Source organism: Rosa rugosa, chromosome 4 (genome assembly GCF_958449725.1).
Source record: "Rosa rugosa chromosome 4, drRosRugo1.1, whole genome shotgun sequence".
Taxonomy (NCBI): Eukaryota; Viridiplantae; Streptophyta; class Magnoliopsida; order Rosales; family Rosaceae; genus Rosa; species Rosa rugosa.
Window position 1 is genome coordinate 12,746,374 of NC_084823.1, and position 72,089 is coordinate 12,818,462.

At 39.5% G+C, this 72,089-nt stretch overlaps 3 protein-coding genes and 2 long non-coding RNA genes across 5 annotated transcripts; 3 read left to right on the top strand and 2 right to left on the bottom strand.

Moving 5' to 3' along the window:
* The first annotated feature begins 243 nt into the window (after positions 1-243).
* Positions 244-1,173, top strand: LOC133745382 (uncharacterized). The gene is made up of 2 exons (XR_009863570.1): positions 244-596; positions 877-1,173. It is a non-coding gene; the product is annotated as an uncharacterized LOC133745382 (long non-coding RNA).
* A 1,647-nt stretch (positions 1,174-2,820) lies between these two features.
* On the bottom strand, positions 2,821-19,476 carry LOC133745379 (xylulose kinase 2-like). The gene is made up of 11 exons (XM_062173439.1): positions 19,342-19,476; positions 18,391-19,045; positions 18,158-18,246; positions 6,319-6,383; positions 6,045-6,100; positions 5,452-5,572; positions 5,289-5,363; positions 5,149-5,202; positions 4,609-4,709; positions 4,346-4,520; positions 2,821-4,119 (listed from the first exon to the last, which is right to left on the bottom strand). Exons 1-11 carry the CDS (start codon positions 19,398-19,400, stop codon positions 3,890-3,892), a joined length of 1,680 nt encoding a protein of 559 aa, XP_062029423.1. The 5' UTR covers positions 19,401-19,476; the 3' UTR covers positions 2,821-3,889.
* LOC133745381 (uncharacterized) lies at positions 8,110-11,166 on the top strand. The gene is made up of 3 exons (XR_009863569.1): positions 8,110-9,172; positions 9,846-9,922; positions 10,950-11,166. It is a non-coding gene; the product is annotated as an uncharacterized LOC133745381 (long non-coding RNA).
* A 1,151-nt stretch (positions 19,477-20,627) lies between the features above and the next one.
* LOC133745380 (xylulose kinase 2-like) lies at positions 20,628-26,355 on the bottom strand. The gene is made up of 11 exons (XM_062173440.1): positions 25,978-26,355; positions 25,027-25,681; positions 24,796-24,884; positions 24,075-24,139; positions 23,800-23,855; positions 23,158-23,278; positions 22,995-23,069; positions 22,856-22,909; positions 22,307-22,407; positions 22,044-22,218; positions 20,628-21,779 (listed from the first exon to the last, which is right to left on the bottom strand). The coding sequence occupies exons 1-11, from the start codon at positions 26,034-26,036 to the stop codon at positions 21,556-21,558; spliced, it is 1,674 nt and encodes a 557-aa protein (XP_062029424.1). The 5' UTR covers positions 26,037-26,355; the 3' UTR covers positions 20,628-21,555.
* A 15,987-nt stretch (positions 26,356-42,342) lies between these two features.
* LOC133706626 (tubulin alpha chain-like) lies at positions 42,343-44,650 on the top strand. The gene is made up of 2 exons (XM_062132159.1): positions 42,343-43,154; positions 43,765-44,650. The coding sequence occupies exons 1-2, from the start codon at positions 42,456-42,458 to the stop codon at positions 44,419-44,421; spliced, it is 1,356 nt and encodes a 451-aa protein (XP_061988143.1). The 5' UTR covers positions 42,343-42,455; the 3' UTR covers positions 44,422-44,650.
* The last annotated feature ends 27,439 nt before the right edge of the window (positions 44,651-72,089 follow it).

Consider the following 72,089-nt stretch of genomic DNA (forward strand, 5'->3'; position numbering starts at 1 on the left):
AGATTTCAAAGTCAAATATCAATATTACTATCTTTTTTGCGCATTCCTAAGATATTTATTATTCGTGTTAGTTGACCAAAATTTAAAGAAATCGAGTTTTAATTAGACCGTTGTCGTATTACTCTATCGCGTCAAAAATTACCGGATTCAAGATAAGAAATAAAATTTACCTCATCATTTTTGTTTAAAAAAAATAGAAAAGAAAGAAAAAGTAATGAGAGACAAAAAGGTTTTAATGTTTTGCTAGGAGAAAAGGAACGAAGAGAAAGTTGAAAATGGCACCTCACCGGCCTCCCCAAATCCAAAAAAAGCGTAATGCCTGCCAAAACTGCCTCCTCACTCCTCCACGACCCCAACCAATCAAATTTGCCATTATAGACCAACAAGAACCCACCTTTCTTTTTTCTTCTCTCTCTCTCTGAAAAACCCATAACAGAAACCAACACATAAAACCCAGAAAAGCTTCGACAAAGGGGACTGAGAGAGACTGAGCTTGGGACTTGGGCTTCACCCATTTTTCTTGCTCTGCAATGGAGGTGGAAGATGGGTCTTTCTCCTTCTCTCCTACTCTGTGGAATGACCCACCTGGGCTTGAGGTACCTTCTCACCATGGCTCTGTATTTCCAAGAACATTTTCGGGTGTTCACAGATTGAGAGCAGAGCAATGTAGCTGCTCTTTCACTCTGTAAAAATCCAACCTTTAGTGTGTGGAGTATGGCAAACAGGATGGAGCCAGGCAATTTACATATACTAGTTTCTCTTTTTCTCAACAAACAAGGAAAAACAAAAAAAAAGTTTCATACCCTCTTCATCTAATTTTATGGGTTTTATCTTCTTCTTTTTTTATGGGTCTTTTGTTTTTATTTTTCTGGGAAGAGGGTTGTTGAAATTTTCAAAGGCGGAGGAGGAGCATATGGTTCGTCATTGATCATGGGTATTTGTCACCAGATGCTGAAATGTCAAGTGGAAGACAGAGGATGAAGCGTTTTGGTGACTGTGACTTTCATTCACATGTGTTTGTAGCCAGACGTGTATTTGTGGGCTTTACATGGTTGTTGTTGGTCATAATGATGCTGATGATATGATGATGGATGTGTGTATATTCCTACCCAAATTTTCCATAACATTGAGTTAATTTTATAGAATATAGCGGTATAGTTCTTTTATGTGTGATTTTTCTCATCTTGTGCACTATTAATTTCTTTCCCATTTTGGGTTCTCTTTATTATTGCCCAGCTATCATGTGAATAATTACTGAAAAAGTCTGTTGCTTGTTGAAGTGAATGAGGGGCTTTCTATGATCACAAAGAGCCACCTGATAATGAAACCGTTCCGTTTGCCTTTTATAGCTTGTTAATGAAATTACTGTATTTGTCTTCACGCTCTGAGTGATTCTGTCTTTTTCACTGGCTTATTGAGAAGCAGATGGGTGGAAATGGAAAAGTAGAATGATTTGTTTCACTGGGTTTGCAGAGATGTTTGTAGGGATTGGGGTCTGGATTCTCTTGCCAGTGATTAGTCTTCTGAATCTTAAGTTACTGTTAATCTTCACATTATGCATTCTAAGGGAAAAATTTCAATCAAGCAAGTCCAGGATAGATTGCAAGTTGTGTTGTTGATTTGCCTAGAGAAATTTCTTGTCGTTGTATCTTATGAAGCTGATGATTTGAGTGTCTTCCTTGTATTCTCTCATTGGCATATATAGTTTGATCTTTGAGGTCTGATATAGAAAAATGCTTGGAAGGATATGTTGAGGAGAAGTGAGTCTTTCGTCTTCAATATTATCATACTTTTTCCCTTTTGTGTTGGACCAGTATTATCCAACCCAGAGGTTCTAGTTATAAGGGGCGAGTTATTAGTGTCTTTTTTGGGCCTTGAGTTCTATTGGTTGCTGTGTTACTGGTAATCTGTGACTATAAGTTCACATTATGTGTTTTTAACTAAGAATTATCACTCACTGTCAGGATATATTGCAAGTTGTGTGTTTTTCCTAGACAAGTTTCTCTCTTGTCATGTATCAGTAATCGTAGTTGTCTTCCTAGGACAACTTGTCTGGTACAGAAAGATATCTGGGATCAGAAATGTTGAGGACAACTGCGTTGTTTCTCTCTTGTCATGTATCAGTAATCGTTGTCTTCCTAGGACAACTTGTCCAGTACAGAAAGATTTCTGGAATCAGAAATGTTGAGGACAACTGTGTTGTTTGTCCTCGGCATTTTCATTGTTTTTCCCTTCTCTGTTGGACCAATGTTGTCCATCTAGAGGTTCTAGTTATAACTATTGGTAGAAGTCCAAATACATGGTCGAAACATCCTTGCTATGGATATAAGGGGTTAAGTAAACCATGTAGCAGTCAGATTTTGGTTATCTTTTCTGTAATAGTTGCTGTGCATTCTCGGTTTTGAATCTTGTTTAATGCTTTCATGTTGGGAACATTGTAGATTGTCTTTTGTACCAACAAGTGTTGTTTTTGCTTTTAAAGCAACTCCCATACTTGTATGAAAGTTCTCAAACCAAATATGCTTATTGCAAAACCAAACATGTACCAGCCGGACTTGTATCCTTGTCTGACATGCAGTTCGCTGAAGGTGATGTATATTCTCAATTGCAATACATTGAGCTGTTTCTTTCAGGTATTTACTTTCATAATGCAGGAACCATCAAAGCCATCTTCCATTTTACCAGCTGAAATTCTCTTCTTGTATAGCTTAGCACAGCAGTTCCATTTTATTTGGTTTGATACATGAAGTTAAATAGTAAGTCAATCTCTTTTAAGCCTAGTGCTCCAAAAAATTATTGCTTCTAGGTTTTACTCAGTATCTGACTTGTTTACATTATATCATGAACTTCATTCATTAGAGCATGGTTACACCATAACTATTTGTTTCTGCTCTTATATAATAAACTCTAGTATTGCATTTGGTACCAGAGTCTCACAGTGGTATGAAGTAAGAACTAGCAGTTTGCAAATGAAGTGTAGGCTACTCCTCTGTTTATTCAAAAAGCAGTTTGCAGATGGACTGTTATTTTCCCTTTTCATTTCAGCCTTTCGTAGACATTATATGAGATTGATGTTTTCTAATTCCATAATAGGGATCCATTGTCTCAAGGCTGTTCTTGTCAGATACTTCTAAGCTTAACATTCTGCATTTGTAGAAATTAGGCTACAATTATATTCTGTATGGCCAATATGTTTGTTGGATAGGATACCTTTCAAAACATTAATTTATCTATATCTAATTATTTATTCCCTTCTTCCCCGATGATTGGATAACATTTAGATACATAGGACATACATGCCCTCTCCAGAAGGCAGCAAACAAGACAAGATGAGCTGACATTGGCCTGCCTATACCTAAGATGCTAAGATCCTATAGGCATGCTTTCTAGTTCTTCTGTTGTCTTTAACTCCGACCCCTTTCTAGGTTAGAAAAAGTTTGAAGGCTTTGGTGGATAAGGTCTTTCTCAAATTGATTGATACTTCATATTTTATAAAACCACTTTTTTGGCATTCTATGGTTCAGGTCTTGCTTTGTGTTTGCTTGCTATCTGTTGTGGTTGTTGGTGGTGTCTGAAAAAAAAAAAGGTGCTTGAGATGATGGAAATTTTCATGTCTTGGACCATCTTTACTACACACTTGTCCTCAGTAATATGTGTCGAGGTCTTATTGATTAAACTTAAACTCCAGAACTATGTAACTAAACCTAATCCCTCAACTCAGCTGCAACGATGATTTTCTCATTCTCACACTAGAACTTTATTCTCTCTTCTCAAAGACTCAAACCTAGAGGAGGGCTATGAATTAGAGTCTTCGATGCATTACACCAAGAAATCTGGACTCTGAAGCATCCCAGTGTCAGACTGAATATACCACATGCAAACTGAAACTTTACATGCGTCCGAGTTTTTCAACGAGGCGGTTCTCTATTTCAAGTCTCTTCTTCACCATTAATGCATACTTGTTAACCAAATTTTTGTCTGAAACCGCTTCAAGTTTGCACTTGAGGGACGTATTTCCACTCTTCTTTTCATACAAGCACAAGAAGGGCACAAAAGTACCTTTTGTGCTGCATAGCCAACCATGAGCAGCCCTCAATGCAGCTCCAAGAGAAGCTGAATCTGTAAAGGTATAGAAAGAAACAAAACTTAAAACCTTTTAAAGCAGGACACTAGTATCAAATAGAGAATCCATCAGGTTCATTGTTTCCTAAGTTTTTTATGGTGTGGTTTTAGCACTCATGTATTACAGAATTTGGCTTTGTTGAGTATTCAAGACTCAAACGTAAAAGAATTTGGTAATTAACTAGAAAGGAGGAGCTGACACCACAGAACATACAGTGCTTACCAGCTCTATGAACTGTGTACACCTCACATCCAAAGACGCACGCTGCAATGTACAGGAAGGAACGATTCACTGATGCACCACCAGTTGCTATTATTCGTTCTGGAGGAGAAGGCATTCCAAATCTTTCTGCATGACCTCGCATTGACATGAACTGGCCCTCTACTACTGCCCGAGCCTGGAATCAGTAATTTAGACTCTCTTACAAAGAGTTCATGTAGGATATCATCTACCAATGTGAACAATTGCTATCTTAATCAACAGACCTCATCAAAAACTGGTTCAAAATGCTGCTCCACTTCACGTACAGTCACACCCTCCAAAGTGTCACCGGTGAAATTTTCAAGACTGTAGCGGTGAATTCCAACTACAATCACAAACTAGAGTTTAATTGCTGCTATTAAGAAGTTAAGACTTAGATGGATATCCCAGTATTCAATGAATTAGATATTGCCGCCATCTGAAACAACAAGGAAAAACAACAAAAGAAGACAGACAGGAAAGCACTTATGAAACAGTAATGTATTGTCAAAGCTTGCTTAGTAGCAGACGTTCCATTTGATCATTTACCACTGTATGTCCTACTTGATTCCCGAAGCAAATAAATTGACTATAAACAACCTTTGAGCCAGATTTTTGCAACTACAATTTAGCCGGAAACTGCTAGATGCCTTCACAAGTGACTGAAAGGCAACCTAGAGAATGAGGCAATTCAACGGTTTATACAAATATTGGCAGATCTCAGTCACCAAGGGATAAAGTTTACAAATGTGAAATGGATAAAATAATATAAAAGAGAATCCCACCTGGAAGTGGGGGAAGAATTTCATGCTCCTTATAGTAGAAACCCATCTTTCCAGCTGTAGCAGGAACTGGAATGTTAAATGGAGAACAGAAAAAACAATAATCCCAGAAAGAAAGCAGTTCAGACAAATGACATACTAACCATTTAGGGGCTTCGCATATGTAAGATAGTCGTTGAATTTATCCCAAGAACTTCCGCAATAGCGGTTCCGAATATCTAATATAAAGATTGAGGTCATACTAAGTAACAAGTAGATATATCTCCATTTCAATCTGTAGGGATATGTATCAGCACAGGGTACTACCTTCACGAGTTAGAGACCCATTCTTGTAACACAACATTACCATGTAGCTTTTCGTGTCAACAGGATTAGGGAAAACATGTCCTTCCATTCCAGGATGAGGATCATCCGTAATGCCGAAGACCTGACCAACAGCAGTGAAAACTTGAATAGTGTAACAGAAGAAATCAGTGAAAACTGAGAAGAGAGACTGAGAAACTGGAATAGTAAATTATAAGGAAGAAACGAGTGAGATTCCGGTCATGACAGTGCAATACCGTAATTATACTGATTACTAGTATACAAAGATATGATCGGCCTATGCTGTACAAGATAATGCAATTGGCGTTAGAAAATAATGGGAAAGAGAAAAGAGGAAGGGAGGAAGATGAAGACATGGAATAGTTTAGAAACATTTAAATGGCTTCCATAATATATTTCATTTGTAATTTAATTTGTATCATTTTCCTTCTCTTTCAAACAACTCTCATCTCTGTTCTATCACTCTTATTTTTCTCTAATACCTAGCTAAGGAAGAAAAGAGAAGAAAAAAAAACAAAGATGCTCTGCAAAGATGTTACCAAGCAGAGCATAACAATTTATACTTAAAGACTTACAGTATCACTTGTGCCAAGACTCAATGCAAGATCCCCTGGCGTACTTAGGGTTAAGCCTGCAAGTCAAAAATTGCACTTTCAGCTGATGAGGATTTAAGAAAAAAGAAAAGACATGGACAGCCTCCCATCAAATGAAAGCATCAACTACAGCACACAAAACAGCAGAATTCTTTGGGCAGTTAAACAGAATTTACCAGTTCAATGGTTTCAGAATATTAGCAACAGAAAGCAGTTCTATAAAGGATCCCCTTCTGAAAATCAGAAAATTAGGCACCTGCTAAGCTGTTAGGATTGTCTCCTGACCACTGAATAACCAAGCAATCCTTGTTGAATTTATATCTGAAAACATAGATAAAAAGGAGAAACGTAAAAGACCATAAAAGATTAAAAGTGTACTCTTATGTTCTCGTTTGAAAGATTGAATGTACTTCTCACTAATGTTTCCAATTAGTCCATTTGATTTTTTTTGTTTTTTGTTTTTTGAACTAATACAGAGGTTACAGTACTTGCTCACCATTAAAACTTCCTCTTGGGAAAAATGAGGGGAAAAGACCCAAACAACAACATTAAACAAAACAAACAACTCCAGGTATAGGGACTCTATCAATATCATTAACAACAGAGGAGCAAGCCAGATGGGAGACTCATCAAAGCAGTGGTAAGTGGTAACCACCCAAATCCATGGAGTTTCTCCAATTTTCAAAAATCTAAGACTGTATTGGCTCCATTCCGTCCAAAATATCTGCTTCTCTCTCTAGTTGAGAGCGTCTCTCTCTAGAATAGAGAGTTTCCCCACTTCCTTTAGGTGGTTTCTCGGGTCCCGGTACCCCCCACTAGGCTCACTACCCACTTCCACCGCCTAGTCACATCTATCACCTCCCATCACTTCAACTTTTTCCCCACAGTTGCCTCTACTCTAGCAGCTTCCTCCGCAGCTCACCGTTGATTCCCCCCATCACCACCCCCTGGAACCACCTTTAATCTCTGCAAATAGCTTTATTCCCCCCCATCACCACCCCCTGGAACCACCTTTAATCTCTGCAAATAGCTTTATTCCCCCCATCACCACCCCCTGCAACCACCTTTTATCGTTGCAAATACCTTTATATTCATCATTAGCCGCTGCAACCACCATTAATCCCTGCACCCACCTTTATTCCCTACTGCAGCTTCTGCTCCTCCACCTGCCCACCTCTCCGTTCAGGTCATCAATCTTCGACTAGTCCTCATGATTTCTCCCTTCAGTCCTTGGATCTGGGTTCATGCATCGGTGCCTGGCCAGATGTAGCTACGGGGCCACCATGAGGCTCCTCTCTTGGAATTGTCAGGGTCTAGGGGCTGACCTGACTGGGAAACATTTGAAACGTTTGGTTAAACGTAACAGCCCTTCTATGCTTTTCCTTATGGAAACTCGCCAGCAAGAATCCACCATCCTTTTTTGGAAAAAGCAGTTGAAATTTGATCATATCTACGTGGTTGATCCGGCTAGCCAGAGCAGCGGAGGCCTCGCTCTGTTTTGGGACAACTCTGTCCAAGTTTCCAGTATTACTAGTACGCAGAACTATATTATTTCTTCTGTGTTTTCTGTTGCGGAATCCTTCCATTGCAATATTTCCTGGATGTATGGGAACCCCCATTCTAATAAAAAAAAACGCTTTTTGGCGTTCTGTGTATCCTGCTTTCTCTCCTAGATTGATTCCTTGGTTGTGCATTGGGGACTTCAATGAAATCCTGTGGCTTCAAGAGAAATGGGGAGGCCTGCCACAACCCAGATGGAGGTTGAATTTATTCCGAGATTTCTTATCACATTCTGAGCTTTCTGACCTCCATTTCCAAGGCCCGGAGTATACTTGGTTTTGCATTCAAAATGGGAGGGTGTTTATCAAGGAGAGACTGGATAGGGGGTTGGCTAACAATTCTTGGATTGCTGCCAAACCATGCACTCAACTTTTCCATTTACCTAAACTTGGATCTGATCATCGTCCTATCCTCCTTGATACTTCTCCGACGGAATCCAAAGCCCCTCATCTGTTCCGGTTTGAGCACCTTTGGACTTCTCATGTAATAACCCATTTCTTTTAATCAAAGCAAAACAACATTGCTTTTACTTTCATGATTTTGATGCTTTACCTTTAATGATTATGCTTAATTAGTAGGGTTACTGATTGAGTTGATTGTGATCGACCGACACTCACACTCTCCCTCTCTCTCACTCACACTCTCACTCTCTCTGTCGGCCGAACCCAGCAACAAACAGAGCACGGTTTCTCCAATCTCTCTCTAGCACCACAGACCACCAAATGACACCGGACCACGTCCTACGCCTTCACCTCTTCCTTGCGCAGCTGCCGGTGGTATCTTTTGGCCGTCTCGTGAGCCGTACACGGCGGTGGAGCACGAGGCCGGTTTAACCCGATTTGGTCCCGAGCTTGATAACTCGAGCTACAAGCCACCAATCCTTGCCAAACTCCATCCTCAGGTTCGTCTCAACCTTCTGAAACTCCCAGAAGCACCCTTGCACGGCGGCGCGGCTCGTAGCAGCTGCTGAAGTCAAACCCGAGCTAGATCGAACGAAACTTTCGATCCAGATATCTCAAGCTGTGGAGCTTCGTTTCGAGTGATTCTTGAACTGGTAAACTCACCTTGAGTTTCTGAACAAATCTCCAGAAGGAATCGAAGCGATTTGTGGAAGTTTTTACGTGGATCGGAGCACCTGCCGGATTCTGGAATTTTTCCGACCACCGAAGCTTTCGATCAATATATCTCGAGCTACAGACCCTATTTTTCTGTGATTCTTGAACCAATGAGTCCGTCTTGAGTTTCTTAACAACTCTCTAGAAGGAATCGAAGCCTGAAATTGAAGTTTTGACGTCGAAATCAAGCCTTGCCGGATTCTGCAAAATTCTGGAATTTTTCCGACCACCGAAGCTTTCGATCGGTATATCTCGAGCTACAGACCATATTTTTCTGTGATTCTTGAACCAGTGAGTTCTTCTTGAGTTTCTTAACAACTCTTCAGAAGGAATCGAAGCCTTAAATTGACGTTTTTACGTCGAATTGGAGCTCGCCGTTTTCTGCAGTTTCTCGCCGGTTTCTGGAAAATTCCGGCCACCTTCATACTGTTCAAGGTAATTTTCGACCCCTTCCGGTCATTTTCAGACTTCGTGCTAGTTATGAAAGTTGTTAAGCATGATGAGAGGAAGAAGAGCAGCCCGGCCCCGACACCATTGGTGGTGGTCGGCGGCGGCTCTGCCACTAACTCCGGCGGCCCTTTCCGGCCACCTCCGGGGATCAAAAATATGGTTTCTGTACATTTTCAGATTCTATATTTCAATACGATCATTTTGATATATTATACGCAATTTTTGGATATCATATGATTAAGTTATGAATTTTTACGTTTCGATCGATTTCGATCGTTTGATTCGTAATATGTGAAGTTAGGACCGTCAGATGGACTTGTAGTTTTGTTATGATGATCTTATGACTGTCCCAGTGGCTTTGTGTGGTCATGGGCGAAGATCCGACCGTTGGATCTTCGTATAATTGAGAAATGGTGATTCGGAAGGCGATTCGTGAGAATCCGACCGTCAGATTTTCATATAATTTTGTGGAGATGTTTGTAAGGATGATTTGAGAAGATCTGACCGTTGGATCTTCGTGATAATATTGGAGGATGATCCTAAGGGCGATCCGTGAGGATCCGACCGTTGGATCATCATATAATTTCGATCCGACCGTTGGATTTCTGTATATGTGTGGTTTATGAATGATTGCTAAGTTAAGATCGTGTTTGACTAGGTGGTTGATGGATTGATTGGTGAACGATTTCGGATCGTTGTTTTGAGCTGTTAAGAAGACGCAGCGGGAATTTAGAGGTGAGTAAACCTCACGTGGTTCATATTACGAACCGAGTACCTTTAATTACTTTATTTTCTGTAGTAATTGTGTGAAAATATTTATGGAATAAATATTTGTTTTAAATCATATGGACTTGATCAACTACGGTCCATAGGTAAGTAAAATGATTTAATTATACAAAATGAATTTCATGATTTTCTTGTGTGAACTATAGTTGGTATTAGTGGTCATTCCTGAGTGGGTGATTACGTATATATATATATATTTACGTGATTATATGTGGAATGGTGTGACATTGAAGAGTGTGGAATTGTGATGATTTATTTATTATGGTTTGAAATTTGACTTATCATATTTATATGTGATGATCATGATTGATGAGTTCTTGTTAATATTCATGATTTACATTGGAGTATGTATAGAGTTGGAGAATGTAGGATTCTGAGGACGAGGTGTCCGAAGTTTGACGGTTATGGATAACCGGAGTGTTTGTGTACTGAGGACGGGGATGTCCAAAGTGCGACGGTTTATTATTAACCGAAGTTGTGTACTGAGGACGGGGATGTCCAAAGTGCGACGGTTTATTATTAACCGAAGTTGTGTACCGAGGACGGGGATGTCCAAAGTGCGACGGTTTATTATTAACCGAAGTATATGGTGCTGAGGATGGGGATGTCCAAAGCGCGACGGTTATAGTGTTAACCGAAGTATTTTTGCCGTTGCTTGACCCTAGGCCAAGGTGTCAGAGGTAACGAGGCAGTTAGAGCTCTAACGTGTTATTGGGATGGACCAGAGTGGTGTTATGTGGGTTGGGTGTTTGCAGGACCAGTGTGGTGTATTGTGATTTGAGGATTGTGAAAATGTATTCCTTGTGGTTTTTCCATGAGTGGTTTGATGTCTCTTTGCAGACGTAATACTGTTGAATTTTACTTGAATTGTAATTTAATAAATCAACAGTTCTTTCTTGTTTACTCATACTGGCTGTAAAAAGCTTACCGGGTTTTGTGTTGTTGCAACTCCCGGTACACTATTCAAATTGTGTAGCGGGTAATCCTACAGGACAGGAGAACCAGGACGGTGATCGTGCGGTTAGAGCAATGGTTATAGTTTTACAGCAATTGTAATAGTGAGGCGAGTTAAGCTCATTTGAGCATTACAATTTGATTTGGTGGGAGTGTGCTGTAATAAATAACTTGAGGATTTGGGTTATTGTAAATTTGAGAGTTGTGAAGTGTGGTTGTTTGTGAGAAAAAAATTCAGGATGTTAGTTGAAATTTGTTATTATTCATGTTTCGGATTTGAATTGATTATTCAAAATTCGGGGCGTGACATCTCATCCTGACAGCTTTAAGGTGGTCTCCTCTAATTGGTCTACTTCACCAACTACTTCTGCCTCCCAGACTTGGGCAGATAATCTGAACCGGTGTAAGTCTTCACTCTCCACTTGGGCTGCAGATACTTATCCACACTTTGCAAAGCTTGTCTCCAAGGATTCCATGTTGATTCAGGATGCTCTCCAGTCTGATCAAAATGACCAGTCAAATGTTCAGCAAACCATTCAAGTTGCTTCTGACCATATTCTCTCTTTGTGGTCCATTGAGGAGATGTATTGGAAACAGAGGTCACGGGTATCCTGGTTAGCTCATGGAGATGCAAATACACACTTTTTCCACCAAACTACCCTCATGAATCGACGCCGGAATAAAATCCTCCGGTTGAATGATGGCTCTGGAAATTGGTTAAAAACTGAATCAGATATCACTTCTCATCTTACTGGATACTTCAAGGACATTTATACGGGTTCTCCCCCATCTCATGTTGATGAAGTCCTTGACTTTGTGGATCCAGTGGTCACTCCAGTGATGAACACTACTCTCTTAGCAGATATTTCCTTGGATGAGGTTCGACAGGCAGTATTTGAGCTGGGGGCTCTCAAGGCCCCAGGGCCGGATGGGTTCTCAGGTACTTTCTATCATTCTTATTGGGATATTGTTAAGGATATTGTTCTCAATGCTTCTGCCCAAACTTTTGCTACTGCCTCTGTTCTTGATTCCTTTAATTGCACGCACATTGCCCTCATTCCGAAGGTGGATTCTCCACAATTGGCTTCCCATTTTCGCCCAATAGCTCTTTGTAACTTTGCTTACAAAATCATAACCAAGATCATCTCTAACCGTCTAAAGCCTTTTATGCCCGACCTTATATCTGAAAACCAATCTGCTTTTGTCTCTGGTAGACAAATCCAGGACAATATTCTGGTGGCACATGAGATGTTTCACCGTCTTAAGCTTCTCAAAAGTGGCTCTGTTGGGGAATTTGCCCTCAAATTGGATATGCATAAGGCTTATGATAGGGTGGACTGGAATTTTCTTCGGTTGGTTATGTTGAAAATGGGCTTTCACCCAACTTGGGTTCACTTGGTCATGTCTTGTGTTACATCTGCTTCTTTGGCCATACTTGTGAACGGTGCTCCAGGAAAGAAATTTAAACCAACCAGAGGCCTAAGACAGGGAGATCCTCTCTCTCCTTTCCTGTTCTTATTCATCAATGATGTCCTCTCTTCCATGATAAGGAAAATATGTTCAAATAACCTTCTTGATGCAGTTAAGCTTGGAGACAACGGGCCCTTGGTGAGTCACCTGTTCTTTGCTGATGACTCAATTTTTTTCCTCAAGGCAACTTCCTACAATTGCGAAGTCCTGCAGGAGACTCTTAACAACTACTGCTCTGCCTCTGGCCAGTCTGTCAATCACCAAAAATCATCATTGTTCTTTAGTCCCAATACCACATCAGAATCTATTCAACTCATCAGCTCCAAACTTGGTATGGGGGCTGTGTTGGATCCGGGCCGTTATCTGGGGCTCCCTACAATTTGGGGAAGATCTAAAATTTCAGCTCTGTCTTATGTTAAAGATTCAATTGAGAAAAAGATCTCGGGCTGGCATCAATCCACTCTTTCCCATGCCGGCAAGGAAACCATGATCAAGTCAGTTGCTCTAGCTGTCCCGGCCTACCCCATGACGGTCTTTAAATTCCCTGTCACCATCTGTAATCAAATCAACTCAGCTCTTGCCAACTTTTGGTGGGGGTCCTCGGCTACAAAAGGTATTCACTGGAAGAATTGGCCTTTCCTAGGTCTTTCTAAGGCTGTTGGTGGGATGGGTTTCCGCAACATCACGGATTTTAACATGGCTCTCCTAGCAAAACAAGCTTGGCGACTACACTCCAATCCTGAGGCCTTGTGGGTAAGGGTATTAAAGAATCGTTATTTTCCCGATACTTCCTTTTGGAAGGCGACAAAGGGCTCCTCTCCATCTTGGGCTTGGTCAAGCATTCTTGAAGGCCGTTCTCTTCTATCTGCAGGCTCCTTATGGAGTATTGGGTCGGGAACCTCTGTCAACCTTTGGAAGGATAATTGGATACCGACTCTCCCCTCATTGTAATAACCTAGTTTTTTTTAATCAAACAATTTGGTGGCAAACACCGGTTCCGTGATTTAAGGTTAGTGGACAATTGCATAATTTGAAGGCCGGTGCTTTAACATGATTATGCATGAGTGGAAGAACGAATCAATTAAGCTAAGAAAACGAATTCTCTCTCTCACGGCCGAACCAAACCCAAAACAGAGCAAGTTTCACTAGCCAATCTCTTCCACCTCAGGCCACCTCACGACGTCGGACCACCTCCCTTAGCTTCACCTTGACCTTGCGCAGCTGCCAGTGGCAGCCTTGCACCGTAAGACGGCCAGCAGCGGCAGCGGAGGAGTCGGTTCCTGTTTGAACTCGTTTTGGTTCAATCTCAATATCTTGAGCTACAGGCTACCATTTCTCTTGATTCTTGTCTCATTGGATTCGCCTCAACCTTCTTATCAAAACCCAAGAAGGGCCGGACTCGAGTTGATCTTTTTCACGTTCGTCGGAGCTCAACCTTTCAAGATTGAAAAATTAACTATTGATTCGGATATTTCGAGTTACAGGCCACTATTCTTTATGATTCTTGGCTTGATGAACTCGGCTTGAAGTTCAGAACAATTCTCCAGAAGGTATCGAAGCGATTTGATGAAGTTTTTATGTGGATCGGAGCTCCTGCCGGATTCTGGAATTTTTCCGACCACCGAAGCTTTCGATCGATATATCTCGAGCGCCAGACCATATTTTTCTGTGATTCTTGAACTAGTGCGTTCACCTTGAGTTTCTTAACAACTCTCCAGAAGGGATCGAAGCCTGAAATTGAATTTTTGACGTCGAAATCGAGCCTTGCCGGATTCTGCAAATTTTCGCCGGATTCTGGAAAGTTTCCGGCCACCTCGACTGTTTTAGGTAATTTCAACCACTTCCGGTCCTTTTCAGCTTACATGGTAGTTATGAAAGTTGTTAAGCATGATGAGAGGAAGAAGAGCAGCCCGGCCCCGACACCATTGTCGGTGGTCGGCGGCGGCTCTGCCACTAACTCCGGCAGCCCTTTCCGGCCACCTCTGGGGATCAAAAATATGGTTTCTGTACATTTTCAGATTCTATATTTCAATACGATCATTTTGATATATTATACGCAATTTTTGGATATCGTATGATTAAGTTATGAATTCTTAAGTTTCGATCGATTTCGATCGTTAGATTTGTGATCTGTGAAGTTAGGACCGTCAGATGGACTTGTAGTTTTGATATGATGATCTTATGACTGTCCCAGTGGCTTTGTGTGGTCATGGGCGAAGATCCGACCGTTGGATCTTCGTATAAATGCAAAACAGTGATTAGGGAGGCGATTCGTGAGAATCCGTCCGTCGGATTTTCGTATAAATTTGTGAAGATGTTAGTAAGGACGATTCAAGAATATCTGACCTTTGGATCTTCGTGATAATTTTGGAGGATGATCCTAAGGGCGATCCGTGAGGATCCGACCGTTGGATCATCATATAATTTTGATCTGACCGTTGGATCATCATTAAATTAGAATCCGACCGTTGGATCATGATTAATTTAGAATCCGACCGTTGGATTTCCGTATATGTGTAGTTTATGAATGATTGCTAAGTTAAGGTCATGTTTGATTAGGTGATTGACGGTCTTCCTTGGGTGAGCGGTTTCGGTGTGTATTGTGTTAAATTGAAGACGCAGCGGGAATATCGAGGTGAGTAAACCTCACGTGGTTCATATTACGAACCGAATAAATTTAATTACTTTATTTTGTCGTAATTGTGTGAAAATATTTATGAAATAAATATTTGTTTTAAATCATATGGGCTTGATCAACTACGGTCCATAGGTAAGTAAAATGATTTAATTATACAAAATGAATTTCACGATTTTTATGCTTGAACTATAGTTGGTATTAGTGATTATCCCTGAGCGGATAATTACGTATATATATATTTACGTGGTTATATATGGATTGGTGTGACATGGAGATGTGTGATTTTATAATGATTTAAGTGATGTGAAATCGAAAACGTGATTTACCATATTCATTTATGATGATAGTGATTGGTGAAATTATATTGGAAATTTATGGATGACATGGTATTGAGTGATGATATGATTGAGTATGGATTGGTGATTTTTGGAGTTGTATTTTGAGTACATATATATACACAATAATAGTACGTATCATGGTATTATTGATCCTATTGTGTGAAAGAATATTATTGTACTCGATTTTGGTTTTAGGGTCAACATAGTGACCAGTATGGGGGAATCAGATGCTCTAATACTAGGTGGATGATGGGCTACGATTGGTTGAGTTTAGGGTCAACATAGTGACCAGTATGGGGGAATCGGATGCTCTAATACTAGGTGGATGATGGGCTACGATTGGTCGAGTGTAAGAGACGCCCCAACCCTTATTGGGTGATGGGCTAAGTTGAGTATGTGTATCGGATGTTCTAACCTATGTTGATGAACTACGATATTGATAATCATGTCGGATGCCATAACCTAGGCCAGGTGATGGGCTACGATTCAGTTAGAGCTCTAGTCTGTCAGTCACCGTATTTGTATAAATACGCTTTCGGGGTTTTGAGAAGAAAGATGTGAGTTTAGATCCCGTATTAATCTTTGGTGATTTAGAGTTGGTGATTTTAGTGACTGATTTTGGGGATTGTGGATTGCTTCGTGGATGTTGTGATTGTTGATTGTTTTGCTTGAGTTAAAAGAAATATGATTTAATAAATCAACCGTTCATTTCTTGTTTACTCATACGAGCTGTCAAAAGCTTACCGGGTTTGGTGTTGTTGCAATCCCGGTACACTATTCAAATTGTGTAGCGGGTAATCCTGCAGGTCAGGAGAATCAGGGCGGTGATCGTGCGGGTTAGAGTATTTGTTATAGTTTTACAGCAATTGTAATAGTGAGGTGAGTTAAGCTCATTTGAGCCTTACAATTTGATTTGGTGAGAGTGTGCTGTAATAAATAACTTGAGAATTTGGTTTATTGTATTATTGAGAGGTGTGAAGTGTGGTTGTTTGTGAGAAAAAAATTCAGAACGTTTATTTGTAATTGTTATTATTCATGTTTCGGACTTTGAATTGATTATTCAAAATTCGGGGCGTGACACCTTCAACTTGAGATCTTATTCTCCCACTACTGCTGCTACCAGCTCGGTCTCTTCTATTATTGATAGAGATGCCCTTTCTTGGAATCTAACCACGCTCCAGGCCACTCTTCCGATTGAGACTATTAATGCTATTCAAGCTACAACATTTGGTTCCTCCACTCATCCGGATCGTTTACTCTGGTCAGCTCAATCCACAGGTATCTATTCAGTCAAATCTGGATACAAATTTCTGGTCAAATCATCAGTACCCGGCCTCTCATCTCATCCTCATCAATCACATGTCATCTCCCCTTTAGTTTGGAAGTGGATTTGGTCCGTTCGAGCCCCTCCCAAAATTCGGCACTTCCTATGGCGAGCTACTTCCAATGCTCTTGCAACTAACCGGAATCGTCACCACAGGCATCTCTCTCACTCACCTTTGTGCACTTTTTGCAACTCCCATCCTGAGACAATTGAGCACATTCTGTTCCTTTGTCCTTGGTCTCTCCAGGCCTGGTTCTCTCATCCTTTCTCTTATCATGTCAACCAACAATCAATCACTACATTGGATGCATGGATACTGGCCCTCTTTGGCAACGCCAGTGACTTTGTCTCTGAGGAAACTTCATTTCCCACTCATGTAGCTTTTATGCTTTGGTATATTTGGAAACAAAGGTGTGATTGTCTGTTTAATCAGACTATGCCGAACCCTGTGGCTGTGTCCACCAAAGCCTTTACTGCTGCCTTGGAGTATCTACGAATTCCACCATGCCTCCAGGCCCAAAGCACTCGCTTCTTGCTCCTTACTCAAGGGCGTCTCAGCCTTGGGTGCCTCCTCCTGTTGGGCGTGTAAAGATAAATACTGATGCAGCGTGGGACTCCTCCTCTCTGATCTGTGGTCTTGCGGCAATTGCTCGGGACTCTTCTGGTAAAGTAATAGGAGGCTCTGATAAGAGTACTTTTGCTTCTTCCTCTCTGGCTGCCGAAGCTCAGGCAATTGACCTCGGGCTTAAGCTGGCCTCGTCCCTCTCCCTTTCTTCTTTTCAGCTTGAATCAGACTCCCTTGTCCTGATTTCGGCGCTTTTGAACCCCCTTTCAACGGTGGATTGGTCTGCTTCTCACATCATTGCTCAAGTTCGTGTCCGAAGCGGGCTGTTTCATCGTGTTAACTGGTTGTGGTCCAGTAGAGTTGCTAATGCAGCAGCTGATCTAGTTGCAGTGCTGGCAAAACGCAGGGTGTGCCCGGAAGATTGGTCCTCCAACCCTCCTCCCTCCCTAATGCGAATCCTCTTGTTTGATGCTGTTTCAGATCCCCCTTAGTTTCTTTGTTTCTTTTTCTTCTGTTGTTTGTTGTTGCCTTTTTGGCTGTGCAATGGAAGTCCTTATTACCAAAATAAAAAATAAAAAATAAAAAAAAAATCTAAGACTATAACTGTATTTACTATGGTACTGTACACTTTATTTACTTTGTGATCCCTTAAAGTAGCATATTGTGCAAAACACAGTTCAATCACAACTGGTTGCAGTCAATAACAACTGGTTCCATATAAGAATATAGAAATTCGCATAAGCTTCTACCTTCTCATGTAAACTTAATGCACCAAGAAGAAAAAATAACTAATTCATATGAGTTATGAACTCTAGTAAGGCGTCTAAATGAGTAACGCCAATACAAAACAGAGGAGAAGAAGCACATACACAGAAACAAATAAACTGTCACTAACCTCTCCACGAAATAGGGAGCAATGTGACCTGCAACAGCATGGGCAGGGGCTAACTTTCCAAGTTTATCCTCCAGGCCAGGGGCAGTGGCCTTCAACAAAAGTAATCATCACTAAAACAATTAATCAACTGGAAAAGGTCAACTGATCAATTATCACACTCTTAGGAAATGCTCCAAAAACTTAGAATGGATCACAAAAGGAGATAGTAGAAAATTACTGTGATAATGACAGACCTCTAATAGTACTTTAGACCAGATCCTTTTCTTTATATCCATCAAGTTCATCCCTGCACCATCAGTTTCATCAATACAGGCATATCCCCCAATTAGAAGAGACGCCAAAAAAGAACTAACGAGAGAGATCCTCTCAGTGTTGCTATAAACTTCTGGATGTGTCTCGAATATCTTCTTGATCTGTGGTCCTGTGAATCTTTCGTATGCACGTGAACCTGTAATTTGGGATAGCTGCAATGCTCCACCAACAGCATTCTCCAATTCTTTACATTGTGCTGTGGTGCTGCTGTCCATCCATACCGGCGATTCCTTCACCGAAAAGGCATCTTTGAGCTGATCCACCATTGGCTTTTTGGGGTCCAATGATGACAAGATTGAGGAACTCCCATTCTTCCAATAGACACTACCATGTTGCTGCCCACTACCCGAAACAGCAATGATCTTCCCAAAATCCAACTTTGATTTCAAAAGTTTATCAAGTACAAGATCTAGAGCTTCTACCCACATCAAGGTGGGGGAAACAATTCTACCATCAACCGAGGCATCTCGGTAAACTCCATCTTTGGTTTTGTAATGAGGCAAACTAGTGTCAAATTGGACAATCTCTGAGGTAACAAAATTGAGATTGGAGTCTAGCACAGTTGCCTTCAATGACCTTATATTACAAATCAAAAACAAATCAAATAGCCAAAATTCATGTTTTGTTTCAGATCACAGACAATGGCAGTACAAATATGATGATACATTTTTCATGCATTAACTTGTCTGTCAAGGAAACGCAGTTAAACTATGAAAATCATCAACATTGTCAATTAGTGATTTGGGTTTTTCTAATTTTGTGAGAATGCATCGAATAAGAACTATCAGAATCATCAACATTGTCAATGAGTGATTTGGGTTTTTAATTTTGTAATAATGCGTGGAAATAAATAGAGAAAACCAGGAACTTACTGGGTAGAGCTGTCAAATCCAAGGAAATAAGAATCCTTGGGGAGAGAGAAGTCTGCCATTGGAGTTAGCAAATTGGTAATCGCTTCTTACTCTGGTTTCAGCCAAGAAAGAGTGAAGTTGAACAAGATTGGTGGGGTTGTTTGATCTAGTTGCGTTGCTTATGTTTGACGAATGAAGCGGAAATTAGTTAGCAAATCCATTAAAGTCGGACACTTTTGGCTCCGGATTATATTGTCCAAACCCATTATTTTGAGGTTTTGATGAAGACCAACCCACCATAGGATGGGGAAAGGAGTTTATTTTTTTATTTTTTATTTTTTTGATTGGAACCACATTAACAAAGCTGATGAACAATACAATTCAAGGGCAATTGAGGAGGTGAAGACTATGTTTCACCTATTCCCCATAGTAATGTGTACATATTGTCTTAGGAAATGTAATCAGGCAGCGCACTCTTTAGCTAGGCAAACACGTGTTTTTGTTTCCTACATTTCATGTATGGGTAAAGGATTGACCACAATGGCTATCCGATGTACTCATTTTTAATGTAACTATCTAATTGCTTAATATATACACTGTACGTTTCGCTTTCTTAAAAAAAAAAAAACAAAAAAAAAAAAAAAAAAGAAGAAGAAGGAAGGGTTTCATGCATGTAAAGCCTCCCTAGCTAGCAGTAAGATCAGCAGCACGGTCACTAATTCTAGGTATTATTTTTCCAAGAAATCACTTCAAATTGTGGCTGCAAAGATCTGATCTCATCAAATACAAAGCCTTCGAAACCAAGGTCATGATCCGAACCACATGATGATCACCCCAGATCGACAAAGCTAGTTCATTTACACTCGAAGTGCGAGCTACCTGATCAAACAAGTCAATAAAATTGGACATATGCCAAACTTCATACGCACCTGCTAAAAAGCTATTCTTCCAAATTCGTCGCACCGATTTACACAGCCATAAACAATGCAAAGTTGTTTCTTTCTCCATTCCACATCGAAAACAAGAGATGGATGTGTTGACGTTTGAGATTTGATGAACATGGTAGAAAGTCATGGCAAGCACGCCATAGGATAGAAAACCTTGATTTTGTTCACCACTTTCAGACCCCATAACTTATCCTGGCTCATACTGTTTTCCCAAATCGTCCCATACCCTTTTGATCAAGAAAATTCCTAAAAGCTAGCTTTCTTATTAAACTCCCCTCCCCCATCAGTTTGAATAGATTGAATATTATGATAATCTGAGTTGAAAAAAAATTATAGAACATGATGAAAGTAGGTAAAATATCAGATTTATTGATAAGTGGATAAATTTGGTACAATCATCTATAAGTTTACATAGTACTGGAAAACCTCAATTGAAGACATGGAGCAAGACCCCAAACATCTTAATGAAAAATTACAGACTTAAACATAGACTCAGTAAAAGGCAACCTATGTATTTTGCTCATTACTCTTTTCTTTGTACAGTACGTACAGCTTTTGATGGCTTGTCCAGCACACAGATATCAATATCATCCACAGTTATGAAGCAATGATTATCTTCAAAAAATTCAGCAAGATATGAGTCAATTCATCATCCTTCTTCACAAATCACAGCTCTAGATGAACATGAGCAAGAGAAACAGCTACAGTACTCGAGCAAATTTGTACATAAAGTGAATCGATCAATTAACCTGAGAAAGAATTGAGCTCAACAGTAGTGCACAGAATATTGAAGAAGCTAGAACTGAACCTCCAGAGCTTGAACTGCAGAAATTATGAAGCTCAAATCACAGATCTAGAGTTTCACCTTGGAGAAGCATGAGATGGTTGAATGCAGAAGCGAAGAGAAGAATCAGACACAGCTTCAGTAAGAAATAGAGTCCAGGATCAAGAACCGCTTTAATACATTTTGGATTCGGGTGCAACTCATAAACCATATTTGATACCGACCAACCCAAATTATAGTGAGTTATGTTTTATATAGTTTCTTTTAATATGTGTGGAGGTCTTATTGATTAAACTCAGACTTATGTAACTAAACCTAGCTAATCCCTCCCATCAGCTGCAGAATCAATTTCCCATTCTCACTCTCGAGCTTTTTTCTCTCTTCTCAAAGACTCAAACCTAGAAGAGGGCAATGAAATTAGTGTCGTCGATGCATTACACCAAGAGATCTGAACTCTGAAGCATCCCATTGTCACACTGAATACACCACATGCCAACTGAAATTTTACATGCATCCGAGTTTTTCAACGAGGCAGTTCTCTATTTCAAGTCTCTTCTTCACCATCAACGCATACTTGTCAACCAAATTTATGTCTGAAATAGCTTCAAGTTTGCAGTTGAGAGACGTATTATTCTTGTCATGTAAGCACGAGAAGGGCACAAAAGTACCTTTTGAACTGCATAGCCAACCATGAACAGCCCTCAATGCAGCTCCAAGAGAAACTGAATCTGTAGAGGGGTAGAAAGAAACAAAACTATTAAGTTATATTGATTTTAATACATCAAGCAAAACTTAAACCTTTTAAAGCAGGATACCAGTATCAAATAGAGCATCCATCTGGTTCATTGTTTCATAAATTTATTTTCTGGTGTGGTTTCAGTACTCATGTATCACAGAATTTGGCTTTGTTGAGTATTCAAGACTCAAACATAAAAGAATTCGGTAATTAACAAGAAAAGAAGAGCTGACACCACAGGATGTACAGTGCTTACCATATCTACGAACTGTGTACAACTCGCATCCAAATACACACGCTGCAATGTACAGGAAGGCACGATTCACTGATGAACTACCAGTTGCTATCAATCGTTTTGGAGGAGAAGGCATTCCATATCTTTCTGCATGACCTCGCATAGACATGATCTGGCCCTCTACTACTGCTCGAGCCTGGAATCAGTAAATTAAACTCTCTTAGAAAGATTTCATGTAGAATGTCATCTACCCATGTGAACAATTGCTATCTCAAACAATAGACCTCATCAAATTTTGGATCAAACTGCTGCTCCACTTCACGTACAGTCACACCCTCCAAAGTGTCACCGGTGAAATTTTCAAGAATGTAGCGATGAAATCCAACTACAAGCATAAACTAGAGTTTAATTGCTGCTATTAAGAAATTAAGACTTAAATGGATATCCCTGCATTCAATATATTAGATATTGCCACCATCTGACACAAAAAGGAAAAACAACAAAAGAAGACAAACAGGAAAACACTTGTGAAACACTGATGTATTGTCAAAGCTTTCTTAGTACATAGCAGACATTCCAATTGATCATTTACCACTGTATAGTTCTACACTCCTACTTGATTCCCAAAGCAAATAAATAGACTATAAACAACCATTGAGTCAGATTTTTGCAACTACAATTTAGCTGGAAACTGCTAGATTCCTTCACAAGCAACTGAAAGGCAACCTAGAGAACGAGGCAATTCAACAGCATATACAAACATTGACAGATCTCAGTCACCAACGGATAAAACAAGTATGAAATGGATAAAATAGTATAAAAGAGAATCCAACCTGGAAGTGGGGGAAGAATTTCATGCTCCGTATAGTAGAAACTCATCTTTCCATCTGTAGCAGGAACTGGAATGTAAAATGGAGAACGGAAAACAATAATCCCAGAAAGAAAAGTAGTTCAGACAAATCACATACTAACCATTTAGGGGCTTGGCATATGTAAGATATGTGTTGAATCTATCCCAAGAACCTTCGCAATAGCGGTTCCGAATACCTAAAATAAAGATTGAGGTCATACTAAGTAACAAGTAGCTATATCACCATTTCAACCATTAGCGATATGTATCAGCACAGGGTACTACCTTCACGAGCTGGAGACCCATTCTTGTAACACAACATTACTATGTAGCTTTTCGTGTCAACAGGATTAGGGAAAACATGTCCTTCTAATCCAGGTTGAGGATCATCAGTAATACCAAAGACCTGAGCAACAGTGATAAGCCAAGTACAACACAAGAAATCAGTGAGATAAGAGTCTGAGAAACTTGAATAGTACATTATAAGGAGAAAACAACTGATATTCTGGTCATGACACGTGCAATATCTTAATTATACTGAATAAATACCAGTATATAAAGATTTGATTGGCCTATGCTCTACAAGATAATGCAATTAGCATTACAATAGATACATAAGAGCTGGTTAGGTGACCTTTACATTTTATTATAGTTTATTAATGAAGAGAAGAGACAATGGGAAAGAGAAAAGAGGACAGAAAGAAGAAGAAGAAGAAGAAGAAGAAGACATGGAATAGTTTAAAAAAAAATTAAATGGCTTCCATAATTATATTTTATTTGTATCATTTTGCATCTCTTCCAAACAACTCTCTTCTCTCTTCTATCAATCTTATTTTTCTCTAATTTACCTAACAAGAGAACAAAAAAAAAAAAAAAAAAAACAAAGATGTTACCAAGCAGAGCATAACAATTTCTACTTAGACTTACAGTATCACTCGTGTCAAGACTCAATCCAAGATCCCCTGGGGTACTTAGGGTTAAGCCTGCATGCCAAAAATTCCACTTTCAGCTGATGAGGATTTAAGAAACAAGAAAGACATGGGACAGCCTCCTACCAAATGAAAGCATCAACTACAGCACACTAAACAGCAGAATTCTTTGTGCAGTTAAAGAGAATTTACCAGTTCAATGAATTTTAGAATATCAGCAACACAAAGCAGTTCTATAAAGGATCCGCTTCTAAAAATAAGAAAATCAGGCACCTGCTAATCTGTTAGGATTTTCTCCTGACCACTGAATAACCAAGCAATCCTTGTTGAATTTATATCTGAAAACAAAGATAAAAAGGAAAAACATAAGAGTATAAAAGTGAACTCTTATGTTATCGTTTGAAAGATTGAATGTACTTCTCAATAATGCTTCCAATCAGTCCATTTTTTTTTTCACTAATATAGAGTTTACTGTACTTGGACTCACCATTAAAACTTCCTCTTGGGAAAAATGAGGGGGAAAGACCCAAACAACAGCATTAAACTAAACAGACAGCTCCAACTCGAGGTACTCTATCAATATCATTAACAACAGAGGAGGAAGCGAAATGGGATACTCATCAAAGCAGCGGTAAGTGGTAACCACCCAAATCCATGGAGTTTCTCAAATTTTCAAAGAATCTAAGACTATAACTGTATTTTGCAATGGTACTGTACACTTATTTAATTTGTGATCCATTGAAGTAGCATATTGTGCAAAACACAGTTCAATGACAACTGGTTCCATATAAGATTATAGAAATTCGTATAACCTTCTACCTTCTCATGTAAAACTTGATGCACCAAAAAGAAAAAATAACAAATTCATAAGAAGTTATGAACTCTAGTAAAGAGTTAAATGAGTAATGTCAATAGACAATTAATTACATGCCAAGTTGCCTACAAAACGGAGGAGAATAAGAACATACACACAAACAAATAAACTGTAACTAACCTCTCCACGAAATAGGGAGCAATGTGACCAGCAACAGCATGGGCAGGGGCTAATTTTCCAAGTTTATCCTCCAGGTCAGGGGCAGTGGCCTTCAATAAAAGTAAATCACTAAAACAATTAATCAACTGGAAAAGGTCAACTGATCGATTATCACACTCTTAGGAAATGTTCCAAAAACTAAGAATGGATCACAAAAGGAGATAGTAGAAAATTACTGTGATAATGACATACCTCTAATAGTACTTTAGACCAGGTCCTTTTCTTTATATCCATCAAGTTCATCCCTGCACCATCACTTTCATCAATACACGCATATCCCCCAATTAGAAGAGACGCCATAAAAGAACTAACAAGAGAGATCCTCTCAGTGTTGTTATAAACTTCTGGATGTGCCTCGAATATCTTCTTGATCTGTGGTCCTGTGAATCTTTCGTACGCGCGTGAACCTGTAAGTTGGGATAGCTGTAATGCTCCGCCAACAGCATTCTCTAACTCTTTACATTGTGCTGTGGTGCTGCTGTCCATCCATATTGGCGATTCCTTCACCGAAAAGGCATCATTTAGCTGATCCACCAATGGCACTTTGGAGTCCAATGATGACAAGATTGAGGAACTCCCATTCTTCCAATAGACACTACCATGTTGCTGCCCACTACCGGAAACAGCAGTGATCTTCCCAAAATCCAAATGTGATTTCGAAAGTTTATCGAGTACAAGATCTAGAGCTTCTACCCACATCAGGGTGGGAGAAACAACTCTACCATCAATCGAGGCATCTCGGTAAACTCCATCTTTGGTTTTGTAATGAGCCAAACAAGTGTCAAATTGGACAAGCTCTGAGGTAACAAAATTGAGATTGGAGTCTAGCACAGTTGCCTTCAATGACCTTATAGTACAAATCAAAAACAAATCAATAGCCAAAATTCATGTTTCGTTTCATATCACAGACAATGGCATTACAAATAAGATGATTCATTTTTCATGCATTGACTTGGCTGTCAAGGAAACGCAGTAAAACTATGAGAATCATCAACATTGTCAATGAGTGAATTGGGTTTTTCTAATTTTGTGAGAATGCACCAATGAACAACTATGAGAATCATCAACATTGTCAATGAGTGATTTGGGTTTTCTGATTTTGCGAGAATGCATGGAAAGAAATAAAGAAAACCAGGAACTTACTGGGTAGAACTGTCAAATCCAAGGAAATAAGAATCCTTAGGGAGAGAGAAGTCTGCCATTGGAGTTAATTGCTTCTTACTCTGGTTTTAGCCAACAAAGAGTGAAATTGAGCTAGATTGGTGAGTTTGTTTGATCTAGTTGTGTTGCTTATGTTTGACGAGTGAAGCGGAAATTAGTTAGCAAAAAGGGGTCGTTGGAATCCATTAGAGTCGGACTCCTTTGGCTCCGGATTATAATGTCCAAAACCCATAATTTGAGGTTTTGATGAAGACCCACCCACCATAGGATTAGGGGGAACGAAAAGATGGGAAGTTTTCTATTTTGCTGAGAGGTACAATTTGAAATCAAAACCCACTGGAACCACCTCTCCAGTTTGGTGTTTCTATCTGGAGATAAGAGAAAAAATCTATATTTTTTTTTTTTTGAAATAGAAGTTGAATTCATTAGATCAACAGCAAATAGGCTGAAGTCTACCAAAACTTACATAAGAAATCCGGTAAAAACCGGAGTAACCTACCTAAGCTAAAGCAAACCTTTAAAGATCACTGGGTCGCTCACATTTAAGCGAGCCTATACAAGAATGAAAAAACCTCGCCTCCTACAGAAAGAAATCATTCAACTAGCCCTCACTTGCCAATCACGCAATTGTGGTACAAACAAGAGACTAGAAACGTCATAGAAGACTCATAGAAGTTAATCCAACCTCACACAGGCTCAAACCCTAATATATTAGGGCCCCAATTGTCTGGACCCGAGCCCAAGCCCATAGGCCCAAGCCCAAGTCCAGTCTTGTCTTGCAGAAATAAATCTTGTTGCAGAAATAAAATCAAATAGGCCCATCAGCCCAAGATTGAGCCCAGGCCCCTGCCCTATCAGCCCAAGATTGATCCCAGGCCCAAAGACCCAGGCCCAACCCCAAGCAAACAGAGGAGGAGCCGCTCTACACCGCTGCTCCTTCGCTTGCATGTCCTCCGGCGGCCAACCCTTGGCCCACCACATCAGAAGTGCACCAACTCGCCGAACCCGCCGCCTTGCCTCGACTAGATCAACCGCTTCCTCACCACCAGCGACCTCGATCGAGCTTGACGCTGCCCCAAAGGCCGAAGCCTCCCTTGCAGCGAATTCCGATCACCACCAACTGATGATCAACGCCGATCCAAACCCAGCGGCCGGATCTTCACACCAACCCAACCAGAGATGGAACGCTGACACTTGATCCCAGCGCCGATCTGCTACACCAAAGTCTCGATCGAAACCCGACCTCGATCTGTTACACCTGTCGGGCTTCAACCAAATCCGGCCAGCCCACCCCGCAACCCTGGAAGAAACAGTGAGGGGAAGGTACTCGACGACAAGCGTCGCTGCGCAGGTCGGGATCCGGGAGGATGGCGCCGCCGCTGTGAACTCGAAACCCTAGGAGAGGCAGGGTTTTTCTAGTATGATGTGTACGTGATTAGTTGTTTGATGTTGGATGTCCAAATATGTTTTTCCCGCAAATGATAATCTTTAAGCCAAAAGGGCAAAGGCTAGCTATGAAATCTCTCATTCATCTCTGATTTTTTGTTTTGAGAAAAAATCTATATGCATAAGAGTGAAATGTTGTTTGAAAAAATCTTTTTCAATTTTGATTTTATTAAATACCTTCTTATCCCTTAACTATTAAATATAATTTCAATTAATATATGATGTAATGATCTATATATTTTTTCACACATACTTTGACTAACAAAGCCTCGTCTCTTAATATTAGTATAGATATATACTAAAGGGTGGTGCTATTCGCACACCCATTTTCTCTATTCACACACCCCTTCTAATTTTCCATTACTTTAATACAATATTTTTTTATAAATTACTCTAACTACCCTCTCTTGTAATTATTTATTTTTTTTCTTTCTATTTGGCAAGTCAATCATGAATTAAACATCATTATACAATAAACTAATTTTTTCTCATGAATGTCATTGCTGATTTAGAAAAAAAAAAATGTTGGGCAAGACGAAGTGCAATATGTCAAAAATTCTGCAATTAGTGCGGCAACATTTATGGCTCAAATGAAAAATCACGATGTAACTGATTTTGGGGATTTAGGTATGTCATGATTGCTATATAAAACTGAAGAAAACTATAAGCATATCACCCAAACTAAAGGAGATCCAAAACCTTTCACATCTGATTAAGCAACGTTGATTTAAGATATCATTCACAGTGACAAAGCATTCTACAGAGTGATGATATGACTAAAGTCAAAATGAAATCAAAGCGTCAACAATTTCAAAATTATCAATCAACTCAAGTCAAAATCATGATTAGCAAGCAAGTCATACCAAAATCAAACTAAGACGAACAGAACGCACACATTTAAAGCTCCCAATCCACCGAATCGCTGAGTAATTGATCTTTTTAGCGGAGAGCGATGGATTGAAATACACCAAATAATTTTAGTAGAATCTTACCAAGAATGATGGATAGGGGCTCGAATGATCATTAAACTCATATTTTTCTTTCATGTCTCTATTACAAATCAGATGTAAAATTTTCTCCAAAGATGGGTCTAAAGTTGCTTGTTCTACCATAATTAAACTTCAAAGCATCACATTAGAGAGATAGAATGACTATGCTAGAAAAGTTTTTGATAGAAAAGAAAAGAGAAAATTGCAGAGAGCCTTGAAGTAATTTGTGTCTGTAGGAAAATAAGGGTTTAGGATTTGGGGATAATTGACTTGCCAAAAAGAAAAAAGAAAAAAGAAAAATAAAATAAAAAAAATAAACAGAATTGCAAAGGAGGGTAGTTAGGGTACTTTGTAAAAAAAAATTAAATTAAAATAATAGATAATAGAGGGGGTGTGTGAATAGAAAAAATGGGTGTGCGAATAGCAGCACCCTATACTAAATAGTGGTTATTATTGGTTTAAGAAACTGCTTTGGTTAAGAAACCATCCATTTTCCATTTCAAAAAACAAAAAAAAATAGCCACCCAACTTTCTTACCAAAAGAAAAAAACACCAACACACATGGAGTGTGGGCACATGCTAGTATAATCAAATCAAACCCGATTTTATATATAGACTCTCTAATTTATAGAATACTATTCAGTAAGTGTAATTCTAGCAAAATTATTTCCTAACAATCTGCACAATATCTTCTTTTCCCCATAAATCTCTATTTTTCTTTTCCTTTTTCATTATTTTGCCATCTCCCTCTTTGTCACACACACACACACACACACACACACACACACACATATATATATATAGAGAGAGAGTGCGTGTGTGTTTAGGAGTTACAAGACTGACACAGCGGTAGTTTTGTATTTTATTAATTGAGGATATTACGATATCATAGTTTCACTTTGCAGATGAGGAAGAATGTGTCCAAATCCGAACTCTCCTTAATATTTATGAAAGAGCTTCGGGACAGAAAGTCAATTTTCAAAAGAGTAGTGTTGCATTTAGTAATAATGTTGAACGTTAGTGATCCGTGGGATCTCTAGTTAGCTTTAGAGAGAGAGAGAGAGTGACACAAGATGTATAGTGGTTCGCCTCCGCATGAGCGGGAGACTACGTCCACTTGAAAGCTATACTAGTGTGTCGAGCCTTGCAGCCTAACAAGATTACAAAGTATGTAATGGGATCGATGAGTTGTGGGAGGAGGCATTCCTTTTATAAGTGAAGGAATGCTTCTCCTTTACATTGTTTTCGATGTGGGACAAGAAACCACACTATTCTAGTCTTGAAGCCTAGTTGTGATGGCATGTTGGCAAGGGCGGGAACGTGGCTTCCCGGTGGCGGATTTGCGACTTCCGGATACCGCCGCGTAGCCTGAACATAGGGCTACACGATGCATGTCTCGGTTGGGCCTTGCCATATCTTGGGAATGTCCCAAAGTAGGTGTTACTTATGCTTGGTGATGTAGCAAATACTCCATATTATTGGAGGTATGTACAAGTCCCCGAAGTCCCCAAGTAAGAGGAGCTTCTTGGTTGGGGAGTTCAAATCATGAAGTCATCAAGCATAAGTAACCGGGCGGTACGGAGCCCCCTACAAGTCCCCGAACTCCGTAAGCAAGAAGGGACTCGTTAACCTGCACAACAAAGGCAAGAAGACAGGTATATGTAGAATGCGCGTTTGCATTTGGGCAACAAATGTGAGTTGCATCGATATGTGTTTTGGCATATATAAACGTATGGGGTGCGTGATACATGGTCGTGTGAGCATATGGATTGCATATGATAAATGTGTGATGCGCACAAGGAGATGTAAGTTGCATGAGCGGTGCGAAGGGAAGCGTTTGTAACGTGTAAATGATGAGTACGTGAACGCTTGTGTTGGTTTGGTTGTCGCTCGTATTAATGGAACGCGAAAAAGAATTCAATTTGTCGCAAGCGACAAATGGTAGAAGAATTCAATGTTCCATTAACGTGTGGTGTATCGAGTAGACATGAGCGTAAAGCTCGAGGATTTGTCGGGAAGGCATGAGCGGAAGCTCAATGGGTTGCCGGGAAGGCATGAGCGGAAGCTCAATGGGTTGCCGGGAAGGCATGAGCGGAAGCTCAATGGGGTGCCGGGAAGGCATGAGCGGAAGCTCAATGGGATGCCGGGAAGGCATGAGCGGAAGCTCAATGGGATGCCGGGAAGGCATGAGCGGAAGCTCAATGGGTGGGCCCCTGCTAGGCCCGCTAGAGAGTCCCCGACTCCCCAGCCATGACGGACCTCCGGATGGTCGGTAATTTGTTTGTTGAGGGGGAGCTGCACGGAGCAGAGGGTGTTGGGTAGCGATCCCAATCTTTGGTACCCAAGCGTCGGGGTTAACTGCCGGATCAATGGCTGCCGTAGGCTGTGTTAACTAGTCCCTTGCTGCAATGCCGCGTAGCGGTCAGTGCTATTATGAGGCGTTGCCTTACCGCTTGGCGGTTTGGTCGTAGACCGTAGACTCGTAAAGTTTGTATCTGCACGAAAAAATGACAAACACAGAGAGCAAGTATGTACTTGTAATAAAGTTTGTTAATAACACTTCGTAGGCATGCTTAATGGTCATAGAGACATGTATAGTCATGGTATCGGCGGTAGCTCAAATTGCAAGAGCGGAAGAGACAAGAGGAATGCACTTATCTTATGCCGATTTGGAGGCTAGCGGAGTTGGCCGAGTGTGACGGTCCATTGCTTGTGGCGGATAAAGTATTCCGATAATGTACGTCAACTCGTAGTTGAGGTTGAATGCTCCATAGAAATAATTGAATTTCCTTAGAACAAAATAGGGGATTAGTACATGAGTATGTAGAATCACTAGTAATAGTTTGCATTTAAGCAATGTTATGTTGACAACTTTCGGCACATATACCCAGATAATCACATGCTTGTAATGTGTGTGTGGCTTATTTGTGCACAGCAAAAACATAAATAGCAAGCGAGTTATGAAATATCAACTATGCTTTTAAATATCAACTGAGCAATCAGTTTAACCAAGGAGGACATAATATATATGCTGTCGTGGGCTTCTACTTTGCAGTCATGTGCAGATAGTATATGTGTACGGTGAAGCGCACATGGCTATCAATCAACCACAGATGATGAATCACAAGTACTTATCTGGTTGAAGCCTCTCTCTGGAACGTGCAGGGAGAGCGTGATTTCGCAGAGAAGAGCGTGAGCTGCTTGCTCGAACCAGCAAGACCCTTGGGTGCCCGAAGAAGAACACAGCCACACGTCGGGTGTCCAGAGCATATCGGCGGTTGCTGGGTTTGAAGAACATGGCCTAGATAGCGGTGGCCAATTGCCTGAATACTGTGGTCTTGATGGGTGGCTTTGCTGCACATGAAACCAATGAAGAGACCTGGTCTCAAATCGAAAAGATTGAAAGCGGACGCCCGGGGGAAGAACATGGAGATGAGCCCATGTTGGTGTTTGAATGGCCGGAGTTGATGATCGATCGAAAAATGAACAGTGGCTGACGGAGACTAGCGGGAGAAGCGCCGCTGAATGGAGCTGGCGGTGGGTTACCGCTGGGTCAGAGATGGTGCCAGCAGGGGATGTGGCTGGCGGGGGGAGAGTCGCTTGCTGCGGTCCGGCGGAGCGTGCAGTGAAGCGGTGCCTCGAGCGCAGCGGAGCGTCTTGGCGATCTCGGCGGAGCGGAGCTCCAAGCTCAGCGGGGCGGAGCTAGCCAGTGGTAGCTATCGGTCCTCACAACGGACTCACCTGGGCTCAGCGGAGGTCGAAGTTCGGCGGAAGTCAGAGCTCAGCGGAGACTCGAGACCCGGAGCTCGGCGGATTAGCGGAGGATGCCAGTAGAGTAGAGCGGAGAAGCTAGCGGAGAAGCCAGCGGTGATGGCCAGTGGTTGGCTGGCGGAAGACTCGCTGGCGAAGGATGCTGGTTAGCAGAGCTCTTGGACGGCGGAGAAGTTTGGCGGAGCGGAGCACTGGGCCGGCGGAGCGGAGTTTTGGTGAAGCTCCAGCTAGCAGTGGTGCTCGGCAGTGCAACATCAGCAGAGGTGCTGGCAGGTAATCTCGGCGGATAACGCCTGGCGGTTGAAAGAAGGTGAAGCTGGGTTTGGCCAGCGGTTTGAGGAGCTCAGCGGTGACCCGAAGTCAGCGGAGGCATGGTCAGCGGCGGGGGGAGTTGGGCGGAGCGGGGCTCGCTGGGACTTGAGAGAGTTGTTGCCGGCGGCCAGATGCAACGAAGAAGAAAGAGGGTGGCCAAAGCAGATCTCTGGGTGTCCAGAGAGAATTGGCGCCCAAAATTTTTTTTTTTTTTTTTTTTTTTTATAGTTGGCGTTGACCTTTGAGTTGGGCGTTGACCAAAAGTTGATCAAGCCTTGATGGGCATTGACCGACTCCGCCGGGCTTTGACCGACCCCGCCGGGCGTTGATCAAGCATTGACCGGCCCATATGCTGGTGTTTCTGCAAGTTTTGACCACTCTATGGGCGTTGACCACGTGTTGACCGGTGTTGACCGACCATGTTGGGCGTTGACTGGACACTGACGGGCCAAAGCTCGTGGTAGGTGATGAAGCCTTTGTGTGCCGGCTTCCCACAGACGGCGCCAATGTTAACGTTAGTGATCCGTGGGATCTCTAGTTAGCTTTAGAGAGAGAGAGAGAGAGTGACACAAGATGTATAGTGGTTCGCCTCCGCATGAGAGGGAGACTACGTCCACTTGAAAGCTATACTAGTGTGTCGAGCCTTGCGGCCTAACAAGATTACAAAGTATGTAATGGGATCGATGAGTTGTGGGAGGAGGCATTCCTTTTATAAGTGAATGAATGCTTCTCCTTTACATTGTTTTCGATGTGGGACAAGAAACCACACTATTCTAGTCTTGAAGCCTAGTTGTGATGGCATGTTGGCAAGGGCGGGAACGTGGCTTCCCGGTGGCGGATTTGCGACTTTCGGATACCGCCGCGTAGCCTGAACATAGGGCTACACGATGCATGTCTCGGTTGGGCCTTGCCATGTCTTGTGGATGTCCCAAAGTGGGTGTTACTTATGCTTGGTGATGTAGCAAATACTCCATATTATTGGAGGTATGTACATCAGTCAAGACAACTTACTTTGGCCAGCATACTGGAGGTTAAGTGTGTCAAGGAGCATGACAAGTATCTGAGGCTCCCACTTAGGGTTGGGAAATCCAAAACTGCTATTTTCGCATACATTAAAGAGAAACTCTCCAAGAAATTGATCAGTTGGAAGTCAAAGATTTTGAGCTCTGCTGGTAAAGAAACCCTCATCAAAGCGGTGGCGCAAACTATGCCATTGTACGCAATGAACTGCTACTTGTTGCCTAAGGGATTGTGTGATGACATTCACCAACTATGTGCATCTTTCTTTTGGGGAGACACAGAGGAAAAAAAGAAAATCCACTAGAGAAGTTGGGAAAGGATGTGCCTAACTAAGAAAGAAGGAGGTATGAGTTTTAAGAATATTTATGCTTATAATTTAGCTATGCTTGCTAAACAATGTTGGAGGCTTGTCACAAATCCGGAATCTCTAATAGCCAAAATATTCAAGGCTCGTTACCATCCTTATACTTCATTTTGGGATGCTGAAGTGGGGGACAACCCATCCTATTCTTGGAGGAGTTTAATGCAGGGCAAACCTATATTAAAAGCTGGAGTTGCTTGGCATGTAGGTAATGGTAGCAACATCAATATGTGGAACGACAAATGGATTCCATACTGTGCTCAATATCTCATCCACAAGCCCGAGAGTTGCTCTTTGGAAAAAGTATCAGAGTTAATTGACAGTGCGATCAGACGATGGAATGAATCTCTTATCAGGCAAGTCTTTCCTTCTACTATTAATTGCTGAGAAAATACTTTGTATTCCCTTAGCTCGAAGACACAGTGAATATAGGTTATTTTGGAGACCTGAAAAAAGAGGTTTCTATACTGTTAAATCTACGTATTGGATAGCACGAGAACAAGTTGGCTGTGTGCTATCATCCACATCTCACGGAGATCCCTACAAACCACTTTGGAAGCGGATTTGGCATGCAAAAGTTCCAGGGAAAGTCCAAATATGTGTGTGGAGGGCCTGTAATGACCTTCTCCCCACTAAAGCAGCGTTGACTAGGAAATGCCTACAGGGAGACACAAATTGCTTATTATGTCCAGCACGCTTTGAAAATAATGCTCACATTTTCTGTATTTGCCCTGTGGCGCAAAATATACTTGCAGCTTCTCCTTTCAATCTGCAGAGTACTGCTCTCCCTCACATGAATTTCAAGGACTGGTGCTTGGAGCAGGCCATCCATATGCAGCAAGATACTTTCGAGAAGTTTGTGATGATTCTTTGGGCCATTTGGAAAAACAGGAATAACATGTTGTGGCATGGAACAAATCAGCCACAGCCCGACATTGTCTTTGGCGCACTATCGTGGTTGGAAGAATTTAGATCAGCTCGGCAAACTGTGCAGCAGACAACCAAAGTCAAAAGACAATGGAAACCGGCTGGCAATGATATGTGGAAACTCAATTAATGTTGATGGGAGTTTCCTTCCAGGTCAAACCAAAGGTGGAATGGGTGGAGTTTTACGTGATGCTCAAGGTAATTTCAGGGCAGCCTTTGCCCTTCCAGTTTGCAATGTAGCTGCTGCCAAGCAAGTTGAATTGATGGCAATTAATCATGGACTAAAATTCCTGCAGTCTTTTCCCAACCAGCACGTTGTGCTAGAGCAGATTGCCTTGAAGCCACCATGGACATTGATAATCCGAGATATGACCTACTCGAGTTTGCGGCCCTTATTGATGATACACAGGCTGCCTTAAGGGCTAGAACAAATGTTCAAATCACATTCGCACCAAGATCGTGCAACACTGTGGCTCACAGACTGGCAAGTTTAACTTTGGAAGACACTTATAGTGCTATCTGGTGTAATGTGCCTCCAGATTACATTCTGGATGGTCTAAACTTTGATTGTAATCATCAAGGCTAATTTGCCATCAATACAGATAATTCTTCTATTAAAAAAAAAATGTTTTTGGGTTAGTGGGCTAATGGAAAATTTTCTAGAATTGGACTTATGGGTCAAAGACCCTTAATTTATATGTTTCCAATATGAGCATGGTATAAATAAAGATAACTGATTACATGTCACAATTATGTTGGTTATTTTCATTATTTATTCTCACTTTTCAGCATATGAATAGGTGAGAGTTGTTGGAGTTGATATTTGGGAATAGGGAATAGGGAATGAGATATGAGAGTTGTTGGAGTTGATATTTGGGAAAAATGCTTATATTTTTATAAAAATAACGTTTAGCTACTATATTAGAGATGCTCTTAGAGGTTTTTCTTAAAAAAAAAGAAAACAAAAAACAAAAGACTTTGATATGAATATATTCATCTACAATATCATATACCTTGCTATATATCTTTATTTTAGATCCATTTAATAATCTTTATGTCGGTTAGTTAACAAAAAATTATTGTACTAGAACATTTTGAGCATCATGGAGTTATTTCTTCTTGAGCTCTCACATTCTTAAAGCTGGGTCGTGTCTATATTCATAGAGATTTGTGGAATTGATGGGCTTGTTTAGCTCTACTGTCATAGATAAGTGTTCTTGGCCACGCAAATCAACTACATGCATTCGGAGATTAAAGGTCAGGGGTGTTTGGTGAATAAAACTCTGCATTGGGTAGATCATAATGATCATGCACCACTAGTAAGGTCTTTTGATTTAGAGGAGGAGAAATTTTGGGAGAATGTGCAATGTCCATGTTCTATTATGAGAGAACATACTTTTATTGGGGGAGTTTTGAACATTTGAAAATTCTCTAGCATTGTACTCTTTAACTTTTGACAATGATTCCAGAACAAGTCCCAAAGAACACAAAATATGGGGATGAAGGATATGGGGGGTACATGATTCTTGGACTGAAATGGCAAATGTAATTTCAGACCAACTCTAGAAACCACTTTGCATTTCAGAGTCTGGTGAAGCACTTGCCATCCTTTTAAACATTGTAGCATGGTATAGTCCAAAGGAAAAGACATTTGAGAATGTAACTAAGTCTGCGACACGTGATCGTTGGTTTGGATGAACTAAATCTATAGAGACTAATTTAGTTCTCCCATAATCGGCAGTATGGCACGTATGTGACATACGTCTCGTGGTCCTTTGGTGGCACTAATACAATTTAACCAACAAGTTAAGATTCAAGGAATCAATAAACTAACCAAAACACAAACAAGATATTCTCTAAGCTTCAAACACATGCAATTTATTCCTCATATAATTAAGCAACAAAGAAAATGACTCAAAAAGAGTGATAATTTTCTCATCAATTCAAAACCCTTCTCGATAAATCACCTAGTGACAGAATACCCCTTCTCCATCCATTTTTTCACTAAATAGATAGATTTCTTTCACTAAGGACTTTGAACTCTCTTTCTCTCTCTGTTTCAGACACTTCTCATTCTCTTGGAATTAGAGTTTTTGTTGTCTAAATTTCAAAACCAAAACAGAAAAAGGAGTTTGCTCATTCTCAACTCTGACACACTCTTTCAATTTCATATACAAACAGAGAAGACACACAAAAAATGAGATCGTTGATTTGAGGCTATGTATTACAATTATATTGACCAGTTTGGCTCCTTCCTAAACCACTTTCGCAATCACAGATGCAACGCATGAAGGCCATTCGTCACGGCTTTCTGCTAAGATCTTTGGAAACCCTAATAAGACAACCCTAGAATCGATTAGATTAGGAATTGGGGACAAATGGAATTGAAGAAGGGCTAGCTAGCTGCCCAAAACCAGAAGTTCAATTCTCAATTCTGCCCAAAGTACCCTAAATTACCAAAGAGCAGTGGAGGGAGGCACTCACTCAGTTACAAACAATATTTATATGTGGGGAAATTGAGGTTAATGAAATATATATATATATATATATATATATATATATATATATATATATATTATCCAGAGCGAGGCATCGCTTTGAAATTTCATAGCGAGGTTAGGGTTTAGGGACACTTTTTGGTCTCATATCCACATCTCGACTGTTCAGTTATTAGGTACTAATGTATAGATCATCTATGCAAACTTTCAGCCAAATTGATGATCTTTAAGGTATCTAACTCACTTAAACCAGTGGACGAACTGAATCTGTCCAACCTAAACCGTACTAGCTTTAAGGCAGTTATCAATGCTTTAACGACCATCAATTTGGTTGAAATTTTGCAGAGATGATCTATACATTAGTAGCTAAAAACTGAACGGTCGAGATGTGGAAATGCGACCGAAAAGTGACCATAAACCCTAACCTCGCTCTGAAATATTGGTGCTCTTCCTAACAAAGGGGTTGGTAGCATCTTGCTGACAAATTTTCAATTTTGGATCCTTCCTAAGTTTGGAGGCAATTTTTGACTCACCATCCTTTTTTTGTTTCATGGGCAACACATTTCGAAATAAAACACTATTTTTGTTAATTTTTTTTTTTATAAAAATAAATTAATATCATTAGAAATCAACAGCCAAAGGCTATAGTCTACATACACTTAAACAAGCATTCCGGCAAGAAAATCCAGCAAACCTACCTAAGCAAATGCAAACTATTTAGATCTAAGGGACGCTCACCTCAAGCGAGTAAAATTAAGCAAGAACAGCCTTGCTTCCTAAAAAAAAATGAAATCATTCAACTAGCAGTCACTTGCCAATCACGCAATTGTGGTACAAATAAGAAAACTGAAAACGTCTTAGAAAGCTCATAGAAGCCCTCTTGACTCACCTAGGCTCAATACCCTAAGAAAACCTAACCCCAAGCAGCCCCAACTTGAATCCAGGCCAGAAGCCCAAGTCCAAGTCAGAGCACACAGAGCAGACGCACGTGCTCAACGCCTCCACCTTCATCGCAGCCCACATCGCCGCGACAAGTATTTCCGGCGTCTGACATCTCCAGAAGGCCATTTTGCCGCCGGATATATTTGATTGTTTGTTACAATATTTGAATAATTTAGAGAAAATATTAAAACAAAACAAAACCAAGCAAGATTTGTTTCCAACTTTCAAAAAAAAAAAAAAAACAAAACAATTTTATTCCATTTAGTTAGTTTTTAATATAAATCTCTCTAAGTGTTCATGTGAAAATGCATGCAATTGTTCATTGATATCTATAATTTTTATAAAATTTTGTTATGAACATAGACATACACATTTGGGGATTTATCGATTCATGGGTTAGTTTAGTCGCTCATAAGTCTCAGTTAGGTATATCTTAAGTCTGATACTGATCAACTCTATCATCTCAATATCATGAAAAAGTGAAAATATTAGGAACTTTGATTTCACCATTTTCAGAACCACCACCAACACTGACTTTTTTGACTAACCGAACTAATGATAGCTTTCGTCAAATACAACGTAGATCCAGTCTAAATCCGACCAAACTTAGCCTATAGTAGGCCAGATCCATCAACCTTGTCTATATGCAGCCAGATCTAGCTAGTTCGTGACTAGATTTAGTAGATCTACATGATATTTAGTCAAAGAGATACTCAGCCAGATTCTAACAAGTAAATCACTTCATTCCAAAATGATTAACCAAGCAAAACCACAATCCATAATTTTAAATACTAAAAAAGAAATATTTAAACCATAATATTACATGCATTAAAAATCTAACAATAAATCGCATAGAGAAGTATACACATATGATACTAGAAAATAAAAACTCTAAATTCAAACAAAGATATCGATGAATTTGAATTGCAAAACTTTGAAATGCAATTGAATACAAAACAAGAGCAATTGAACCAGCTTTACCTAATTTCTTTGATGGTTGAAATCTAGTAGAAGTCTAGGCTATGATGCTTAAGATTTGAAACTTCTTGCCTCTATTAGTGAGTGACAGATCTAAAAGAAAAAAGAAAATGGACACGTCTACGAGGTGGAAACAAGCAAGATAAGATTTGGAAGATCAGGCCTGGTACGAGAATGCGGCCAAGAGGCTACGTTATATAGTGAAACATGAAAGAGGACATTTAGGGTTAGAAGGACATAATTGTAATTGTTTTTAGACACGTGTCAAAAAATCGTGGGAGCATCACTTCGTAATTGTCGTCTTTGCCGATTCCACGAACATAACCTTAAATTGGTGCAATGTCGTGCCCCTTAACCCTTTTGAGGTTTAGTCGAATTCTCAAACATGTGACTTTATAAAGGTTAATATAGTAATTTAAAATAAGTATAAAAATTAGTTAATCACAACCGTTATGAGACTCACCTTAATTAGGTAATATGATAAATTTATACCATAACCATGTTTTACAATAATGACTCGAAACTTGATGAACCAACTTTTGGGTGACAGTGAGTGCTAGAGGAACAAATTTTTTCTTGTACATTCCTGATGGTTCAAAAGTCCTACTTCCATTGACGAAGTTGTGTTAGCTCAGTGGTTAGAGCACCCACTACCTAAAATCGAGGTCATGGGTTCGAGTCACCATGGGGGTAGGAGTGAAATCATTTGATTATCTTTAATAAAAAAGATTAAAAAAAGAAGAAGTCCTACTTCCATTTCCATTTAGGGGTAAAAATTTCATCATCATCCTCATTGAGGAGCGAATTCTTCTTTGGGACCCAATTGCTCTTTTCATGTTACTTTTTATAATTCGAGTTGACTATTTTGATTTATGTGATAATAAATTAATATTATATGATGTAGATAAGTATTATCTATAAATCATGTAAATAGAGTTTACATATTCTGTAAATAAATATATAAAAAATAACGAATTAACTTTGGCGTACCTAAGATTGTTGCAATTGAGATATTCTCGATGGTTCAAAAGTACTACTTCCATTTCCATTTGGGGATAACGAGAACTTTCATCGTCATCCTCATTGAGGAGCGGAGTATAAATTATATGATGTAGATATGTATCATCGATCTATAAAGCTTAGACAAAAAAAAAAAGTATTATCTATAAATCATGCAGTGGCCTATTGGTTATTTAAAACTAACGTCCATGATCCATAAGTTCAAATTCATTGACATGGTTATGGGTTTAATTTATTTATTTTTCATTATAATTTTACCCAAAGTCACTTCACATTTGCACCATCATATTCACACCTTAAGCACCTCCACATCCTATGCCTCGTTGCCGTCGTGACGATTGCCATGGAAATCTTAGTAGCTAGATAGAATGCAAGTATGTCGTAAAATGAGAAATTAAAGAAACATAAATTAGAAATGATTTGCTAGTAATAGAAGTAGAATTGTGACCACAAACCTCCAAGAGGTGTTGAAAATTGTGTGGAGTAAATTTCAAATGGGATGGTTCAAATTAGATGTAGATGGCACCAGATTTGGCCATACGGGTAAGATTGGTTGTGGCGGGGTGATTATAATTAGGTGCAGCAATGGAGATTGGATGCGTGGTTTTCAGCTAATATTGGCCAATTGTCAAGTTCTTGAAGCTGAAATGTAGGGTGTTTTACGTTGGTCTACATATTATACGCATGAACTTGGTATAAAATCTATTATACTTGAATAAGATTCGAAGACTCGTAACTTTTATTCCAAAGCTGCAACAGTAACAATCATTCTCTTAGAGCTTTTCTTGGTAGCTACAAGCTCATTCTCACCTTTTTTGAAGAATTAGTGCTTAACCACACACACACACACACAAACATTTTAGCAAATTGCCTTGCTAAGAGCAAGTGCACCCGTAGTCAAGAAAAGGCAAAGTCGAGAAGTCAAGAATTCGACCGGTCAAGTTACTATTCACTGCCACTGGACATGGGTTTACACCCGTTGTTTTTCTTGCCCGGTCAACACTGTTCATTATTATATAATTTTGGGGGGGTCTCGAAAATCGACTTTTTACACATAATTTGGGAAAACTTCCTTCATGAAAGTTATAGAGATCGTCGATATGAGTTCGTACATATGTGGAATGCAAAAATCGGAGTTTGTATGAATTTATTATGAATTTTTGAAATCTGAAAATTTTCTATAAAGAGAAAAAAAAATTATATTTTATTTCAAAGGACCAAAAACTGATTCACACGCAAGAAACAACTGCGCTCCCCCATTCGTCCGTGGAGAACACGCCCTCAATCCACCGCGTCTGTCTCTGCGCAGTACCTCTTACGTCAGCCACGAGCTGCTTCTCTCCAACCTTGCAGCAGCCCAAGCTTGGGCAAGAAAAAAGGCAACGGCATGGAATTATTCTTGCCCTTGGTCAAAGAAAGGCAGAGTTTGCCTGGTTGAATTTACACCGGTGGAAGGGAGATTTGACATTTGACTGGTCACCACATCATCATTCCATGGTTTTGCCCGGGCAATCCAACACCGGTGGACTTGCTCTAAGTTTAGCTATTTTTTAGAGCTCAGAGATCAAATATTCAATAAAGTTCTGATGATAACTGTCACAATCAAGCCAATTATTTTTTGTGTTTTTGTTTTGGAGCGTTATGTCCCTATTACACAAAAAAAAAAAAAACATATCACCACTTCGACAAAAAAAGAAAAAGTTAAAGCAAACCTAAATCCCCTTAAAAGATAACTCGGACGAAAAACAGAAATTGAAATTCACACTTCATAATATATAATATGTAACTACACACTTTTTCTTTTGTTTGAAATTCTTACAAAAAAGTGTAAAACACTGTTGAGAAATTATAAAGAAATGAAACGTCGTCGTTTCAGGAGCTGCCAAAATATCTAGGGAGACAACACATGATTTGTTTCCCTCTAATTATTGCCCCAATTGCAAATTTAAAATTCAAACGGTCAGTTAGTTAGGGCCAGCCAGGCTGTGGTGAATGATGTGGCTGGCCAACCCTAATTTAACCCCGGTCAACTCAACTAACCCCGGTTAGATCCAATCCCTCCCTCTTTATAACCCAACCCAACCCCCTTCACCATTTCTCACCCAAAACCTAAACGGCGTCTTGGTAAACGCCGCTTCATCTTCTTCTCCTCCTCCTTCTCCTTCGTTTCAAAACCCTAACCCTAATCCCCCGAAAATGAGAGAGTGCATTTCGATCCACATCGGCCAGGCCGGAATCCAGGTCGGAAACGCCTGCTGGGAGCTTTACTGTCTCGAGCATGGGATCCAGCCGGACGGCCAGATGCCGAGCGACAAGACCGTCGGCCGCGGCGACGACGCCTTCAACACCTTCTTCTCCGAGACCGGCGCCGGCAAGCACGTCCCGCGGGCCATCTTCGTCGACCTCGAGCCCACCGTCATCGACGAGGTCCGCACCGGAACCTACCGCCAGCTCTTCCACCCCGAGCAGCTCATCTCCGGCAAGGAGGACGCCGCCAACAACTTCGCTCGCGGCCACTACACCATCGGGAAAGAGATCGTCGATCTCTGCTTGGATCGGATCCGGAAGCTCGCCGACAACTGCACCGGGCTTCAGGGATTCCTGGTCTTCAATGCCGTTGGTGGCGGTACCGGGTCGGGTCTCGGGTCGCTTCTGCTGGAGAGGCTTTCTGTGGACTATGGGAAAAAGTCCAAGCTCGGATTCACTGTTTATCCTTCTCCTCAGGTTTCCACATCTGTTGTGGAGCCATATAACAGTGTGCTCTCCACTCATTCGCTGCTTGAGCACACCGATGTGTCTGTTTTGCTCGATAATGAGGCCATTTACGACATCTGCCGCCGATCCCTGGACATTGAGCGTCCCACCTACACCAATCTCAATCGCCTCGTCTCTCAGGTATTTAATCAAACACTTCTTGTGCATAGCTGATACCGATACCGATGTGTTTTAAATGTTGTGAGTTATTATATTGATGGATTTGAATGTGATTATTGATGATGATAGGTTTAACATGAATTCAATTAATGATGATTAATTGAAGATGTATTTATGGTCAAATACTTTTTGTGGTTAACTAATACTCTTGTGTTTTTGAACTGGATGACTGGTTATAATTTTGCGTAATTAATACCTGTGTGCTTTGAATCTCCTTATTGATGACTATGATGGGGTTAACATGAACTTGATAAATGATAAGTAATTTGATATGTGTTTTGATCAAACAGTTTCATAACTAATACTAATGTGTTTTGAATTGGATGACATAATGGGTTTTGAATCTGATTGGCTGATAATTTTCCGGGATTTTTAATCAACACTTTCACATCTAATACTCATGTCTTTTGAGTTGGATGACTGATTATAATATTGGGTTTTGAATCTTATTGGTTGTCAATTTTAAAAAATTTTAATCAAACATTTCCATGTCTAATACTGATGTCTTTTGAATTGGATGGATGATTATATTGATGGGTTTGAATCTGATTGGTTGTCTTTGCTTTTATAGGTGATTTCATCATTGACAGCCTCCCTGAGGTTTGATGGGGCTCTGAATGTGGATGTGACTGAGTTCCAGACCAACTTGGTGCCATACCCAAGGATCCATTTCATGCTCTCCTCCTATGCTCCTGTGATCTCTGCAGAGAAAGCCTACCATGAACAGCTCTCAGTGGCTGAGATCACCAACAGTGCTTTTGAGCCAGCTTCCATGATGGCCAAGTGTGATCCTCGCCATGGCAAGTACATGGCCTGCTGTTTGATGTACCGAGGAGACGTGGTGCCTAAGGATGTGAATGCGGCTGTGGCCACCATCAAGACCAAGCGTACCATTCAATTTGTGGACTGGTGCCCTACTGGGTTCAAGTGTGGTATCAACTACCAGCCACCCACTGTTGTTCCAGGCGGTGACCTTGCTAAGGTGCAGAGGGCTGTGTGCATGATCTCCAACTCCACCAGTGTGGCTGAGGTGTTCTCCCGCATTGATCACAAGTTTGATCTGATGTATGCCAAGCGTGCTTTTGTGCATTGGTATGTGGGTGAGGGCATGGAGGAAGGAGAGTTCTCTGAGGCCCGTGAGGATCTCGCTGCTCTGGAGAAGGATTATGAGGAGGTTGGTGCCGAGTCTGCTGAGGGAGATGATGGCGATGAAGGAGATGAGTACTGATTCTGTTTCAATATGTTGGTCTGGTGATAAAACTTCATGCTTTATGTGCCTTTCTATTTTACTGTTATGTTTCGTAATGGATGCTTAATACGGATAATTGTTGTGGGTGTGTGGTGTATGTGCTCTATGCATCATACCATTGTAGCACAAGCACTTCTATCTTAGTATATGTTAAAAGTTTCTATTGCTTCTGCAATATATCCAATCTATCATAATATGTGTTTAATGAGTCCTGTGTTCTCTACTGCCATATCATAGATGATTCATGTTCATAGCACAGATGTTTTTCTATACTGCTATAGTGTTATGTTGCTGCTTGTGCAATCTATAACATTATGCTTAATAGGTTTCTTTTTTTGTCACATGCATTTTCTGTCGCTGTCTGTTGGTGGGCAGATTAGAGTGTTATTTAATCATAATCATTCATAGCACAAGGCCACAAAAGTGTCTGGTGATGTTTCATAATATTGCTTGCTTACTGGCATTTTCAAATTTCATATTAAACCTTACAGATTTGGTGGTTTTACTGAACTAGCAATTTTAATCCATTAGTGCTGCTACAAATTTGGAATGGTAAAATTTCAGCAACGTAGTGATGGAACATGGAAGCCAACCAGAAGCATAAACTAGAGTTTATCAATTTTTTTTTTTTTGGCCAAAATCAGTTGCTGTTTGCTGCTTACTTTTATGATAAAAGTATAGATAAGATCATAAGATGGTTCAAAGACAGATGGATCCAGGCATTACATAAAATGGAGATACATCAAGAAAAATAAGACAAACAGGCAAACACTCATGGCAGTTGTTCCCAGATCCCCGTCCTCTAGTTATGAGCATTATTTCATTAAGCAGCCTTTGCGGTCCTACGGGGCGGGCAGGGCAATGAGGTACCAATTTGGAGTGTTACATAATTTTGATAATGAACTGTCAGAGTCACAGGTAGCCTGGTAGGAGTAGGACACAATCCATTGATTACCATAAAATTTCCTTCTCCTCCTTGTAGACACCTATCTTTCCACCTAACAATGTGAATGCAGAATGAAAGAAAGTAGTTCAGACGCAACGTACTAACCATTTAGAGGTAATGTCCTAGACATATATTGTTTGAATCTAAAGAACTTCCTGTACAGCGGTTACAAACATCTAAATTTGAAGTACACTACTACATGTAGAGAAGTAACAGATTAGTTCAACATGAATCAAAGTCTAAAGGAATTGAGACCACGCCCCCCTCTTCTATATATCCATGAAGTTCATCACTTTTACCGCTCCATCACTTGCAATAATAGAGGCATACTTCCCAATTAGAAGAGACGCCATAAAGAACTAACAAGCGATATCCTCTCAGTGTTCTTATAAACTGTTGGGATGTGTAACGTGAACCGGTGAGTTGGGTAAATCTAATGCTCTACCAACAGCATTCTCTAACACTCTACACTGCTGTGCTGCTGCTGTTCATATATATACAAAAAGGATTCCTGTACAGAAAAGGCATCATTGAGCTGATCCACCAATGGCTTATTGGAGTCCAATGATAAGATTGAAGAACTACTATTCTTCCAATACAAACAGCAGCAATTCTCCCAAAATCTAGGTTTGATTTTGTAAGTTTATCAAAGTACAAGATATAGAGATTCTACTCACATCAATGTGGGTGAAACAATTACCATTAACCGAGAGGTCTCGTACTCTCATTAAACTCCATCTTTGGCGTTGTTGTAATGGGCAAAGCAGTGTCAAATTGGACAAGCTTGGTAACAAGATTGACATTGGAGTCTAGCACACTTAGTGCTTCAACGAATTTGGAATACAAATTCATTAAACAATCAATTCAGATTCAAGTAATTAAGTTCGATATCTAATTTAGCTCTATCGTGAACAATGATAAACTTTCAAAAACTGAAGTGAAGATATACAACAAAACACTGAGGACAGTAGATAATCGTTATTAACTCTAATGTAAACCAAATGTTTTAAAAACTATGAGAAGCAAGATCCTTAACTAGACCAGATTGTCAATTAGTAATGTGGGTTTTTGTTAGCAGAATTAAGCAAACGAATCAAGGGTTAAAGAGTAACGGAATACAAACTATCCCATATATTCACAGTTAGGATTAGGCCACCACAATTGCTGTAGAAGAGCTTTGTTATTTGCATCCACAAATAAAAATCTTTAACAAAATTAAGCTGAATATGGAACAAAACCACAACTCTATGATCACATAAACGCATCGCATCCAAGAGAAACACTATAAACTTTCAAAAACTGGTGTGAAGATATGCAACAAAACACTGAGGACAGTAGATAATCGTTATTAACTTAAATGTAAACAAAATGTTATAAAAACTATGAGAAGCAAGATCCTTAACTAGATCAGATTATCAATTACTAATGTGGGTTTTTGTTAGCAGAATAAAACAAACAAATCAAGGGTTAAAGAGTAAGGGATTGGTAGCTTACAGAGTAAAACTGTCGAATCCAAGAAAATAATTAAGCATGTGGAAGAGAGTACGTACTCACCCTGTTAGAGCAACAAAAACCAAGCTCTTTAATGAAATTGAAGAAAACGAATTCTACTCTTTTGCTGCCTTCATTATGTACCAGACTCGAATTTCATTTTCTGAATATTCTCCGAGAAATTTACCAGAGCTGTTGATGATTCTAAATTTCCATTTGTTTACAAAAAGATTGAATTCTGAACAACGATGAAGCGGATTTCCTAGGGTCACCAGTATATGTGTGTTTAGTAATTCTAGAGTGAATGTGAGAGGCATATGTAAGTATTTCTCAAGATTGGCTGTAACACGTGAACCAGATATGTGACTGATGGAAGTAACAGTACGTACTGTAAGAATTAAAAGAATTAATTATGGGTTAGTGGTTTAACCACTAAGAATTAATTATGGGTTAGTGGTTTAATCATTATTTGGTGGATTAGCCATTAACGTGTTGGTCTCCAACACTACTCACACTAACAATTAATTATGGATCATATGAAGTAATTGGGATTATGGTGTATTCCATATATGATTTAATAGACTAAATGATTGAATCCTAATCGGTCAATTCTATTTCCATGATGGATGGAAATAACTTATGTTATTAATAGAAAGGTCCTCTCTCACCCTACAAATACCAAGTGCACAATTCCATCAGTGTGTGCAAGATAGAAGTACAAAAAAACACGTATGAAAGCTTAAGGTGCAAGGGCTAAGAGAGAAACCATTTCTTTTGGATTGACGATCTCGCCAAGTTCCTACATATTGATACACTACATATTGCTCTAATGGAACAAGGTATGTAGTTTATGTTTCCGCATTACGATTATTTTTGTGAGATCATGTAAGTTCTAGATCTTGACTTTATGTATCAAAATTCTTACATGTGGTATCAGAGCATGGTAATAAGAGCTTTCATGATTCTCCGTTAATGGAATACATATTGTTTTGTTGTTCATATATTTCCTGCCGCATTTATATGCGTATGAATTTTATTTACAACAAATATATTCATATGTTAATCTGTTTATTCATTTAAAGCTTATTAGACTTGCATCTTATGTATTTTGCTATAAGATCATAATGGAATAAAAGAATGGATATGGTACTATAAGCACAAATGAAAAATAATGGCATTACGCTAGCAGTTTTGTTTTGCTGGTTTTATGAGTGTCAATTTTGATTGTTTATTTCATCTAACTTTTGAATTCATAATATGGCGGTTTGTTAATCACCAAAGTGGTCAAACCAAGTAAGGTCTCATGAATATCAAATTAGATGATTATCAATTGCTTATGATATTGATGCATATGAAATGAAATAAAAAAAAAAAAAAATTGCCTTGTAAAGTTTTAAGGCTTACTCATAAGCGTATTGATTTTCATTATTCATAAGAATTTAAGAATCACCCAAAGGTAGATTAACCATTCATATGATTAATGAATAGAATGGAGTTTTTGATATATATCCTGTTAGATTATTTTTGGAGATCCAAAGATTACAAACTTGTCTGATTAGGAATATACTCATTACTCAAATGACGATAAATGCATCTTTTTTTAGTTAAATATCTGCATGATAACTACCCAAAGGAGTATTATGTTGATATACTTACTGTTTATACGTGTTTAAAGACTCAAAGAATTAATGTTGTGAGCCCTTGTATTATTGTGTTGCAGCTCATGTTTCGCTTCATTCACATGCTTCGTCTATTCCAGTGCTTAATGGATTGAATTTCTCGGATTGGTGTGAACAAATTCAGTTTCACTTAGGTGTTCTGGATCTAGATTTGGCACTCCAAACCGAGAAACCTGCAGATCTAACTAATGAAAGCACAAATGAAGAAAAGACTTTCCATAAGGCCTGGGAAAAGTCAAATAGACTGAGCATTATGCTAATGCGAATGACTATAGCAAACAACATAAAGACTACACTTCCTAAAGCTGAAATTGCTAAGGAATTCTTGAAGAACATTGAGGCTCGTTTCAAGAGTGCTGACAAGTCTCTTGCAGGGACATTAATGGCTGAACTTACCACCAAGAAATTTGATGGTAGGAGAGGCATGCATGAGCATGTTCTTGAAATGACTAATCTGGCAGCAAAATTGAAGGCCTTGGGAATGAATGTGGATGAGTTCTTTCTTGTTCAATTTATTTTGAACTCCTTGCCTCCTCAGTATGAAGCATTTCAGATTAACTATAACACTATTAAAGATAAGTGGAACGTTAATGAATTGTCAAGTATGCTTGTTCAAGAGGAAGGAAGGCTTAAGCAACAAGAACAAAATTCAATTCATCTTGTAGGTCATGGAGCTGAAAGAAAATTTGGAAGAAAACCTGGAAAGGGTGCTAAGAAAGGACCACCAAAGAACAATGGACCTGTTGATGCTGCTCAGGCTCCTAATAAGGGACTGAAGGACAAATGTCATTTCTGTAGAAAGGAAGGACATTATCAATATGATTGCCCAAAACGTAAGGCATGGTTCGAAAAGAAAGGTAGGCCTTTGGCTTATGTATTATTCGAATCAAATTTAGCTGAAGTTCCTTATAATACTTGGTGGGCTGACTCAGGTGCTACTGTTCATGTTTCTAATTCGATGCAGGGATTCCTTACAACCCAAAGCCTAAATCCAAATGAAAATTTTATCTATATGGGAAATCGGGTGAAAGCACCAGTTGAAGCCATTGGAACGTTTCGTTTGATTTTAGATACCGGCCACTATTTGGATTTGTTTCAAACTCTTTATGTTCCGACTTGTTCTCGGAATTTAATTTCTGTTTCCAAACTTGATCTTGATGGTTTTACTTTCAATATTGGTAATAAAAGTTTGGGTTTGTTTAAGAATAAATCTTTTGTTGGTTCTGGTATTTTGACTGATGGGTTGTATAAAATTAAGCTTGATGGTCTTTTTGCTGAAACACTTTTAACCCTACATCCTAAGGTTGGAACTAAACGTAGCTTGATAGATGAATCTTCCTCTTTCTTGTGGCACAAAAGGCTGGGTCATATATCCAGAGAAAGAATGGAGAGATTGGTAAAGAATGAGGTTCTTCCGAACCTAGATTTTACTGATTTCGGTGTTTGTGTGGATTGCATTAAGGGAAAGCAAACCAAACACACAAAGAAAGGTGCCACAAGAAGTTCTAAGCTTCTTGAAATTATTCACACAGACATTTGTGGACCTTTTGATGTTCCATCTTTTAGTGGAGAAAAATATTTTATCACCTTTATAGATGATTTTTCACGTTATGGTTATATCTATCTATTGAATGAAAAGTCTCAATCTGTAAATGCCCTTAAGGTATTCATCACTGAAGTTGAAAGACAACTAGATAGAAAAGTAAAAATTGTAAGATCAGATAGAGGTGGTGAATTCTATGGAAGGTATGATGAATCAGGACAACTTCCTGGTCCTTTTGCTAAGTTCCTTGAAAAGCATGGCATTTGTGCTCAATACACTATGCCAGGAACGCCACAGCAGAATGGTGTTGCTGAAAGGCGTAATCGTACTCTTATGGATATGGTTAGAAGTATGTTGAGTAATTCAACATTACCTATATCATTGTGGATGCATGCTTTAAGAACCGCTGTATACTTACTAAATAGAGTTCCTAGTAAGGCAGTTCCAAAGACTCCTTTTGAACTGTGGACGGGAAGGAAACCTAGTTTAAGGCATCTACATGTTTGGGGATGCCCTGCAGAGGTTAAGCTCTATAATCCACAAGAAAAGAAATTAGACTTTAAAACAAAAAGTGGTTACTTCATTGGTTACCCAGAAAAGTCTAAAGGATATAGGTTTTATTGTCCTGACCAAAGTACAAGAATTGTTGAAGCCGGAAATGCTAGATTCATTGAAAATGGTGAAATTAGTGGGAGTGAAAAGCGGGAAGTGATTATTCAAGAAGTTAGGATGCAGTTTTCTGCACCTATTTCTTCTCAAAGAAATGTTGTTCCTCTAGTTGTTGAACAGCCTAACGACAATGAACAACAAATGAATAATCAAGAAATGAATGACCAAACCCCACATAATGAAATCATTGACAATGAATTTGTAGCACAAGAACCACAAGAAATAGGAGTAAGACGGTCTCAAAGAAATAGAAGACCTGCTATTTCGAATGATTATGTGGTATACTTGCAAGAATCTGAATTTGACATTGGGTCAAGTAAGGATCCATTTTCTTACTCACAAGCCATTCAGTGTGAGAATTCTGAGAAATGGATTGATGCTATGAATGATGAACTGAAATCAATGGACCAAAACAATGTTTGGGAACTCGTTGAGTTGCCTGAAGGATGTAAAAGAGTTGGGTGTAAATGGGTTTTCAAAACCAAACGCGACTCTAATGGCAACATAGAACGATATAAAGCCAGACTTGTAGCCAAAGGTTTCACTCAGAAAGAAGGCATTGATTACAAAGAAACCTTCTCTCCTGTTTCTAAGAAGGACTCTCTCAGAATTATTTTAGCACTTGTAGCTCATTTTGACTTAGAGTTACATCAAATGGATGTGAAAACGGCTTTTCTAAATGGGAACTTAGAGGAGGAAGTCTTTATGAATCAACCTGAAGGCTTCTCATCATCAGAAGGAAAGGAACACATGGTCTGTAAATTAAAGAAATCGATATATGGACTTAAACAAGCTTCGCGACAATGGTACCTCAAGTTTAATGATACTGTTGTCTCCTTCGGTTTTAAGGAAAACATTGTTGACCGATGTATATACCTGAAGGTCAGTGGGAGTAAGTTTATATTTCTGATTTTATATGTTGATGATATTTTGCTTGCTAGTAGTGACCTTGGTTTGTTACATGAAACCAAGACTTTTCTCTCTAAGAAATTTGAAATGAAAGATATGGGTGAGGCATCCTACGTGATTGGAATTGAAATATTTCGAGATAGATCACGTGGACTGTTGGGGTTGTCTCAGAAAGCATATATTGAGAGAATTCTAGAGAGATTTGGAATGGAAAAATGTTCACCAAGCATTGCTCCAATTCAGAAAGGGGACAAGTTTAGCCTTAAGCAATGCCCACAAAATGAATTGGAGCGGAAGGGCATGGAAAGAATTCCTTATGCATCCGCTGTAGGAAGTTTGGTTTATGCACAAACTTGTACAAGACCAGACATCAGTTTTGCGGTTGGAATGTTAGGAAGATACCAAAGCAATCCAGGAATGGATCATTGGAAAGCTACAAAGAAGGTGATGAGGTATCTACAAGGAACAAAGGAGTATATGCTCACATATAGGAGATCTGATAACCTTGAGGTAGTTGGTTATTCAGACTCTGATCTTGGTGGCTGTCTTGATACTGGAAAATCAACTTCTGGTTACTTGTTCCTACTAGCTGGAGGGGCAGTTTCATGGAAAAGTGCAAAGCAAACTTGTATCACTACATCTACCATGCAAGCTGAGTTTGTGGCAGTCTTTGAGGCCACCACTCATGCATTGTGGTTGCGGAATTTTATCTCAGGGCTTAGTGTTGTCGACAGTATTGCTAGGCCGCTGAGAATTCATTGTGACAACACCGCAGCTGTTTTCTTCTCCAAAAATGATAGGTATTCTCAAGGTGCTAAACGAATTAATCTAGAATACCTTGCCATGAAGGAGGATGTTCAGAAACAAAGAGTGTCTATTGTTAACATAGGAACAAAACTCATGATTGCAGACCCACTTACAAAAGGGTTAGGACCAAAGGCATTCATTGATCATGCTGAAAGAATGGGTCTTTGTCATAACCCATGACTGTTTCAAAATTTTGGTCTGTAGAATGATTGTTGCTTTTTGCTACACTCTGAGCTCAATAATGAATATGTTTCTGATGAATAATTTTCCTGTTTTCCATTAAATGTACATATATGAGTTAGGATGAATGACAACAGGAACGTCTCTATATGATAGAGGCATAATGGTTGGACCATTAAGAGCCCCTAAATTGTTGGTTACTTTACTAATGATATGGTACATGGAAGGGATTATTTCAATTTGATATATGACCGCCATGACTTACTTTAGTAGGGTGCTTACAATGGTGTGTATGATGATCATATGAAAATAAGGATTCAAACAATTATATTGCGCGCCTAATGTTCGTCTATTAACCCTTCAATTTTCTATCATATGATCCAAGTGGGAGAATGTAAGAATTAAAAGAATTAATTATGGGTTAGTGGTTTAACCACTAAGAATTAATTATGGGTTAGTGGTTTAATCATTATTTGGTGGATTAGCCATTAACGTGTTGGTCTCCAACACTACTCACACTAACAATTAATTATGGATCATATGAAGTAATTGGGATTATGGTGTATTCCATATATGATTTAATAGACTAAATGATTGAATCCTAATCGGTCAATTCTATTTCCATGATGGATGGAAATAACTTATGTTATTAATAGAAAGGTCCTCTCTCACCCTACAAATACCAAGTGCACAATTCCATCAGTGTGTGCAAGATAGAAGTACAAAAAAACACGTATGAAAGCTTAAGGTGCAAGGGCTAAGAGAGAAACCATTTCTTTTGGATTGACGATCTCGCCAAGTTCCTACATATTGATACACTACATATTGCTCTAATGGAACAAGGTATGTAGTTTATGTTTCCGCATTACGATTATTTTTGTGAGATCATGTAAGTTCTAGATCTTGACTTTATGTATCAAAATTCTTACACGTACTTCTGGTGTTAGTAGAGCAATTACTTCTGGTGTTAGTAGAAGTGATCTGTCATAACCCATGGCTCGACCAGAGAGATTGCAGAAGATATCCAAGCATTTCTCATGAGTTGCCTGATTTACAAGTAAGCTCAGCAAAACGTGTGAAGTCATCAACAAAGAAACTGCGTAAAACCTTAGGCCAGATTTACATTGACCCTCATCTAGCATGCAGAATGAAAATATTGGTGGCAAAGGATCACTTGCCTTATACGTCAGTGTCTCAGTGAGTTCTCAAAGAGTCCTTGAGCACTCCATTGAAACAAAGATGAAAGGAGGTGGAGGTAATCATGATGTGATTTAATCCATTAAGAACGATACCACTAAGAAAAGCATTTTGAACTGTTATAAGTCTCAGAAGCATATAAATGTCACAAGTGCCAGTGCTCTTCATTAAAAAGTTCAGGGAAACTATCGACCTATCGTAGCCAGGACATCAATGCTCCGAATGGAGAACCCAGCACTTTTAACTTTGTCCACAGAGACAGGACTATAGCCGTCTTACAAAAATATCTGGTACTAGTTGGATAGCTAACACAGTGAACTCTAGCTAGTAGATAAAAGATGGACAAATCTAACAAGAACCATACGTGAGAGTCTAACAAGAACATAAGAACAACATGTGCAAAGCAAATACTGATAAGAAAAGAAAAACATTAATTCAAAACCAAAGTAATACAATCCATGAATCTAAAAGTGCTCCGGACTAAAACTCAAAATTGCAGATAGGAAACGACCATTCTATGTCAAACCACCGATTGAGGCAGTACCTATGAAAAATGTGCAGACATGGCAAGCGAGAAACCTCAAAATCACACTCCCTTAAACAAATAGGGCATGAACTGCCAGCAGGCACGTCAGTCACAAGTTTCAATTTGTAAAGTGATGCAGATTCCATAATCTCGATGTCATAGATGTCAACATTGTAAACAAGAACATGATCATCATTAAGTTCAAATCCAAATGCTCTTATGTCTATTATGTCATAAGTACGCAGTTCATATATTTTTGTCGCAGTTCAAATCCAAATGCTCTTATTTTCTTCTCCTTTAGTTTCCTAGTTTTATAGGGCTTTATATTTCTCTCCTTTCAAGGTAAGGTTAAATTAGTTTCCGATCGCTATAAATAGATTTGGAGGAGAAAGAATTTATAGCGATTGGAAACTAATTAACCTTACCTTGCAAGGAGAGAAATATAAAGCCCTGGGGTCAAAACCCTCCAAAGATGTCATCTTTAACAGACTTAATGATCAATCAATCAGAAAATGCTGCATGCATCAAATAAGCTGATAAAGGTTCTGAACTGTGAGATGGATTCAAAGGAGAAGATGACTTACTTGTCTTTGGTGATTGCTCCCTCAGTCTTTGAGTGCGTTTGGGAAACAGAGAAATGGTGAGGGGTTTGTGCTTTTATATGTGGGTTTTGACGGATTTCTATGTAACGTAAGAGCTCGACCCGGTTCTCAACTCATGACCATTGACCAAAACAAAAACCCCGGTTTTTTTTTTTTTTTTTTTTTTAACCCTGTTCTAGAAGGGTTGCTTGACTGGGTTCCGAACCCTGCTATTTCAAAAAAAAGAAGGGTTGCTTTCTGGGGTTAGATATGTGTAATGGGCACCAATTTTCTGTAAGGCCCGGGTTGGCCCGATGGCACAGGTTGTAAGGGCGTTTTGCATTTTCCGAAATCACCAAGTTTTTTTCTCCAAGTTATAGAAGAATACTCGCTCATCGGAAAACGATTGAAAGTATAATGCAAGAACTTTATATACTTGTGATGAAGTGTTGCTAAACAAAAATATAAGCATTTTCATTTCAAATTGGTTTTGTAATCAGAAACTCAAATGTAATCCCTTGCTCAACTGGTTCTAAAAATATTAGTCATGTCATTGTTCCTATGGTTGAAGGAAGAGCTTTAAGTAAGAGATGACCTATTCTATGCTTTGGAGAATAATTTTTCCAACATCCAAGTTGAAGGTGACTCCAAACTTGTTATTGAATATATCACCAAGTGTGTAACACCCTGCAATCTAAAAATGATTATCAACGGCATCAAAGATATAGCTTCCAAGTTTGAAGACATGTCTTTTCACTACATCCTCTATGAGAGAGAGAGAGAGAGAGAGAGAGAGAGAGAGAGAGAGAGAGAGAGAGGTGATCACCTCTAGAATTATCATAGGGGCGTTTTGCATTTCTAAAACCACCAAAAAGCGCTTTTGATGTGGTTAAAAGTTTTTTTTCTAAGTTATAGAAGAAGAGTGATTCTAGTTGGACCTCCAAATTTGATATTTGGACCTCCAACTTTTTTCAATTATTAATATATTTTGTTAAGTCATATGAAAAGACAAATAAGGACAAAGAGAGAAAACTGAAGAAAAAAAATACTCTTCTTAAATTACCTCCCTAAATATAACATTCAATGAAAATAATTTTTTATTTTTCCGGAATTTCCTTATATTGACATATAGTTTTAAAATTTACCTAAAAAAAACAATAATTTCATACATGGCCCATCATTTAATACAAAAATAAATTCAAAACAATCTAATTTGGAATTTCCTTAAACTAAATTCATTGAGTATTGTGATATAGTTATTACTCGATCTTCCAATCCAAAACCTTTGAAATTCCTTCTTTTAGCAAAATCAAAAGGATTCCAGCAACATATCAAGATCGAGAACCTCTTATTAATTTTGATGGAGGAGAGACCTACTCATAAGATAACAATATCATGTGATTTTGATTCATTCTTCTTCTCATGTTGCAGATAGAGATAAAGAGTAGAGTAACATATTGTTGTATCTTATGTTCAAGGGTGTTTTGGTAAAAATAAGGAGGTCTACTTAGCCTTTTAAGTATTCTAAAAAGTAAATTTGAGGTGTACTAAGTATGGGAGGTCCAAATAGCAAATTTGGAGGTCCAACTAGAATCACCCATAGAAGAATACTTGCTCATCGGAAAATAATAGAAAAGTAATTCACATACCTTTGACAAAAGTGTTATTGAACAAAAGTTATTCTTCTATAAGTAACTTCAGTTAAATTTTGTATAAAAAAAAAAAAAAAAAAAAACTGTTGAAATTTGTTTGGCAATTAGAGATTCAGATGAAATCCCCCACTTAGCTAGTTTCAGAAATATTAGTGGTTGGAGGAAGAGCTCTAAGAGACGACCTAATCTATGCTCTCGAGAAGAACTTTTTCTAAATTCCAAGTTGAAGGCAACTCCAAACTTGACATAGACAGGTATCAACCACAAGTGTGAAACACCCTAGCATCTAAAAATGATTACTAATGACATCGAAAATATGACTTTCAAGTATGAAAGTATTTCGATCCTCTTTCACTACATCTTCCAATATGCAAATTTCATTGTCAATGTGATTACCTCGTTGGATCATCGTAATCTGTCTGCCCAATTTTAGATCAATGGTCTTTCTGTAATAACCTCGTTGGAGGAATAATACGAACCTCGTTGGAGGAATAATACGAACCTCGTTGGGAGAATAATACGAACCTCGTTGGAGGAATAATACGAACATTTCATCTCTTCCTTTAGCTTTTCACTCCCCCTTTTGGCTGTCTCGGTCTCTCTCTTTCGTCCCAAGCATAATTGCTTCTCTTTTCTTTTTCTCTGTCACGAGCTCTCTCACTCTCTCTCATTCTTTCTCTCGTCCGAAAACACAGAAAGAAAAAGAGCAACGCTCTCCGTTCTCTCCCTTCCTCCACCGGCCATCAATCGACGCCGGACAACCTCCAGCGGCTTCGTCTCAGCTTTGAAAAGCTACCTGCGGCGATCTTGGGTCACGGCACAGCCGGAAAAGACGGCGAAGAGACCGGGTTCGTCCAGCCCCGATTTGGTTCCAAGCTTGGTAGCTCGAGTTACCGATCGCGAAACCTTCTCAAACTCCATCCACAGGTTCGCTTCAACCATCTGAAACTCTCAGAAGCACCCTTGCACGGCGGCGCTATCTCTGGAGGCGGCTAGAGCTCAACCCCGATCGGATCGAAACGGAGCAAAACATCCAAATATCTTGAGCTACAGAACGTCGTTTTGAGTGTTTCTTGGACTAGTGAACTCAGAGTGAGGATATGAACAACTTTCCAGAAGGGATCGAGGCCTGAGGTTGCAGTTTTTACGTCGAACTAGGAGCTCGCCGGATTCTGGAATTTTTCCGACCACCGAAGCTTTTAATCGGTATATCTCGAGCTACAGACCATATTTATTTGTGATTCTTGAACCACTGTGTTTTACTTCAAGTTATGAACAACTCTCTAGAAGGAATCGAAGCCTGAAATTGAATTTTTGACGTCGAAATCAAGCCTTGCCGGATTCTGCAAATTTTCGCCGGATTCTGGAAATTTTCCGGCCACCTCGACTGTTTTAGGTAATTTCAACCACTTCAGGTCATTTTCAGCTTACATGGTAATTATGAAAGTTGTTAAGCATGATGAGAGGAAGAAGAGCAGCCCGGCCCCGACACCATTGGTGGTGGTCGGCGGCGGCTCTGCCACTAACTCCGGCGGCCCTTTCCGGCCACCTCCGGGGATCAAAAATATGGTTTCTGTACATTTTCAGATTTTATAATTCAATACGATCATTTTGATATATTATACGCAATTTTTGGATATCGTATGATGAAGTTATGAATTTTTAAGTTTCGATCGATTTCGATCGTTAGATTTGTGATATGTGAAGTTAGGACCGTCAGATGGACTTGTAGTTTTGATATGATGATCTTATGACTGTCCCAGTGGCTTTGTGTGGTCATGGGCGAAGATCCGACCGTTGGATCTTCGTATAAATGCAAAACAGTGATTAGGGAGGCGATTCGTGAGAATCCGTCCGTCGGATTTTCGTATAAATTTGTGAAGATGTTAGTAAGGACGATTCAGGAAGATCCGACCGTTGGATCTTCGTGATGATTTTTGGAGGGTGATCCTAAAGGCGATCTGTGAGGATCCGACCGTTGGATCATCATTTAATTTCGATACGACCGTTGGATTGTCGTTTGAGTATGTTTTTGAGCTATTGGCTAAGTTAAGGTCATGTGTGATTAGGTGATTGACGGTCTCCCTTGGGTGAACGATTTCGGTGTGTATTGTGTTGAATTGAAGACGCAGCGGGAATATCGAGGTGAGTAAACCTCACATGGTTCATATTACGAACCAAAATTACTTTCCTTATATCGTAATGGATTGAAAATGTTTTTACGGAAATGAACATTTGTTTTAAAATACATGGGCTTGATCTTCTACGGTCCATAGGTAAGTAAAATGTATTTGAAACTATAAAAGTGAATTTCTCGGTTTTCACTATGTGTGGTTTATAGTTGGTATTAGTGATCATTCCTGAGTGAATGATTACGTATATATATATTTACGTGGGATATGTATATTGGTTGATGTGTGATTGGTGTGATGACATGATTGAGAATGGAATGGTTATTATTCAAGCTATTATTCTCGCATTTAATTGTTGAATAATGAAATGTTGATCATGTGTTGTGAAAGCTATTCTATATGTCCTATTTTGGATTTAGGGTCGACGTAGTGACTGGTATGAGGGAGTCTGATGCTCTAATCCTGGGTGGATGACGGGCTACGATTGGTTGAGTATGATAGATGCCACGACCCTTATCGGGTGACGGGCTAAGTTGGGTATGTAAATCGGATGCTCTAATCCTAGGTGGATGACGGGTTACGATTATATTGAGTATGTGTATCGGATGTTCTAACCTATGTTGACGAACTACGATATTGACAATCATGTCGGATGCCATAACCTAGGCCAGGTGATGGGCTACGATTCAGTTAGAGCTCTAGTCTGTCAGTCACCGTATTTGTATAAATACGCTTTCGGGGTTTTGGGAAGAAAGATGTGAGTTTAGATCCCGTATTAATCTTTGGTGATTTAGAGTGGTGATTTTAGTGACTGATTTTGGGGATTGTGGATTGCTTTGTGGTTGTTGTGATTGTTGGTTGTTTTGCTTGAGTTAAAAGAAATATGATTTAATAAATCAACCGTTCATTTCGTGTTTACTCATACGAGCTGTCAAAAGCTTACCGGGTTTGGTGTTGTTGCAATCCCGGTACACTATTCAAATTGTGTAGCGGGTAATCCTGCAGGTCAGGAGAATCAGGGCGGTGATCGTACGGGTTAGAGTATTTGTCATAGATTTACAGCAATTGTAATAGTGAGGTGAGTTAAGCTCATTTGAGCCTTACAACTTGATTTGGTGAGAGTGTGTTGTAATAAATAAATTGAGGATTTGGTTTATTGTAATATTGAGAGGTGTGAAGTGTGGTTGTTGTGAGAAAAAAAATTCAGGACGTTATTTGTAATTGTTATTATTCATGTTTCGGACTTTGAATTGATTATTCAAAATTCGGGGCGTGACACTTTCTCTCAATGCTTTGCCCAGTTCATTTCAAATTAGAATGACACAATACTGAGTATGAGTGAAATTTTTTTTTTTGTGAGATATAAATGAAAAAAGAAAAATTATGGATTGGAAATTGTTGCTAGTCTCTTTCTTTTTATCTGAGCGGATATGTGTAGCATGTGAAAGGAATGTTTTAGACTTTTAGCTTTGCCCTTTTATCATTGTCATTAACATTGGTGTTTAGGTTTGCATAAGTATATATGAACAGAACAACGTACAGATCATCTGTTACAGATCGATGCCCTATTTCATTGCAAATGATCGAGGAACTCTTTGTTTCCGAGAGTGGGATTGCTTGGATAGAGAGAGAGCAGCAGGATATCTGAACACCGGACATAAGAGGATAAGCTTTCGTTTTCTTTAGTACAGCTACATGTGCACTCTTTTGTCTCCACTGTTGGACTGACTTTGCAATCATCCAACTATTTAAGCTACACCGAGCCAATTAACAAGTTACTCAATTGCTTCAATCCTCATCACTCTCATCTACACCTTTAACTTATAGAGACTTGTGGAAAATTCAGAATATAGTTGATACACTCTCGAGTACCGTAGAATTTTCATAACTTGTAACATTTATGATTTCTCTAATTTATACGCTACAATGATAAAAACTGAAAAGAACTGAAAGATATGCACTAAAAGTATTCGTAACAGCTTAATATTAAGGTCTTTCCAAGCTTTATATTATCAGCACAAAGAGGATCGACAAGTAATCTTCTTTCATTCTTTCATTTTCTCTCTATGAGTTCCATAATATTCTTCCATCTTGATTGCAACTTCCTACCCAATCATAACATTGCCAAACTTGTCAATGAATTGAACAATTGCAACTAACTCAGAATGCATTTGATTCTCACTTGAATTTCAACGATCATCTGTAGAAAGATCCCATGAACTATGGACCTTTTCTCTTTTAACATAATTTTGGTTTGGAATTTAACATAAGTTTCCTGGAGATTTACCTCTGCTCTCAAATGCTCACTATAGGGATTGTAGTTTAGACGCACAAGGTAGTTTCTAGGATTTTGATGCCTAACAGTATTGAAACAGCTAATAAACCAAAGTTTGTCAACAGTAACCTCTGACTTTCTAGTTGAATTTGAAGTATGAATCTTGCAAGAAGATTTGTGTTTTTGATGTAATCCATTTTGATACTAGTTTCTTTAGCTGTGCGGCAGACATGTAGCTGATTCATAGCACACTTGTTATTAATTTAATATTTCTTACAGTTTATGATTGTGACAAAGGACAACAGTTGTTTTTCATTTCTTTAATATGGCATTCATCATGAATGGGCAAGGTACATATAGCAGTGTTTTGAGAAGTTAAAACTGCGAGTATTCTTGCACTCGAGCTTTTTGACAATGTTCTACCAAATGTGTTAGGTTTATGGTATGATAAGCTAGCTAGGTTCATGTCCTAAGGACAAAAGCAAGTCTTCTATGTGGAAAGTCTCTTACATATATTGGTATTTGGTATGGTTTAGGTCTTTAGAAGAACTGTGAGTTGAATGCAACCCAACAAGTTAGTACATTCTCTTTTGGTGCAGGAGCAAACTATCAGGAGCAAGCAGCTTTTACAATGAAAAATGGAAAAATGAGGAATTCAGTACTAGAACTGTAGTTTCAAATGGCTCAAAAAGCAAGTTTTGTAAAAGATTCGAGTAGCCTTCCTTTATTTCTCAAAGTTATGGTTGATACATGTTTGGAAGAATGGTAGATATATGGTCAGAGGCATTGGATAGACTTGATTAAGATAAGGATAGATACTTATAATGTGCTTGAAATAAGTTATGATGGATTCAGGGACAAAGAGAAGAGTGACCAGAAAGAACATTGGATGCAGAGAAGAAGATTGCATGTGTCACGCCCCGAATTTTGAATAACAAATTCAAATCCGAAACATGAATTAAACAACTTAAACAAATAAACGTTCTGAATTTTTCTTTTCTCAGAAACAACCTCGCCACTCACGCTCAAATTCAAAACTCGAAGACCTCGAGTTAATTATTACAACTCACTCGTACAAAGTAAATTGTAAAGCTCTAATGAGCATAACAAACCTCACAACTGAAAATCAGAGTATTACAAAGCAGCTACTCTACACGGTTCGATCACCTTCCTGAATTCTCCAGTCCTGTAGGATTATCCGCTACACCGTTTGAATAGTGTACCGGGATTGCAACAACACAAAACCCGGTAAGCTTTTGACAGCCAGTATGAGTAAAAGAAAGAATGGTTGATTTATTATAACACAGTACTTTTAACTCAAGTAACAACCAACAATTTCAACATCCACAAAGAAAACCACAATCTCGATAATCGATCACCAAAATCATTAACTCCAAATCATTTGAAATCACACACAAAGAAATCAAATGAATCACTCATCTCTACTCTTAACAAGATGTCTTTATCCCCACAATACGGAATAATATTTCTCAACTTTCTACAAGTCTCATCCATCACTGCACTTCCCAATTAAACTAATAAGAACATTAATCATGCATAGAAAATTAATTCAGGAAATAACCAACACGCATAAAATCAGAAGTCATAGTAATCCCTGCATATAATTTAGTTCAGGAGATTACATTAAAAACAAACAATAAAATGAAAACGAGAAATAAACGGGAAATCGAACCATAGAAATGATCAAGGAAATAAATAGAGATAATAAACAATATAACCGAAAAAGAAGAAAAGAGAAAAAGAATAGAAATTTAAACAAAAGAATTAACAAGGAAATTAATTAAAAACATCATCAACTCACACTAATAAATCTATCCAAAACTCAACACCTTTTACCAAAAGGACTCTTACAAGTCACATCGTGACAAAATCATAGGAAATGTTAACCTAACAAATCATTATGAAATTCCGGTCCAACCTGGACACGTTGGCAGACAGACTAGAGCTCTAACTGATCGAAATCACTAACCGGGCCAAAGGCGTAATTACGATATATTGCCTGAGGATGCAACCTGCAAACCCCGGATCTTTAGGCCAACCTGACCCTTAGATCAAAACATTTAAGCGAGTCGCACTGGACCCAAAATGTTAAAACAAATCAAACGGAGAAATCACAACCTGTGACTCTCAAATCCTCAGACCACCGGTCGTCAGATTAAAACATTTAAAATGGTCATACCGGACCTGAAAATGTTTCCCAACCCAAAAGGAGAAATCACAACCTGCAACTCCCCAAATCCTCAAACACTTTTCAAAACAATAGAAATACCATTTCCCACGACATATTGTTTCCCGAAAAGTCATACCCAAAAACAATATATGAACTCACTCACAAATATTGTTTGCATCACAACAATTCTACCAATACATATATGTTTCCGACATATGTAAATATTCAATTCAATAATCCACATACCACAATGCCACACCATCCATATATATATTCCACATAAATATATATATACGTAATTATCCGCTCAGGGATAATCACTAATACCAACTATAGTCCACACAATAAAATCGTGAAATTCATTTTTATAGTTTAAATACATTTTACTTACCTATGGACCGTAGTTGATCAAGCCCATATGATTTAAAACAAATATTTATTTCATAAATATTTTCACACAATTACGACAAAATAAAGTAATTAAATTTATTCGGTTCGTAATATGAACCACGTGAGGTTTACTCACCTCGATATTCCCGCTGCGTCTTCAATTCAACACAATACACACCGAAACCGCTCACCCAAGGGAGACCGTCAATCACCTAATCACACATGACCTTAACTTAGCCAATAGCTCAAAAACATACTCAAACGACAATCCAACGGTCGGATCGAAATTAAATGATGATCCAACGGTCGGATCCTCACGGATCGCCTTTAGGATCACCCCCCAAAAATCATCACGAAGATCCAACGGTTGGATCTTCCTGAATCGTCCTTACTAACATCTTCACAAATTTATACGAAAATCCGACGGACGGATTCTCACGAATCGCCTCCCTAATCACTGTTTTGCATTTATACGAAGATCCAACGGTCGGATCTTCGCCCATGACCACACAAAGCCACTGGGACAGTCATAAGATCATCATATCAAAACTACAAGTCCATCTGACGGTCCTAACTTCACAGATCACAAATCTAACGATCGAAATCGATCTAAACTTAAAAATTCATAACTTAATCATACGATATCCAAAAATTGCGTATAATATATCGAAATGATCATATTGAAATATAGAATCTGAAAATGTACAGAAACCATATTTTTGATCCCCGGAGGTGGCCGTAAAGGGCCGCCGGAATTAGTGGCAGAGCCGCCGCCGACCACCGCCAATGGTGTCGGGGCCGGGCTGCTCCTCTTCTTCTCATCATGCTTAACAACTTTCATAACTACCATGTAAGCTGAAAATGACCGGAAGTGGTTGAAATTACCTAAAACAGTCGAGGTGGCCGGAAAATTTCCAGAATCCGGCGAGCTTGAGTTTCGACGTAAAAACTTCAATTTCGGGCTTCGATTCCTTCTGAAGAGTTGTTAAGAACACAAGATGAACTCACTGGTTCAAGAAACACCTAAAACGAAGTCCTGTAACTCGAGATATTTGGATCCCTTGCTCCGTTTCGATTCAAGTCGGGGTTGAACTCCAACCGCCTCCAGAGACAGCGCCGCCGTGAAAGGGTGTTTCTGGGAGTTTCAGATGGTTGAAGCGAAGCTGTGGACGAAGTTTGAGGAGGTTTCGTGATCTGTAGCTCGAGTTATCACACTTGGAAAGAAATCGGGGCTGGACGTACCCGGTCTCTTCGCCGCCGTTTCCGACTGTGCCGTGACCCAAAACCGCTGCAGGTAGCTTCGCAAAGCTGAGATGATGCCACTGGAGGTTGTCCGGCGTTGAATGATGGCCTGTGGAGGAAAAGAGAGCTTGGAGAAATTTTTGCTTTGTTTCGGTATCTTTCGGACGAGAGAGAGTGAGAGTGTGAGTGAGGGAGAGAGAGAGTGTCGGCAATGTCGATCAACACAAACAATTAACCCAGCATAATCATTAAAGTTAAAGTAATCGAATCATGAAAGTAAAGCACCACACTGTTTGCTTTGATTCAAGAAACAACCGGGTATTACAATCTACCCCCCTTAAAGGAATTTCGTCCCGAAATTTAGGCGCAAGTTAATTGCTCTCGATTACGGTTAACCTAACCATCGAATCTCCATCTTTCCCCAAACTGTAGTAATCTACAAAGCCACAGCCCTTTGTATAAAAATACATTCCTATGGCCACTAAATCCTTTCATCACGATGTAAATTCTCAAAACAACTGCTCAACATTACTCCACATCAATTACACAAAATCATCACGTGGATCATCACATAGATCATCACTTAGATCTTCACAGAGATTATCTCATAGATCCTCACATAGATCATCACTCTGTACTGGCATACAAGCACAGTAAAGACTCCCACAAAGCGTTTCGCTACTCCATTAGCATCACGGTAAATCTCTATAGTAAAACTTAAGCATGCACTATTCTACACAACAATAGAGATGCATCACTCAAAACAAATCATTCTCAAAAGCACGCCAATAAAACATGTCACCCAGTGATGATGACTTGGGCTTGCTCAATCCTTGGGCTAAGCATTAGGGCTGGCCAATTGGGCCGAAGAAACCGAACCATCCACATTTCGAACCGGCCCGAACCAATTTGGGTTTAACATTTGGGCCTACCATTCGGGCCGAACAATTGGGCTTACTATTTGGGCCTACCAATCGGCCCACCAACTTTCAGCTCGACTACGGTATGAAATTGTACATACCGTATATATGTATGCATACAGTACAAACCGTATATACATATGCATACCGTACAAACCGTATATACGTATGCATACCGTACATACCGTATATGCGTCCGTATATCAAGCATATACGAGATCCAAAAATATTTGTAGGAGGTAAGGTTCGAACTCCCGACCTCGAACACGAAGGTTTTGCTCCCAACCACTGAAGCAAGAGCTGCTTTCATTAATATAAACCCACGAGTTATATTTATTATGTCAAAAGCAACATAAAAATAAATACAAGGGGATGCAAGGTTTCGAACCCTTGACCTGCTGCTCACAAAACTTGCCCCTAACCACTGGGGCACAAGCTGTGCTTAACATAATGTGTACAAATTTTATACTTATTATGTCATAAACGAACACAATAAAAATAAACGAGAGGCGAGGTTCGAACCTCAGACCTCTTGTACACGAACTTTACACTCAACCACTCGAGCACGGCTGCTCACGTTATTATCCATACCAATCCTTTTATTTAAACCAACTGTTTCAACAATTCGGCCCAAAACATCCAAGACTGTTGCAGAAACCCAGCCCAACGTATCCAAAACTGTTACAGAAATCCGGCCCAACTCATCCAAAACTGTTTCAGAAACTCGGCCCATCATGTCCAAAACTGTTTCTGAAACTCGGCCCATCAGGCCTCCACCCACAGCTACAGTGATGCCTTGATCCGAGACAGGCCCAAGTACGGCCCACTTGTGTCACGGCTTATCCCTTCCGTGATTTACGGCAGTCAAATCTGCTTTCGGCTACAGCTGTCTGCCACAGCGCCTCGAGATTCCCTCGGTCCCCTTACACGCTCTCCACGCGCCAACAACTTTTCCGGGTTTCAGGGCGACTTTAATCCAACGCGTAGAATGAATCACAGGAATCGTCCATCCAACGGTGGAGATCTGCTCACCTCGCTCTATAAATAGGTGCATTCTGAGGGCGCAACTGTTCACTCCAAAGGAACGAAAATCTCTCCTGAGTTCCAGCCCCTCTCTCCCAACTCTTCAGCTTTCCTCTTCTTTCAAAACTCAAAACATTTCTTCTTCGATTCAATCCTTCTCTTCTGATCTTCTCTCCCATCTAGTTGATTCAATCCCATCTTTCCTCTGAACTTTCAGATCTCCAACCCACCATCATCATCCTTAATCCCTTTAACAACAACTCCTTCAAACACTCGACAACTTTACTCTTCGATCTTCACATCCCCTCAACCCATCACCATGGAACCACGAACTCTGCAACTGATGGAGCTACAAACCCAGCAACAAATCGAGGATGGAGGAAACAACCAAGCAGCCGGGAGTAGTGCCAACACAGATTTCTGGCGAAGCCGTGCCAGGTGGGTTCCTACTCCAGATCAAATAAGGATCCTCAAGGATCTTTACTACGACAAGGGAGTTAAGACCCCAACTATAGAGCATATTCACGAGATCTGTCTCCAGCTGCAACAGTATGGACAGGTTGAGGGCAAGAACATTTATTTTTGGTTCCAGAACGTCAGGGCTCGAGAGAAGCAGATGAAGAGGTGCAATCAGGCTGCTCAAGTGCCCATGGGAACTAGTTCTCCTGGTACTGGTGGATCCATTGATCTCAATTTTGGGTCCACTGGTTCTACTGGTGCTGGTGGATCTATCGACATCAATTTTGGGCCAGCTGGTGGATCCATTGACATCAATTTTGGGTCCACTAGTTCTACTGATGATGGTAGATCCATTAATCTCAACTTTGGTTCCACCGATTCTACTGGTAATGAAGGATTTCTTGATTTAAATTTTGTTTCATATTCTTCCTCACACTTCAACACTAATACCAGTACAACTCTTTTGGCACAACAGGAGGACAAACATCCCTGCAACAACGAGGAGGAGATCACCAGGAGGTTGAAACTCTTCCTCTGTTCCCCGTGCACGGCGAGGACGTCTTTGGTAACCCGAAGACTACTTCCGAGGAAGGTAGCGCATTTGGTTACTATTCTGGTGGCTCAGGCGGTTACAACAGTGGCTCTAACGTTTCTCTTGAGCTCAGCCTCAATCCATCCGGAGCTGCTGACTAGCATTAGCATAGCATAGTCCTCGTTTTCCTTTTTGTAATATAAAATCAATAAGATTGCATGCATGTCGTTTCTTCTTTTTGTTAAACCAACAATAACACCAACGATCATCCTTGGTCACCCAATACTATTTTCAAAACCATTGACAACTCTGCTGCACACATCAATCATAATGATTTATCACAAACAATCAATTAAGTTGCACAGAGGTCTAGCTAGCATCCTTAGAGTCAAACCAAACACAAACAATTTCGTCGCTAGAATCAGGGATTAATAAAGCTAAACACTTCCTGAGTCAGCTGGGAAAAACCCACATCCTTAGAGTTACTCTTATTACTCTTATAAAGTCTCAACCATTCCATCTAAAAACATTTGTACGTCCAACTTAAGAAGGCAAAATTTCTATCAATTCATACTCGTATCCACATTCGATACTTGCATAGGTCAACATCATGCCTTCAACCAAACACTTCAACATTCAAAAGAACCGCACTTCCATAAAACAATTCTCATTGACTCAACAGAGTTAAATCCGGAGGTTCCCATTCCTCAAAGATTGTAACTTGCGGTAACTGAACTTATTCTAATACGAACCTACAAGACAACTTTACGGTTCTAAGTACTACCTCTTCGAATATCCATCATCTAAGAAGTATAGTATGCTTGGCTAATACACGTATAACACTTAAAACACAGTATAAGTCAAATACAAGTCCATATTAACCAAGTTGTTACTACAGGGAAGGTATTCACGTTCCTAAAACGACATAGCGGCCTAAACAACTCCCAACACTCACGCATACCCAATGACTTAGCCAATACCGAAGAGCACACGATGGGGATCCGCTGCAGACGGGCCATCACTCGGAAAGTATTGACACATCACCAAATATGCACCTTACGCTCTGATACCAAACTGTCACGCCCCGAATTTTGAATAACAAATTCAAATCCGAAACATGAATTAAACAACTTAAACAAATAAACGTTCTGAATTTTTCTTTTCTCAGAAACAACCTCGCCACTCACGCTCAAATTCAAAACTCGAAGACCTCGAGTTAATTATTACAACTCACTCGTACAAAGTAAATTGTAAAGCTCTAATGAGCATAACAAACCTCACAACTGAAAATCAGAGTATTACAAAGCAGCTACTCTACACGGTTCGATCACCTTCCTGAATTCTCCAGTCCTGTAGGATTATCCGCTACACCGTTTGAATAGTGTACCGGGATTGCAACAACACAAAACCCGGTAAGCTTTTGACAGCCAGTATGAGTAAAAGAAAGAATGGTTGATTTATTATAACACAGTACTTTTAACTCAAGTAACAACCAACAATTTCAACATCCACAAAGAAAACCACAATCTCGATAATCGATCACCAAAATCATTAACTCCAAATCATTTGAAATCACACACAAAGAAATCAAATGAATCACTCATCTCTACTCTTAACAAGATGTCTTTATCCCCACAATACGGAATAATATTTCTCAACTTTCTACAAGTCTCATCCATCACTGCACTTCCCAATTAAACTAATAAGAACATTAATCATGCATAGAAAATTAATTCAGGAAATAACCAACACGCATAAAATCAGAAGTCATAGTAATCCCTGCATATAATTTAGTTCAGGAGATTACATTAAAAACAAACAATAAAATGAAAACGAGAAATAAACGGGAAATCGAACCATAGAAATGATCAAGGAAATAAATAGAGATAATAAACAATATAACCGAAAAAGAAGAAAAGAGAAAAAGAATAGAAATTTAAACAAAAGAATTAACAAGGAAATTAATTAAAAACATCATCAACTCACACTAATAAATCTATCCAAAACTCAACACCTTTTACCAAAAGGACTCTTACAAGTCACATCGTGACAAAATCATAGGAAATGTTAACCTAACAAATCATTATGAAATTCCGGTCCAACCTGGACACGTTGGCAGACAGACTAGAGCTCTAACTGATCGAAATCACTAACCGGGCCAAAGGCGTAATTACGATATATTGCCTGAGGATGCAACCTGCAAACCCCGGATCTTTAGGCCAACCTGACCCTTAGATCAAAACATTTAAGCGAGTCGCACTGGACCCAAAATGTTAAAACAAATCAAACGGAGAAATCACAACCTGTGACTCTCAAATCCTCAGACCACCGGTCGTCAGATTAAAACATTTAAAATGGTCATACCGGACCTGAAAATGTTTCCCAACCCAAAAGGAGAAATCACAACCTGCAACTCCCCAAATCCTCAAACACTTTTCAAAACAATAGAAATACCATTTCCCACGACATATTGTTTCCCGAAAAGTCATACCCAAAAACAATATATGAACTCACTCACAAATATTGTTTGCATCACAACAATTCTACCAATACATATATGTTTCCGACATATGTAAATATTCAATTCAATAATCCACATACCACAATGCCACACCATCCATATATATATTCCACATAAATATATATATACGTAATTATCCGCTCAGGGATAATCACTAATACCAACTATAGTCCACACAATAAAATCGTGAAATTCATTTTTATAGTTTAAATACATTTTACTTACCTATGGACCGTAGTTGATCAAGCCCATATGATTTAAAACAAATATTTATTTCATAAATATTTTCACACAATTACGACAAAATAAAGTAATTAAATTTATTCGGTTCGTAATATGAACCACGTGAGGTTTACTCACCTCGATATTCCCGCTGCGTCTTCAATTCAACACAATACACACCGAAACCGCTCACCCAAGGGAGACCGTCAATCACCTAATCACACATGACCTTAACTTAGCCAATAGCTCAAAAACATACTCAAACGACAATCCAACGGTCGGATCGAAATTAAATGATGATCCAACGGTCGGATCCTCACGGATCGCCTTTAGGATCACCCCCCAAAAATCATCACGAAGATCCAACGGTTGGATCTTCCTGAATCGTCCTTACTAACATCTTCACAAATTTATACGAAAATCCGACGGACGGATTCTCACGAATCGCCTCCCTAATCACTGTTTTGCATTTATACGAAGATCCAACGGTCGGATCTTCGCCCATGACCACACAAAGCCACTGGGACAGTCATAAGATCATCATATCAAAACTACAAGTCCATCTGACGGTCCTAACTTCACAGATCACAAATCTAACGATCGAAATCGATCTAAACTTAAAAATTCATAACTTAATCATACGATATCCAAAAATTGCGTATAATATATCGAAATGATCATATTGAAATATAGAATCTGAAAATGTACAGAAACCATATTTTTGATCCCCGGAGGTGGCCGTAAAGGGCCGCCGGAATTAGTGGCAGAGCCGCCGCCGACCACCGCCAATGGTGTCGGGGCCGGGCTGCTCCTCTTCTTCTCATCATGCTTAACAACTTTCATAACTACCATGTAAGCTGAAAATGACCGGAAGTGGTTGAAATTACCTAAAACAGTCGAGGTGGCCGGAAAATTTCCAGAATCCGGCGAGCTTGAGTTTCGACGTAAAAACTTCAATTTCGGGCTTCGATTCCTTCTGAAGAGTTGTTAAGAACACAAGATGAACTCACTGGTTCAAGAAACACCTAAAACGAAGTCCTGTAACTCGAGATATTTGGATCCCTTGCTCCGTTTCGATTCAAGTCGGGGTTGAACTCCAACCGCCTCCAGAGACAGCGCCGCCGTGAAAGGGTGTTTCTGGGAGTTTCAGATGGTTGAAGCGAAGCTGTGGACGAAGTTTGAGGAGGTTTCGTGATCTGTAGCTCGAGTTATCACACTTGGAAAGAAATCGGGGCTGGACGTACCCGGTCTCTTCGCCGCCGTTTCCGACTGTGCCGTGACCCAAAACCGCTGCAGGTAGCTTCGCAAAGCTGAGATGATGCCACTGGAGGTTGTCCGGCGTTGAATGATGGCCTGTGGAGGAAAAGAGAGCTTGGAGAAATTTTTGCTTTGTTTCGGTATCTTTCGGACGAGAGAGAGTGAGAGTGTGAGTGAGGGAGAGAGAGAGTGTCGGCAATGTCGATCAACACAAACAATTAACCCAGCATAATCATTAAAGTTAAAGTAATCGAATCATGAAAGTAAAGCACACTGTTTGCTTTGATTAAAGAAACAACCGGG

Coding starts and splice junctions, on each gene's coding strand:
- LOC133745380 (XM_062173440.1), bottom strand. CDS start 26,036: ATGGCAGACTTCTCTCTCCCTAAGGATTCTTATTTCCTTGGATTTGAC. Junction 22,910..22,994: donor ATATGCCAAGCCCCTAAATG/GTTAGTATGTGA, acceptor TTCCTGCTACAG/ATGGAAAGATGAGTTTCTAC. Junction 22,408..22,855: donor AATTCTTCCCCCACTTCCAG/GTTGGATTCTCT, acceptor TTATGCTTGTAG/TTGGATTTCATCGCTACATT.
- LOC133706626 (XM_062132159.1), top strand. CDS start 42,456: ATGAGAGAGTGCATTTCGATCCACATCGGCCAGGCCGGAATCCAGGTC. Junction 43,155..43,764: donor TCAATCGCCTCGTCTCTCAG/GTATTTAATCAA, acceptor TTGCTTTTATAG/GTGATTTCATCATTGACAGC.
- LOC133745379 (XM_062173439.1), bottom strand. CDS start 19,400: ATGGCAGACTTCTCTCTCCCCAAGGATTCTTATTTCCTTGGATTTGAC. Junction 6,384..18,157: donor GCTCCCTATTTCGTGGAGAG/GTTAGTGACAGT, acceptor CTATGTTTTCAG/ATATAAATTCAACAAGGATT. Junction 4,521..4,608: donor TTGAACCAGTTTTTGATGAG/GTCTGTTGATTA, acceptor TACTGATTCCAG/GCTCGGGCAGTAGTAGAGGG.